The sequence below is a fragment of the Maylandia zebra genome, linkage group LG13 (assembly GCF_041146795.1).
Source record: "Maylandia zebra isolate NMK-2024a linkage group LG13, Mzebra_GT3a, whole genome shotgun sequence".
In the NCBI taxonomy this organism is placed as follows: Eukaryota; Metazoa; Chordata; class Actinopteri; order Cichliformes; family Cichlidae; genus Maylandia; species Maylandia zebra.
The window spans coordinates 29,054,167-29,126,255 of NC_135179.1; the positions used below are offsets into that span (position 1 = coordinate 29,054,167).

General features: G+C 41.9%; 1 long non-coding RNA gene across 2 annotated transcripts; it reads right to left on the bottom strand.

Moving 5' to 3' along the window:
* Window positions 1-6,691: 6,691 nt before the first annotated feature.
* Window positions 6,692-34,913, bottom strand: LOC111501729 (uncharacterized). Of its 2 annotated transcripts, XR_013101425.1 has the most exons (5): window positions 34,857-34,913; window positions 25,932-25,992; window positions 11,605-11,682; window positions 11,109-11,182; window positions 6,692-7,002 (listed from the first exon to the last, which is right to left on the bottom strand). It is a non-coding gene; the product is annotated as an uncharacterized LOC111501729 (long non-coding RNA). The 2 variants fall into 2 exon arrangements; XR_013101424.1 differs by lacking the exons at window positions 25,932-25,992; window positions 34,857-34,913 and adding an exon at window positions 24,089-24,216.
* Window positions 34,914-72,089: the final 37,176 nt, after the last annotated feature.

Below are 72,089 nucleotides of genomic sequence, written 5' to 3' on the forward strand. Positions count from 1 at the left end.
TACTGCAGAATGTCAGGTAGGTAAACACAGATTCTTTAATTGTCACAGATCCCTGTGAGCTATGTTCATGCAGATAGTTAGTGTGTTGCAACAACCCTGATGAACTGTTACTAAAGAAGAAACTGGATTTGGTCTGGGGAACCACAGCATGCGTCATCTGGCACTTGACCCTGGTATGGACAGTGTTGGGAAGGTTACTTTTAAAATGTATTCCACTACAGATTACAGATTACATGCCCTGAAATGTATTCTGTAACGTATTCCGCTACGTTACTCAATGAGATTAACGTATTCTGAATACTTTGGATTACTTAATATATTATCATACTTTTTATAACTACATGAATGTACTATTTCTGTGTGATTTATTACTATTACTGAAGGTTACTTGACATAGCAATACCAACTAGATATTTAAATCTTAATATAAATGAGTAACAGTAGGGTGGACATTAGGTAATGCTGCACTTTTTGCAGCGATCTCGTGTAGAAAACTATCCCGTGCGTATATAAAACAGGTCTGCTGCTCCGAACCGTAGTAAAGGGACCTCTGGCTAATACGTCGGGTTCATGTCGGGCTCGTAGCTGAAAACTAGCTTTACTTTGTGTCTGGGTGAACTTTGCTAGCGAGAGACAGAGAGAGGCGTTGAAAGGCTGCTCCAACGGAACTTATTGTTTTGGAGGAAAACATGAACACAGTGTACAGTCGAGTCTTAATAGCTCACTTACAACTGGGCTACACTGCCCATGAGGCTACATTCTTTAGGCTATGCTTGCAACACTCTGCCTATTGCCTTCATATTAAAAAATTTTTTGAACAATAATTTAAAAAAATATTTCTTCATGTCATTATGCGGCCGCAAGTAGAGGTTTTGTTGGGGTTTCCACCGGCGTGGAATTACCAAAAATAGAGAGGAGACAGCCTAACATATGAAACAGGAAAAGACTGCTGGGTAATCCCTTTATTTTAACAAAGTAACTGTATTGTGAATACCACCTTTAAACGGTAACTGTAACAGAATACAGTTACTCATATTTTGTATTTTAAATAGGTAACGCCAGTACATGTACTCTGTCACTCCCCAACACTGAATATGGATAAAGGACAGCAGCACCAGATACAAAAGAGAGGATATTTTATCGTACTTACTGGACTTCTTTTGTCCAAAGATTACAAACAGCTTATCTTTCTAGTTTAGCCTTAGATGAGGTAGCTGCAACAGGACTCACATAAGCTACTAAGATAATTTCTCAATATGTGAGTGCACAGACGGAAGAACTAATCACGCGCTTCATTTTTGCAGTGTTATGAATAATTGCATCAAAATTGGTCATATTTATGCCAGGAATAAAAGAGCACTAACTTTAGCAATAATTTATTTCTTTGAATCAGGTTACAGTCATAATTTTTTTTTGTTCTGTGAATTCTTACACGTCAACTTCCTCATGAGTCCGACCTCCATCCCAGCTGTGAGGAAAACTGACTTTCCTTCAGTCAGTCCATCCATCCATTTTCTTAAATGCTTATCTGATTTAAGGCTAACCACCTCACCACTAAGCAGTCCCTGTTTTAGCCCTCCTTACATTTAAAGTCAGTATTTAGAGTAGATAATATAATACATTTGCGTGCACAGAGTGTGACCTCTCTAAGCATTAGTAAATAACATGGCAGCCTGGGAATTCATTTATTTTGGGGTGTCATTATTGTGTTGTGGGACGTCGGGCTCCGACATGTGGTGCCGCTCTCCCTGAGATGTTAAAAGGACAATTCATCCAAATGACTAGAGCTGTTCTTGTCTCCCTGCTTAAGTTTACATTGACCAGAGAAAAATGCACTCAAGTAGCCAACTAATATAATATAACATGAAGCCAGGGGGTGGCTTTGTGCTTGTCCTCCTCAGCTTTTCACCACTGGAACAAACACAGTCGCACGGTTGCCTAACACCGTGACTGCAGAGACACTGCACAGGAAACAGATTATAGTTAATGTTAAAAATATCAGAAACGGATATGTAAGAAAATGAAACCCACAGAGTTCAATGTGTATGTGTGAGTCAGCCCATGACTTAATGTGCACCAAACAACAAAATGGCCCTGTGCCTTTTAGCAGGCAAACAGCATGCCATTAGTTTCTGTGGTCTAAATCAAAACCACTTCTTGTCACAATACCCCACTGTTTTACTGTTTTGCTCTCACATGGCTTTCCTTTACTGGTTCAGTTTGTGGCTGACACAGTTTGACTGTTTAAAATCTCCCTGTTTTGTTTCCTTTTTCAGTGAAAGTTTGAGGACCCCCTCCTCTGAGAGCCTTTGAAATTAAGTTGTTGGGACAGGAAGTAGAGAGAACCAGAACTGCTTTTAGAGATCATTTCGCCCTCTCCCCTCCCTCGCTATATCCATATTTCCGTCAGCGAGGGAGCAGAACGGACAGGAAAGGAGGTAGAGCAGGGATTTGGGTTGTGATGTTTTCCCCGCAGCCATAAATAAGTCTCATGCTCATGCTTTATGGAATCCAGAGCCTCTTTATCCCTTCCATGTGTTCTCTATGAACTAGGGCTCTGACCTCTGACCCCGGGGCTTTTGACTCAGTTATCTCAGGTCTAAGACAGCCAGTGTGTGTATGTGTTTGCGAGTGGAGTTGATCAGGGGTTGATTATCTCATGACCTCGTTGCCCCTTCTTCTCTGCGTCACCTTACCCCCATCTTCATTTCACAGGCTATAAAGCGCACAAATACTCAGACACACACACTCCAGGTGGAATGATTCAGCTGTCACTCCAGAGATCACCTCCAGGCCAGGCTGACCTCAACCATTTCACACATATTTCTACATGTCATTTTAGATACACACACACACACACTGTTCTCATATTTTTGCATTTTGAGTGTCAAAATATGTTTGTCATATTCTGCTTATTCTGCTGTCAATGCAAAAAAAACAAAAACCCCTTGTGATTATTTTAAGCAACTCTGCAGCTCTGATGCCATTTTTAGACAGCTTACATGCCGAATATTTGTGGCTGGAGCTAATGCAGTGAACATGGATGCCGGCTCCAACTGATGACCGTTCAAAAGCAAACAGCAACCTCTGGGACTGAAAAATAAACGTGAAAGTTCCTCCAGTGTCCACTTGAGGCTGGTCCCAAGACACAATCCTTGAAGACTCTTATGTTAATGCCCAGCTTCAGCCATAAAAAATAACATTTATGCAACCTGGTGCAAAAAAATCCTTTGTGTCAATATAGCTAAGAGCTTACCTCTTCATAACAGCTCTATAGCAGGTGATTTATTTTACTATTAAACAGTTTGAATTTTGTTAAGGTATGAGGCTCACAGGTTTATCCACTTAGGCTTCACACCTGGTAACTCGAGTTACTAAACTCACATTAATACAGTTACAGTTTTTGCACAGTTTCTTTGAATAAGGCTTTTTCTAGTATTTTATTATGCTGTATTTCATCTTTACATTAAAGTGAATGCACAGGTTCTAACTAATTGGAGAGGTTGCTAGCATTAGCTAGCATTAGCTTATACTGTCCTCCACTCTGCCATCCAAATATTCAACTGAATTGTATTTTATACCACCAAATCCAATGTTGGGTAATCACATTGCATTTTTCCAGTAATGCAGTAATGTAATGCATTACAGTCACAATTATTCATTAATTACTAGGGTTAGAAAAGCTCTTCAGTTATCTGCACGTAGAAAAAAAATCAGAGAAATATCCTTTTGCCTTCCTGAACACTGAACACACTACAGTCAGGGGAGGGGATATGGACATTTCTTTTTAGTGCACAAAGGAAAGCACTAAAAACTGGTTGCTTCACAAACTGGAAGCACAAGCATCCAGGACAGAAACTACTACATTATACTGCTAACAGAACTTTGGGACTTAGCATGCTGTCTGTGCAGATGTTTGCTAACACAAAGCGAGCTAACTAGCTAGCTAGTTATGATAACTTTTACTGTTAGTGATCCCAGCCCAGTTGGTATGAAGGTAAGCTGTTAGCCAGATCATGAACTTGAACAGGTAACAGTGTAACAAACTGCCTTCTCTGGTGAGTAATCAAGTAAAGTACTGCATTAAGAAAAGTAACAAGAAATGTGTAATACATTACTTTTTTGAGTACCAACCCAAACCCAAATTGCAACAATCCCCTCTAAAGGGAAAAAGAAGAAAGAAAAACCCCAACAATCAAAATGACCCCTATAACCAAGCACTTGGTGACAGTTGAAAGGAAAAACTTCATTTTAACAGGAGCGTGTGGTGAGCGGCTTGCTGACGTCAACGTTGTGGATCATGGTGGCGGTGGGGTTCTGGTATGGGCAGGCGTATATTACGGACAACAAACACAGGTGCATTTTATTGATGGCATTTTGAATGCACGGAGGTACCGTGATGAGATCCTGAGGCCCATTGTTTGACATTCATCCACGACCATCACCTCATGTTACAGCATGATAACGCACGGCTCCACATTACAAGGATCTGTACACAATTCCTGGAATCTGAATACATCTCAGTACTTGCATGGCCAGCATACTCAACAGGCATGTCTCCCATTGAGCATGTTTGGGATGCTCTGGATCGGCGTATACGACAGCGTGTTCCAGTTCCTGCCAATATTCAGCAACTTCACACAGCTGTTGAAGAGGAGTGGACCAACATTCCACAGGCCGCAGTCAACAACCTGATCAACTCTCTGCAACAGAGATGTGTTGCCCTGCGTGAGGCAAATGGTGGCCACACCAGATACAGACTGGTTTTCTGCCCCTCTGCCCCCCCCCATAAAGCAAAATTGTGCACATTTCAAAGTGGCCTTTTATTGTGGGCAGTCTGAGGCACACCTGTACAATATTCATGATGTCTAATCAGCCCCTTGATACGCCACACCTGTGAGGTGGGACGGATTATCTTGGTAAAGGAGAAGTGCTCACTAACACAGATTTAGACAGATGTGAGAACATTTGCGAGTCGTGGGTCTTTTGTGTATGTAGACATTTTTTTTAGATGTTTGAGTTCAGCTCATGAAAAATGGGAGCCAAAACAAAAGTGTTGCATTTATATTTTTGTTCGGTGTAATTATATAGTTGTTTTTTAAAATGTTTTTCTACTGGTAAGGTACAGTGTCCACTCCAGAGAAGCCGCTTCCATGTAATTTGTTTTTATAGATATCATTCTAATATTATTAGCTTGACCACAAAAATAATAGACTAATACATTTGATACTGTGACAGGCCATATTGGCGTCACCCTTAGTCAAGCATATTAAGCAATCTACAATGACAGAAGATTTTAGGAGTGGCTGTTACAAGTGAGCAGGTGGGTTTGTAAAACTGCAGTTGAAACGTTTCTGCGGTTGTGCAACAAGGGCCACACATTTTCTAACCCAATAAAGCTTAGACGGAGAATTTATGGAGGACTAAAATCACACAACATGAATCTGATTTATTTGTACTGCAGACAGACCACACAGAGTGAGTCATTGAACATTTCTTTTGTGCTCGGTAGTAAAACTATTTGCATCACAAGGTCTAAATTCTGCCTAAATTTTGTCAATATGATGAATATCTTTCAGATCTACTTCCCCCCCCCCCCCCCCATCCAGCTCCTCTGATGTTGTTGTCCGTTCAGTCATTCGTCTACAGCACATGTTCCCAGAGAATTTGTGCACTGATTGCATTTATATAATCCCACTGGCCGTATCCCCACATATTCCCTTTTTTTCATGTCATTTATATTCCCTGATGCAATAATACAATTTCCCAACTCGAATCATTAAAATTTATCTTACCCCAGTGTAAGCATTATGTCCCGTGGTGCACTTGATGTTTGACATACTTGCCTTGCCAAGAATAAGAAAGGGGAGGGGGGAGGGCATGCGATTGTTGTTAAAACTAGCCAAATGTCGATGTACTGGGACGCAGTTTCTGCAGTGAGACGTGTCAGCCTTCAGAATACTTTCTGGGCTTTTACGCTTGCGATTTTGAACATTGAAAAGTCCTGATTGCATGGCGCTGTATTAACAACACATGGGAACTCTCTAAAAGAATGATCCTGTAAACGTTCTCTTATGAGAGGGAGACTTGGTTAGCATACACGACCATACACGAGTGTAGAAGGGTGTGTGAGCTCTGTCCTAAGAGTTAAAGCAGCAGGGAGGCCAAGCCTGCTCTATGTCAAAAGGACACAATCACAACTCATCCACCTATGTACCAACACACACACACACACACACACACACACACACACACACACACACACACACACACACACACACACACACACACACACAGCAGTCTGGTTATTTTATTGCTGCTTCCCAGGTTTCTCACATCTAAGGAGGAAGGGGCTAAAGCTCAAAGGTGAAAGGTCATCTTTACAAGGACTGCTCTCCTTTTCCATGTAGTTCCTAATAAAGCTTTAATCAAGCCAATTAAGGTTCATTAACTGGTCTTTTGGGGGCTGGGACTGTTTAACCCAGTACACAGCTGACCCTATTTGGAATCTATAGGAAAGCACCAGAGTCGGGGGTTGATGGACTGAGTAGGAGAGAACAAATCTGTCGTTTTTCTGACCCAGGTGAGTGTTTCTTACATAACACTCCAAAGCAAGATTGTGTTAAACATACATGCATATGTGGACGTGCAACAGCTGCAATAAAGCAAATACAGCAAACATGAATGGGTGTATTTTTTTTTTATTGTTATAGAAAATCACTGTTTCCGTTTCAGTTCAATTCAATTTTATTTATACAGCGCCAAATCACAACAACAGTCGCCTCAAGGTGCTTTATATTGTAAGGTAGATCCTACAATAATACATACAGAGAAAAAAATAACAATCATATGACCCCCTATGAACAAGCACTTTGGCGACAGTGGGAAGGAAAAACTCCCTTTTAACAGGAAGAAACCTCCAGCAGAACCAGGCGCAGGAAGGGGCGGGGCCATCTGCTGCAACCGGTTGGGTTGAGAGAAGGAAGACAGGATAAAGACATGCTGTGGAAGAGAGACAGAGATTAACTGTGTGATTCCATGCAGGGAGGTCTATTAACACATAGTGAGTGAGAAAGGTGACTGGAAAGGAAAAACTCAGTGCATCATGGGAATCCCTGGCAGCCTACGTCTATTGCAGCATAACTAAGGGAGGATTCAGGGTCACCTGGTCCAGCCCTAACTATATGCTTTAGCAAAAAGGAAAGTTTGAAGCCTAAAGTAGAGATAGTGTCTGTCTCCCAAATCCAAACTGTCTGTCTGTGTGTCCTGGTGTGTGTGTGTTCGCTGTCCGTTTTATGTGTGTGTCAACCTCACTTCTGAAATCTGACGTCCTCAGTGCAAATCCCGGGCCGCCGCAGACCTGCGGTCCACAGAATGGCCTCTTTGTATCAGTATGGGACCGACTGGCCACTTCTGCACTCTTGGCTCCCCCTCAAGCCCTGGCTGACCTCCAGATCCCAGAACCAGGGCAGGCCTTGCATCTCTGTAGTCCACCCCAGACAAAGAGGCCTCTACACAGGGCTGACTCTTCTCTCAACTCCCTCCCCCCCAGTATTCCCTCCCCTTCATCACAAACTGGGTTACAACAGTCAGGTTAGCCATTAATGTTGACATCAATACCTTCCATTGATCCAAATGAAATTTTCCCCCAACTAATGCATGATTTCCTATTGAATTATGTCATTTGCTTGTAAGCTCATGAGAGAATACGGCTCTTAATGATTTATTCGAGACACGTTGCTGCGTGTTCGCGCTTTGCTTTTCTTGGAAATACACTTTTCTTAAACACATTTTTGAAAAGAAACCCATAATCTTCAAATTTAAAGGAGACTTTTGAATGTTTCCAGCAACTGGAAACTACATTTTCATTTAAATTAGCTCCAGAATGTGTTTGTGAATTTAATGCAGATACATGCTACACAGATTTAGAAAGCTGCACAGGTGCACGTTAGTATCATGTCATTTTTGGAACTATATTTAATAAGCAGTGAGGCTTGCCATGCTGACCACAGAGAGCTGGACACCTGGGGACAGAGGGGACAGCTCAGGGTCCTCTTCTTGCACTGAGGCATCAGATGTTCCAATCACTGTAAACATCCTTATTAACTGAGCTATTTAACAGAGGTACTGTGTTATGGGTCAGGGAGTAAGTGTGTGTACTACTAGTGCCTGCTGTTTTGTTCAAATTCAAAAAAATTTACAAAAGTGTTGTACAAGAGTCAGATTACAGTGTTTTGGAATATGTTTTAAGGATTTCCTAGAATTTTTTCAAATTTTCTCAGAACCCCAGAGAAGCATCCAAAACTATTTTTTTCTCTCCAAAAATAACTTTGCATCAGTGAGAAAAACAACTGTTTGTATGTGAGGTCCAGTTGGTGCAGCACAATCTGTTAAGGGTTTACATTTAGCCATCATAACCCTACCCAGTCTCCCAGGTGAAATAATTGTACTCTTATATTAAGTTTAGCTTTGATCCATTATCAGTGATGCAACTGTATTTCTTTATTCCATGCAAATTCAGACCAAACTACAACCTTTGTTTCAAATTTTGCATTTTGCCACATTTGCACATCTGGACTGAAGCACAGCTGGTTCAGTACAAGTTGGTTGGAGTGCTTGCTGTAGCACGCACTTGCATTTACAGGGTGGATTTCCCCTCTTCGAGTGCATGTCGAGCCCCCCTTCCCCCTGCCAGACGAAATCAGCCTGCTGGTGGTTTTACCGCAAATTGTTCCACCTCAATTATCCGAATCCCAACCAGTAATTACTGCACCATTCACTTTTTCGTTTGCACGGATTCACCTCTCAGGTGTGGAAGCCTTGTTTCCCGCATGGGCACCATCCTTGGCTTCATTAGGCCGCAGCGCTCTCCACCAGGCTTTTGGCTTCAGTTTTCGGCACACGTATATTTTACACAAACTGACAAAAAAGCTTATAGATACATTCAGATTACATGAACCTGAGGATCCTGATGACGTGCCTTTGAGAGAAAGGAAGTGCTATAACCACGTCTCTGTGCAAAGGTTTTGCAACAGTGAGTGGCAGACGCATTAAATCTACCCGCAGTTGGCAGGACACTGTGCTTCCTAACACTGATCCTTAGGAATGTTGAGGAATTCAGGGACACATATAGAGATAGATAGCAGAGGAAAGCTCAGGAAAGTCTCCTGGGGAAATCATTTTATTACACCCTCTTCTTTTTCCAACAGAAAATTTTGATCCCTCTTTAACCCCTTAGTGTGGCTTTCTCTGTGCAGGCAACACATGCTGTGTGTGTGTGTGTGTGTGTGTGTGTGTGTGTGTGTGTGTGTGTGTGTGTGTGTGTGTGTGTGTGTGTGTGTGTGTGTGTGTGAGGGGGTGAGGGGTTTCCCCACAACTGCATAGCAGTTATCTATACATGTGGTTTGTATATGCTGTTGTAGTATATCAAATCATACATTAAATCATAAGTGCAGACACATGCAGGCTTTCTCACAAGTTTTCTGAAGGCACATGTGCACAGGCCTCCGGCTCATGCACGGGGAGTGTGAAGGCATGGAAAATTCCCCCCTCACAATGGCAATTCTGCACCTTTTCTGTTGTTGTCAGGCCCATCAGACACGGCTGTCTATGGATATGGGCAGGGCTGGGGTTGGTTATGCTGCATTGTATAGAGGATAGGGGCATAAGCTACGCCCGCACATCCATTCTCCGTTTCACCGAACAGGTTCTCTCATCTGTCACATCATCCCTTTCAACAAGGAGGCCTCCCCTGTCTCCTAAGATCCCTTTTCAGGGACAAAAACAGCTCTAAAAGGAGCTGTGGAGGGTGTGTGTGTGTGTGTGTGTGACAGAGAGAAATGGATTTAAGTTAAACACAAACCAAATCACTACCACCCACTTCCGGTCCTGAAACAAACACTGGCCTCACTGTGAGAGAACGAGTGAGCCTTACTGGCTCTGCTAAAAATAGGACATCTGGTTGGCATTTATTACTTAATAACCACAGTTACATATGCACCAGCACACATGCAAGGACGAATCAAAACATCCAGGGCGATACTACTAACAGAGTTTACTGTAAAGCCTTCAGTGTGTCCACTGATAAGATTCTTTTAAGACTTGTCATTTACACATGCGTAAATGACAAATACAATAACGACGCACCAGATATCTAAAAATACAGTTTTATTGAAGTGTGTGCACGATTTCCCAGCTCCTACCAACCCACACTCACACAAAGAGGAAAAAGAGACAGAGCCCAGTTGGTTTCACTTATTAACCCAAATGAAGTGGGATTGTGTTACCAGAAATGGTAAGAACAGCAGGCTTTGCTTAGAGTTTGGCACATACAGCAAGGACGCTGGAGAAAAATGGCTCGAAACAGACCTTGACTCAGTCAATGAGCTAACCAGAGAGCAGTGTGTCACAACTCATACACTCCATTTCATCAGAATCCATACGGCCGTACAGGGTAATTGACAAAAAAAGTGGCATTCAACTGTGTGTGTTTAGGTTGGTTTATTTTTCCAAGAAAGAGAAGAGATCATACCTGACAGTAACAGGGTGAAAACCAGTTTAAGTCATAATGTGTCAGACTTTTGTGTCACTGATTGAACCAGCTGACAAAGCTTAGGTTAGAAGGCTGATAACTGACACTCCAGGTGAGTGTGTTAACGCAGCTGCTCTGTAGATGCAAAAATAAATAAACAAAATGCAGGATTAGACCCTGAAATTGCCACTCTTTCCATGCAGCGAGAAGGCTCTGGGTTCAAATGTCAAATGTCAGCAGGGGTCTTTCTGAGGAGTTTTGTGCTCTCTCACAATCCCATGAGACACTTGTTAGGATACGCCTAAAAACACAATGGTGTAGACTTGAGAATGTGGTTTTCCATCTGTTGTGAAAGACTGATGGCCTGTTCAGGTGGACCTCGCCTCTCTCCCTGTGATAGCTGAGATAGACTTCAGCCATGTGAACCTATGAGCAGAACAAGCTTTCGTTCACAGAAATGATTCACAGATGATCTGAAATTCCCCCGTTTACAATGTCGGAGATTTGATGATCACGTCCGGTGATTGTGTTGTTATCATATGTTAACCTCTGCTTGCAGTCAGAGTAACTAGCATACCTGTTCTTTAACTTCTGCTTTCTTCATCTTCTCCTGTTAGACTCAGGGCAGACTGGACACCATGCAAACTGCTACTGCAAGAAAAACTCAGTTTAGAAGGCAGTTACCATTAGCACATTAGCACATTTCATTAGCACAGGGGTTTACACTGGGTATAAACCTGCACAGGTAACCAGTCTGTCACAGATAATCATTCGTACTCAACTTTAAGCAACACAAATGTTTGTCTGGACTATTTCTGCAGTTACTGACTTAAAGGCACATGAATGCTCTGGAAATGTGGGTTTTATAGCAGGACTGATGACGATTCCATCGTGAAGTCACACTTATTATGTTTCAGCAACCGTAACAATAGCATATCTGATTATACACAGTAATTAAAACGTGATTGAGATATTTTATGTTAGTATACATTTCTAGGTCAGCACGAATAAATCACTCAAACATGAAATGTTTGATGAAACGATGAAACGATGAAATGAAACTAAGAGTTTACCTCCTCAAGCCCTCCACATGTGGAAGGTAAGACCACAGTCCTCGTCACCTGGCCGGTGTAATAAACACGTCCTATAAGCTAAGGCAAAGATAAAAGATGATCATTTTTAAAACGCTACATTATTTTGTAATCTTGACATTTAACAAGGTAATTAAGGTGGATTAACTAGATTTCTACATTTCTTACTTTAGAAATTTGTTTATTTTTAGAAGGAAATTTCTTGAATTTAAATGTAATTCAAAGAAATGAGTGTTAAAAATTAATATGAAGGCCTAGATTTGTTTTGAACATCACACCCATCTTCCCAACAAAATGCTGTAACTGCAGCTCACTCGAACATCAGCTAACTTATTTTGTCCCACGAGACTAATATCAAAGCTAAAGAGTCAAAATTGATCCAGAGACCAACATAAATCCCTTTGAAGGCTCATCAGGATGGACATCAGGCGTAAAAATCAACCACACTGGAAGCAGCTAAAAGTAGCTAGAGCCAAAGAGCAAAAACAGTTATTTGCATCTTGTGTCTTGACTTAAAGCTCGCATTTTAATGTTTTATATTTTATTGTCTTTCAAAATTGCTGTAACAGTTGCATTTCAAAACAGAAATACAAATACATTTTTATCTTTTCTTTGTTTAGGGAAGCTCATTTTGTCCAGAAAATGTTAACATTCTGCTAATGCATGACGATTGGCTACTTAAGGATTTACAACATGATACAGTCTCATAAAGTTTTCCAATGGTAATGACACGTTAGAGGTGTAGTCAAACACTACAGAAACTTGTAGACCATCAAGTGGTTCTTAATACAACTGAAACCTAATAATGGGGCTATGTCTGTTGTATTAATCCCTTCTACCAAAAACACAATGAAAACTGCAAATAGAAAAATGTTTTCATTCATTCATTCAATGGAGCCCCAGTTCTTGATCTTATTAAAAGTCCTTCTTATACATTTGCAAATAAAGTTACCAGTATTGACTTTGTTTTGATTCTCCATATGTTTCCTAGCTCCCAATGCACAACATGATCTTATTAGCTAACTCACCATCCAATAAAGGATAATTCCTGTTTATTTCAAAACAGGCATATTTCCCTTTATTATGGCTGTTTTGGCCTTAAGGATGCAGTTAACGGTGCCACCCGATTTTGTAAGTCACATTTCCAAAGTAGCTAGTTGTTTCTAAATGCTTTATTCATGGATTCCTGAATGGTGTAACCCAGTCCAGGTGTTCCTTTCTGCCGTTTCCTGTAACTTCCACCGAACAGGGAAAGCTGATTAAACTGACTAGCACAGCCAAGTGCACCATAGCGCTTAATGGCTTTTCGATGAGAGAACTGAAACAAATCAGCGGTTGTGGTGGGTGAGAGTTATGGGATTGCTGGAAATGACGCTATAGAAGTCATTGTGTTTGTCTTACACGCACTCTTATGTTCAAGAACAAGCTCTCCGAGGCGTACTTCTGCTCATAATTTTTATTTATGTCTTTCCCTTGAGTGTGCTTTCTACAGTCCTTGCATGCATAATTATACTCCTGCATGACCCTTCATGTCTTTCTTTTTAATGGCTTCTATGCAGATGTGTGTATGTTCCAAGTCAAACGAGGGTTCAGGGGTGGGTGTGGCTGCCCCCACCTTTTCTCTGGGTCACCTGCTTTACTGGGTAACATTCCCTCATATTCCCTCGTTTGGAGACCATTAGAGAGGAAATGGGGCTGCCATCTATCTGACCTTCCTCCCCCCTCTCCTCCCCGATCTTTCCCCAAACTCCCCCCAAGCTTTCAGAATTCCCATCATCGCCCAGCGTCCACCCTCCTTCCCTCTGTGTTTTCACAGTGTTAACAATCAAGCCGTGGCCCTGAGTGTTCCGGGGGCCTAATTGGGTTGACTGTTGGCGTTGATTGTGATGGATGGAGGGGGGCTGGAGCCAGAGCCCAGTGTGGACGCTCCTTTCATCTGCCTGCTCCAGCCTGTTGTGCAAGAAGAGCATGGAGAAGTACTGCTGAGTGCGCAGTAGCGACAGACTATAGGCCTGTGACGTTTGGACTGTGCTGGGGACAAGTATCTATTCTTCAGCTGATCCCCACTCATTGGGCAAAATCCTTATAATTTGTCTGAATTTCAAAAGTCAGCAGATACTTTCGGCCAAGTTTTTAAGGTAAAAACTTGCACTTCTTCTACATTTTAAGGTGCAGTACCGGTTAAAAAAAAAGAAAGAAATTATTTTTTCTCTTAAAATTTAAGGTTTCACTTGCTGACAAGTTTAATGCTGCATATGTCCTTTATATCGGCTCTACAATGGTGCCGAGATCAGCAGCACTGGTGCCCTACCAAAGCAAAGCAAGGTCGGTCTAATGCTAAAGCTAGCCATAAGTCAAGATAATATCTTCTATTTGTCTGTTTAATAGGAGGCCACATGAACACTCGATGATGGATGAGTGTACCTAAAGGGGGAAACTGTGCAAGTGTATACAGCCTCTCAAGCCAACAGTGGCACCAGTACCAGTACTGGCACCCGCTACAATACGGTACTTTTCATATGAATCCACTTGTTCAGCTCCATATCCTGAGAATGTTCCAAACACTCAATGCTAAACTGAAGTTTGGAACTCTAAGTTCGCTCGTCGTATGGTTGACTGACTAAAGGAAAAACCAACATTGTAGTTTTTTCACGTCCATGGAGCTCTGCTAGCGAGATGACAACCATTCTTCCAAAATACATGATTAGAGCTCTTTCCTACTGCTCTTTTTAGGGCCATTTCCACTCCTGTTAACATCTGGCCTTGTAATCCTCCCTCCAGACTCCAGTCTTGTGACAGAGCTTGTCAGAGGCTTTGAATCATCATATGTTAATCATCCCTTGACTGTCGATACACTACCTGTATTGTACTGTACTGTCAGTTTGCGTCAGACCCAAGTACACGTTGGCTTCTTAACCTCCTCATCTCTGCTCAGTAACTCTGGCGCATCTTTTTGGCAGCACATCCAGAAAATTTCATTTTAAGTCCATCTTAATATTCGTCAGGGTGCGTCATCGCCGACGGCGTCACAGATACACTGCTGAAAACAGACCCACTGATTTGATCTGACCTTGCGCTTCTAGATCAAGAGATGAAAGGGGCCCAGCATACTGCCATCTTTATTATATGTATATGTTTTTGTTTTGTCGAGGCTGTGGTTAGGTAATGAAGACTTTTGAAATGAGGCCAGCATTACCTGTGTTTGTACAGCACTTAGAGCCATTGGTGGCTTACAGACCATTTGCTTATCTTTGGGGTGAGTAATGGGAGTTTGTATGTGTCTGTGGTTAAAGCCTGGTTCTGGCTGAAGTCATCAATCAACACTACCATGGGGCTGATTGACTCACGTGACCTCTGGGGGTGGTTGGGTGGGTAGACTTATTAAGAGAAAGAGAGTGCATGTTAGAGAGAGAGAGAGGGAGAGAGGTGTGTTTTTAGATTGAGCCTGTGTACGGATCTGGGTTAAAGAGGCTACGTCAGAGTCATTCTCATTTGTTTAGTCAAAGTTGTGGTCAAACTCTCTGCTATGTGATCAGATCAGCCATGGTTTGCATAATGCAACTGCTGACAACAGCAACATTGTGCAGTGTGTTTACAAGAACACGTAAACAGAGCAGACAGCAGGGCCTCTACGTACACCTGGATCTGGTGATACTGCTTGCTACATTTTCCACATGCTTTCAATAGGCCTGCAGCTTCTCATCTGTCTGTCTTTAACGTGGAAGCACAAGGCTGGAGTCTGCCGAGCAGATTTTTATACGTTTTTCCATACTGATGTAGAAATTGTGGTCTTTCATCTTCCATCTTAAAATATCCCCTCCAGACATGAAGATGTGACGGTGGTTAAAAATATTCTGCTTTGAATAATAATTTGTATCTGACAAAGATTAAAAGGTTCAATTACCTGGTTAGAAATAACCTAGCTTTCCCATGCCACTGACGGTCCATTCTCTGTGTCTGAAGTTTGCGTCTCACTCCCTGTAAATTGCTTGTTAGACCAGGGTTTACTTACAAATGACTTGTGATGTCCTAAATCATGCCAAACAAAACTTTTAGGAAACAGCGTTTTGACACTGGGAAGAATAAGGCTAAGTATATGGAGCACAAATAATGGCTGAGTTTCCGGTTCCATGCATCCGCCATGCTACATGAACCTCTCGTCTTTTAAATGTACTTTATTTCTTTGTCTATTATTTACTGAATACACATGGTCCACACCTAAACTATCCAGTTGTTAGCGTACGCCTCTACATTTTTTCATCACTATGCATGGTTAGTGTGTCTTTAATGTGACACCAGAGACTTTAATCCATAAAAAAATAACCATTTCAAACATTCTCTTGGCCGAAATTCTGCCTGATTTTGCTGTTTAGTTTAATTCAGTTCAGCTTAACTTATATAGCACAATAACAGTCAGCTCAACAATCAGACAACCCTATGACCAAACACTTGGTGACAGCGGGAACGAAGAACTCCCTTTTAACAAGACTACCCTCCAGCAGAACCGGGCTCAGGGAGGGGCAGCCATCTGTCTGTTTGTGATGTCTTCTTCCTGCTACATGGTAGCATTTGTTTCAGCTAATTAGCAACCCTCAACATGTACAGATGAATTCCCTTTGCTAATGTGTTTATAATAACCTAATAATAATGCTTGCCCAACTTCTCTACGCCTTTAAATCAAACATATTTAAGTCTGAACATAGTCTATCACCTTTAAATGCCAACTAACTGGACAAGTTTGTGCTAGTGTCTAACATTTACCTTTGCTAAATTGTTGCTATAAAATTGATCGCATTAAATATTCGCCTGCTAAATATTTGATATATTAATAATGTAAATGTGTTAACAATACAGCCTTGCAGTCCTACTTGCTTGGCTGTAGAGTATTTGCAGGAATTCTGACAAAAGAATTATAAAGTGTTTGCACTGGTGGGGCTATGTTGTTTCTGTTGCTAGTTAGATAATCAAATCCAAGCAACTTGGTGTAACAAATTAATGCATTTGAAAGCCAAAAAAAAATACACCAAAATACCTATTTTGCTTTTTTTTAAGTATTATTCATACCTGAATTGCATCATAGTTTATACAGCAGCAATAAACATTCCCCACAGTCATGTCTAATGTTTTAAGTAACAAATCAAAAACACATGCTCTGTATTTAAGTTTCATTTAGATTACATAAAAAAGTATCCTTCCAAGTCATCTTTGATTCATGAGCTTTTTTCTCTAGATGGGTTATGTAATGAAATATACACTAACGGTTTTTACTCCCATGACTGGAGCTGGCTGTGTTCTGTAAAATGACCTGCACTCATAACAATGGGTTAGACACTGGATGACACTGCACAGGTGAGTATTACCAGTTATTGTCTCTTTTTGCTACATGATAAATGTGGTGTCTAAGCCCTCAGCTGTGTCATTACCACAAGGACAAAGTGGTATTCATTTTTTCTTGATTATTTGAAATGTTAACACAAGTTCTCTGAAGTTATAGAGTAGCATCATTATAATACACTAAAAGGTGACCTATACAAAAATGGTGATAAATGGAAAATGAACACCTTGGTTGTTTAGTTTATTCTGTTGCTTTACCACATTAAGACCACTGGCTATCTCTGGCTCTCTTCCACAGCATGTCTTTATCCTGTCTTCCTTCTCTCACCCCAACCGGTCGTGACAGATGGCTCCGCCCCTCACTGAGCCTGGTTCTGCCAGAGGTTTCTTCCTGTTCAAAGGGAGTTTTTCCTTCCCACTGTCACCAAAGTGCTTGCTCATAGGGCCTCATATTATTGTAGGGTCTACCTTACAATATGAAGTGCCTGTTGTTGAGATTTGGTGCTGTATAAATAAAACTGAATAGAATTGAAATGGAATTGGTTACAGCGATGGGAAAAAATTAACCTCAAACCAGTCTGGTCAGCCCTGGAAGCTTTTTTGTTGTTTTTATGACTGACAGTCATATGCAAAAGAAAGCTTTAACAGGCAGTCATGTGAAAACTCTTTTCCATAAAAATAGTAGGGTAATAGGGTAAGTAGCAGCCTGGTGCTGTGAATCACTTGCACTTGATTAACTGATTATCAGTAAGTGTGAGCACCTCTACAATGTTCAGAGAATCTGCAAAAAACCCAAGAGCTCAAATGTCAAAGTTCATGACAGTATGTCTGAACAAGCCACAACATTTTTGGAACAGTTTCTTTTGGATAATGCACAGCTCCACATTTGGCAAAAAACCAAACACAGCACACCAGCACAAACACCTCATACCAACTGCCAAGCACGGTGGTGGAGGGGTAATGATTTGGGCTTGTTCTGTAGTCACAGGGCCTGGGCAACTTGCAATCAATAAATCAGCTGTGGAGGAGTTTCGCTTTATATGAAAGTAATCTAGGCCATCCGTCTGAGAACTAAAGCTTGGTTCAATTTGGGTATTGCAACAGGACAATGATGCCAGGCACCGCAGCAAATCTACAAAAGACTAACTGAAAAAGAAAAGAGTCAATGTGTCACAAGGCCAGACCAGGACTAAAATCCTCCATAACGATGAGAGAGACTGATAAAGTCTCAGAAAATGAATATTTCAAGTTATTGCTGTTAAAGGTGATTCTACAAGCTACAAAATCATGGGGTAACTGTTTTCACAAGACGGCACAGAATTCTGTGAAAACTCTGATTCACATGAACTTAATTCCACACCAAAGAGCCCCCAATATTGTCATCCTGACTCCGGCCATGGTAAAGGTTGCTGAACCACCTTTAACTGTCCATTTCAGAGCTGAAAACCAAGTAATAGATATATAGTAATTAATACCATGATATAGTAATAGACCAATAACTGTAGAAAAAATATTTACTTCCTGTTTGAACGCTGGCAGTGGACCTGTCGCTGTTGAGGTCACAAAATATGGAGTTGCATTTGTGGAATGGGCACGATTAAAAGTTTAGACAGTAAACAAAATCTAGACTCCCATATTAGTCAGATGTTTTGTTCACCCATACAGATGTCCAATCAGCATCTCACAAAGGGAGGAGGTCGTAAGGTGACATAGATACATCTTGTTACCTTACTTCCTTTTTCATTCTCATTATAACTAATAAGCCCAGTTGAAATGTGTCTAACCTTTATCCAGGACACTGGAGTTTAAACATTTTATGAGGCCAATTATGATTTTCAGTTTATCTTGCTATTTGGTTAGGTTTGGCACAATAAATACTTGGTTGGGAAAGAAAATAATGATCTTGGTTAAAACACACCCTTTTCTAGCATACCGGTATGCTCCATTATTTTTTAGGTGACCAGGGTGACAAACTCTAAAGTATCAACGTAATAACTGCTTGCAAAAATAACCCGTGGGCTGAGACAGGGTCTCCAGAAAATCAACTCGTAAAAGAAAATTGTTCATCTGGCAGCAGAAACCATAGTTCCACCAAAACCATGCGCAACGATGTAAAGTCCAGTCTCAGTTGCAGTGTTTTTATACTACACTGTAATACGACACACAAGTGTTGATGTTTCTGTGTGACATGTTCCTGAAACTGGATCTGGCTAATTTAAATTAAGATTAAACTCTACAACAGCTTTTTGTTGCAGCTTGGAATATACAGCTCCACGTCTAGCAGCATGCCTTTGCATCTGTTTCATAGGAGTATGAAAACATTTGACAGTTCCCTTAACTCTGCTTCCTTCCCCAGGCGTGCCAAGCTCCTCTGCTGTCTTTTGTGCTGTATCAGAGCCATGTAAACTCTGGGATCTGCATGAAAATAAACAGCCAGCCAGGGAAGCAGACACGCTGACGTCAAGGAAGAGGACAGAATCTGATCAAAAACACATCGAGGCGAGGGTGTCCGTGACAGTCAGTCGGGATTTTATTGATGGAAACCCATGGTTAAAGATTAAAGATTATCTCGTTGCAGATTAGATTTGTAGCCAGTGCTGATGTCCTGAGCTAGGCACTTATTCCTGCAGCGCTTCCTGTGAAGCAGCAGGCCTGTGCGGGGTGTTTCCCAGGTGTGAGCATGTGTGTTTGAATGTAACCCGAGGGGAGCAGCCCTGCTGACGTCAGGGAGGAGAAGAGGATCTAATCAGAAGCACACAACAGCTGAAGAGGATAAAGACCTGGAACGGGAGCTGATTTATATTCTGATTTGGAAATCATATCTGAGGGTGAAAAGTTCCAGGTTAAATCTGGGCCGAGGTGAAGAGAGAAGCAAAGTAAATTTTGACGCTTGATCGGTGGCGGGATAAAAACACTGTGCACTATTATGTGTGTGAGTGTGTGTGTGCGTGATACTATCCAGACGCCTGAATACTCAACACTCAGCCTATGGTGTTGATAGGGGAGGGGCGGGGCCTGCAGGTTGGAGTGACAGGTCAGCCACTTGCAGGGATCTGACAGCAGGCCAGTGGTTATCTCACTGACCTGCTGACAGCGACGCACAGACCGAAACACACATACACATACCACGTGTATTCCCTGCTGCAAAGTTTATCTTTCAGAAAGCTCCTTGATGAGCCAAAACATCAGGGCTGACTAATGTGCTGTTTGTCTTAAGTGCATGACCAAAACAGCTTAGCTTGGAGTACTGGAGCTTGAGCTGTCCTATGGCATGCGGCATCTAGATCTTTTTTGTTTTTTTAATCATTCTTCGAAGACTTGGCAGTCAGGGGAAAAGAATATAATCTTACACGCATCAAGAACTAATGACCTCTCCAAAAAAGTGCTTTAGGAGCGAGACTGGAACGACTTGGTAAAACTAAAAATTGACTGAATTTAACACTTCATAACGTCTCATTACATTGAGAACTTTTAAACATAGCCTGGTGTAAAGACTGAGCATTGAGTATACAGAGACAGGTTATGCATACTGCACCCACGGCGAGGCCTTTTGGCTTTCATTTTAAACCCAGGTTCCTCCGTAGGAAACACAGGCAGGGAGGCTGAATTCTCAAAAGGTCCCCGTTCATGCTTAAGTCCCACAACGAAATGTGAAAAGATTGACAAGTGAAAAACTGACCGCAGTCAATCCAACACCCCCCCGTCCCTTCCCAAAAAGCACACATATTCAAACATCAAACAACACCTTGTACTGGCTGAACTCTCTCCCTTTACCCTGTGGTTTACCCTTTGACCCAGTCCAAACCTTCCCCTACAGCAAACACTCCCACTGCTCACCCCTGACCCCCCACGCACACTCAGCAGCCTGCAAAACACGAGCTGGGAATTCCAGCGTTGCAACCCTGATGTGCTGCTCCTCTGGAGGTTTTCTTATCATTTTGACCATTTCCATAATGAACAACAACAACAAAAAAAAAAACACAGAGAAGCACCCAAATAATAATACTATAGGGCTTTGGAGCGTGAGGTCACTGGGTGGGCGTGGAAAGGACTTTGGCCTGATGCGCCATTTTCCGGGTCCAAACAAAGCGCAAGCAAAAAAGGAGCGAAGGCACACACAACAGCCATCGTTCGTGCTTGCTGTGTGGTCGGCTGCAATGTTCGATCGCACGACCGGCACAGGAATAAGCTTAAAAAGGGTTTGTCTTTTTATTCTTTCCCAACCTGGAAGCAACATGAGGGAGCTCATATGGCGGACCTTACCAAACGAAGGCGTCTAGCCTGGATAGCAGCCGTGAGACGAGCTGATATCCAGTTCGCTTCCATCTCCAGATATCACTTAACTTACCGGACATTTTCATTCAGGTAAGTTCTATATATGTTCATATCACTCTTTATAGCTTAATAATATTATCGTTGGTGGTCTCGGAGGTTATAGAAATTGCGAACAAACATCGAATGGAGTGACTTTGCAGAAATACGTGCTATGTAACGATTCACTAATTCTTTCGCACAACTGTAGGGAAGCCTGCCTATGAAATGGATGTAATATCTTGCCCGATTATCAATGTGGTAGTTTGCATCAACTTTACAATTATGGACACATAATATGACAACGAGATTCATTGATAAATGTATAACATTAATTGTGGTAGGGGGTGAACCATGGCTGTTACACTCGATGCACTGCAGCTGACTTACCTTGGTTTGAATGACGACGTACTCACAGGTTGAAAATAGCCAAATCTTGGACCCAGTCGTTAGTAAATTGGATGTGCGCCTCCAGCGACTTGTAATTACGAAACTGGTTCGCAGTGTAAGCGCTTACTCCACAAACAAGATACGTAAAGATATCGGGGTAGGACAGTGGCGGTAAGTCGTCTGGGTCTTTACTCCACTGCCGTATTTCATATGGGTCCACATTTGCGATCCACTCTATTTTTTTCAAGTACCACTGCTTCGCCTCTGGACGCAATCGGTCTCTATACCGTCCGTTTTCTTTTGAGCTGCTTTTAAACATGTTTCTTGTGGTCGTCGTTCCAACACAGTGTGTTTGTTTTGATTTGTGGACCCGGAAAATGGCGTCGCGCTCCCACAAAACATTGCGGAGTGACATCAACTCCAAAGCCCTATAGTAATTCCAGGCATTTGGATGGCTGAATGTTATTCAAGCTGGTTGCAAATATGTGTTCTACATCACTGACATCATTCAGCTATCTTACAAAATGATAAAACATATGACAGCATGGTGGCGTGCTGTTGCGTCACAGCAAGAAGGTCCAGAGTTCAACTCCACACAAAGAACCTACGCAAAAGTTTGCGTAGGTCCTCACACAGTCCAAAGGCATGCAGTTAGTGGGGTTAGATTAACTGGTGATTCTAAATTGTCATTAAGTGTTAATAGTTGTCTGACTCTCAGCATTACCCCTGCGACAGACTGGCTGGGTCTGTCCAGGGTGTGTCTGGCCTCTTGGCCCACTGTAGCTGGGACAGGCTCCAACCCCCACCACCTGCCTCTGCAACCCTGATAAGGATAACTGGAAGAGCACTGATGGATGGATGGATGGACAAAACATATCTCAGGAAACGAAGGTAAGGGCTAAATGTAGTTCTTGCACTCATCACTTGTGAAAAAGGTTAAATCCAGTACTCAACACACAGATCAGACTTTGCAACACGGGATAAATGACTACAGCCAACAATTTTGTATAAAAAGTCAAGTAAAAATTTGTTTCATCCTGTGTTGCAAACACCTGTAAGCTGAGATTCTCCTGTAGTCCGTGGAATGACAACAAATGCTGACAATCAGAAATGGAGGACATGCTGTCTTTTGCTATTTTAAGGGCTGCCAGAATTGTGTATTTCTATGGTTTTGTAGAGACAGAACTGCCAGTTCCACTAACAGACATTCGATCCTGGCTACAAAAGCAAGTCAGCTTAGAGTAGAGTTAAAGTTAGGAGTGTTGATACTTTGACAGCTGTGCAAGGAGGTGTAGACATTGCCTGTGTGCTTTGTCTAACCACTAACTGCAGCTTTCTATTTGTGATATTAATGTCGCCCAGAGCATTTTTATTGGTGTAAACATTTAAAATTCTACTGTTTTATTACTATGTTACTTAGCATTAATTAGCAGATATGTCTGTGTATGCGTTGTGCCCATATATTTTATAAATGCAGCTTGCTGACTAAGCTTGCTAGCATTAGCCGATAACTTGTAGCACTTTACCTTCTAGTCTAAATTTGGTTGCTTTGGGCTTCTTTAGCAGTTTGTACACCTTTTTAATGGTGCATTTAACAGAGAGAGAAGTACTGCAGAATGCAAACTGTAAAGGCATTATTTATACAAATTTTCATACAACTTAGCTTTAGATGACTCTGACACTGATGCAGGGGACAATCAATCTCTGCATTCTGTCTATACACTACGTGTGTGCCACACACAGAAGCAACCACCCACACATGCCCACGTACATATCCATTGTTGACCTGAGCCACATGACAGCAAGAGCATTACACACGGCGCACCACATCCCTATCATAAAGTGTCCTCAAGACACCCAAGATGCTTCTAGCCTGTCATTGGCTCTTACAGCTGACCGCTTTTCAACAGCAGTGACACAACACCTCTCTAATTAGCCTCTTTTCAAAGTTACTAATCTGAGTAAAGACAACTCTCAGTGACACACACAAACAATAGCCCCCTACTCTCACCCTCTGTCCCAGGGTTGCCTGTTTGGAGCGGCGCTGCAGGATCCCACACACGCGTGTAAACCGGAGAGTGTGTATTTTTATGTATTTTATCTGTGTGGCGTTCAAGTGTGAAGACAGTGACCATGAAGGAAGATCGACTAAATGAGAGTGAGGGAAGACATTTCTAAAGATTTGGTAGTAATAGCAAAAGTGTTTCTGATATTTTGTGTTTGTCACAGCAGATGTCCCTGTTGTTTGTTTGTGTGTGTTTCTGAGTCTGTCTGTCACTCAGTAGTTTTGGTTGGCTTTGCTCGGGAAGGCCTGTGATCACACAACCTTAAGGACTGTGATTAGGAGGACCACTTAGAGTACGCGCACACAGCAAACGGCAAATCCCACAGTGCACTCATGCATGTGTACCAAAATACTGAAACCACTTACCAGCAGTAGCTTTGCTCACAGGCACACGGTCGCACAAACAGAAGCAAACCACTACGCACACACTTGTTCCTACGCTTGGACTGTGAAATGACACGCACGTCTCTGGATGCTCTCTAATTTCCTGCGGCCGAGCTCTGAGCTTGTGAGGTAACTCATGATGAGTGATGGTTCATCACGCTTGGTGGAGATTATACAGGGAACTTCATCCCAGCACACTCATTCCTGAGCAGATGTGTCATACGCACAAGGTCAGGAGAGTTGAACTCAAAATGGGAACGTGTGGCACATTTGCAAAACACACTGTAATCTTGTAACATAATGTCTTCATTACTCAGGTTTATTTACATGCTGTGTACAAGCTGTATTGAGCTGTTTTTACTGCGTCCAAGTCAAGTCAAAACAAGCCCGAGCCAAATCTCCGGACGATTTACAGTTCAAATCAAGTGTTAAGTGTTGTCATAGTTTTGAGATGATTAAGTCCAATTCGTGTCTTAAGGTAAGTCCAAGTCACGCCTCATATCTGATCAAAGCAAATCAAAGCCAAGGAACAGTGAAACAATCAGGACGAATGGAAGTCAAGTCTCAGCAGAATAACAAGCCCGAGCCTAATGTTACATCTTGAAGTTAGTCTACCTCAAGTCTCAAGGCCTTCAGGACAGAACTCAAAGCCAGGATAAGTGTGGGTCACTCAGAGTAAGTCTAATTAATTTTCTCACGACAATTCCAAGTCAAAATGTAATCGAAGGATTTCTAAGTTGAGTCTCAAGATAATTGAAACTTGAAGGATGTTCAAATAGGTCTTCATCTCATCCAATGAGATTTCTCACAGTTTTAAACAAAGTGATCCAGATCAGTCTTTTGCCCATTTTGTGAAATTTTATGTTAAATGTGGGTAGATGAACTGCATGAACCAGGTAGACTTGATACAATTAAATCAAGTCTCAGTTTGACTAATATAATTTCTATCAAGTGGTTTGATAAAGAGGTTTGTCACATGGATGCCACATGATGTTTGGTCCAGAGACAAGAGAACATTGCCCACCTAATTAGGTTTTTCTTCGGTGCTGAATGACAAAAAATAAGTCTGGGGATGAAGAGGAAATTTGTTGAAATTATTAGTGTTTCAGACACTTTAGCATGGAGTCTCGGGGTGTTTCCACACCTGCTGTTTTAGTCTGTTCAAATCCAACTGTGGTTCTGGTTCGTTTTGGATGTGGACCAGCTGCCTGAGAACCCTTTGGAGGGGGTGATCTTGAGCTGACTCAGCTACGACGTTTATGTTGCTTGTTATGTTGTTCTGTTAAGTTTTAGCTAAAAACTTACCGTAGCCGTGGGTGGTTTGCATTAGTCGTGGCAGTCATGGCTGCTCCTCCCTGAGCCTGGTTCTGCTGGAGGTTTCTTTCTGTTAAAGGACAGATTTTCCTTCCCACTGTCGCAAAGAACTTGTTCATATGGAGTGGTCTAATTTTCAGGGTTTTCTCTGTATTATTATAGGGTCTTTACCTTACAAGACAAATCCTTAAGGTGACTGATGTTGTTATTTGAGTTTATATAAATAAAACTGAATTAAATGTCATTGAATTCTGGGATCTAGGACAGTAAAGAACACACCACATTCCTCCTGTATTCACTCTTATTGCTTCTGCCCCAAACACATCTGGTGAACAAGCAGACTGTACATTCTCACGTAGTTTATAAAGACACATTTTGATTTTCTTGGAGTCTACTTGGATTTTTCTCTGTTTTCTCTGGTTTTTCTCTGTCTCAAAAAGGTGCAAGTTCACAAATTAACTAACAGATTCGCACCAGAAAAAATGAATTCTAGGCGTAAAAACGCTCTTACATTCATGCACTTGAAAAGGAGTTTGTCGTTGTGTCACACTGTGTCAGAATCCCTCTGTGACCTGCAAGAGAACAAACACACAAATAGATGAATGAAATTCGGAACTATAGTTGCACACTCACTGCATGCAGAAGTACACGCATTTTTTTTTTTTAAAAAGCATAAAAAGTACCTAATTGCCCATTGTTTTGTAAGTGATTACAATTGCTAGTTTTGTTGTAATTCGGACTTATGTACTCTTTTGCTCCATGGTCCTGAACATTCCCCACAGCTTGGAAGAACTCCCGCATAGTTTGTGGCTGAGTCACACTCATAGCAGGTTTGCAAAGCTATCTATTTTGAGTGAGCCCATATCAAATGTGGCATCTCCTAGTTCAAAATTTCGGACTATGAATTATTATGAAACCCGTCAGTGACAAATGTCTCCTCTGGGTGCTTCCAGCAGAAAAAGTCTTGTAACAAAATCAGATAGTAAAGCACGGTGTGCAGCTTTATGATGCAAACTGGGTTTGATATTTACATTTACAAGTCTTACAATCCAAGCCAGCTCTGCAAAGGTCTGCAGGGCGCCAAAATGGCCGACCTCCTGTTCCCAGGAACTCTAACTACAGGCTTTAGCAGAAAATGACCACTTTAAGCCTGCCTCGACCGCCCTGCATGGCGACAAGCACGGTGATTGGCGGGCTGGTGACAGATGCATGCCATGATTGGTGGGGGCCGTAATTCAGGCTGTAATTTGCAAAGTGGAAATGTAGGTGACTGAATATTTTGTCTGTGTTTGTGTGTGTGTATGACAGAGAGAGAGAGAGAGAGAGAGAGAAGAAGAAGAAACATTTCTGGCAGACATGCTCAAATTGCAGCAAAGGTCTTAGTTACAGTTTTGCCTCTTCCTGTTTTTTACCACTCCCCCGTCATGTGCTTTTTCCTCTATTGCCACAATGGAAGAAAGACACTAAGTAATGATTTCATTTCCTCTTTCATTCCTTTCAGCTTCCTGTGGTCAGGGAGTTGAAAATGTCTTCCCACATGATCTGCTGATGGCATGACTGTTTCAGTTCACAGGTCAAAAGAAAACGTTCATTCATGTGTCATCACACCAAGACGTGTGATAGCATAATATGTCATTGCCATTTTAGGTTATGTATAGCTGTGTGTAGATCTAATTGTGTAGTTGAATTTGTGTGAGTGAGTGCCAGAGGTGAAATGGCACCAAAGAGGGTTTTTCTCTCAGAGGAAACAGTGGTTAGCAAAGAGGAAGTGTCTCCTTTTTGCCAGGAGATAGCTGCCCAGCTGCAGTGCTGAAAGATGGGTGACTGAAAACACACGCACGCATTCCCATGCACACACACAAATCTTCCCACCTGTTACTCAGTTACGATCGATAGTTCCTTTGATGCTTGGATGTGTGGGGATGATGGTAGGGGGCTTGGGGTTGGGTACAGGGCTACATGGCCCATGGGATCCATGGGTGTCAGGGGCACTTTGATCCTTGTTACAGCCTTACATGCAGAGCACTGTTCTCTAGAGGGGGTACCACATCCCCTCCGTCACCCCTCCTCACAGCACCTTTCCTCTAGACTGTTCCCCCTTACCCCTCGCCTCTGCCCCAGCTCATGTGTTGATCCCTGGGGACAGGTGAACCAGCTACAGAGCACGGGGAAACACTCATGGTGGAATAGCACTGAACAGTTAAATGGCATTTAATACTGCAGACTCAAACACTGACACTTATTTATAGTCCTTTAAACAAAGTCCAAACTCACCACTGACTTGCTCATTTTTAATTTTTTTGCTAATGTCACCGTGACCCCAGCACACATGCACACACGTTAAAATCTCCTCTGCTGTATCCTGTTACCGAGATATTTTCATGTGTGCGCAAAGACGTACGAGCACCCACGTACATTTTACATACACATGTAAAGGTAATTCAGTAACATCAGCCTTAGCATAACCAGATTTATGACTTGTGTGGTTCATACAGAGTTGAAATGTATTCAGTTTGAAACTAAAGAGCCCTGACACCCTAACCACAGCGCAGAAGAAAAGAAACTGACACAAAGGAGTGTAAGAAAAAAGTGAGAGATGGAGGGTAAGACAAAAAAAAAGAGCAGGGTTGTGGGCTTGTGGTTTCAACGACAGTCAAGGCCAATGTTTCACAAGATAAAGAGGAAGAAGAGGGGGCATAGAGAGAGACACACACACAGAGTGAGAAGGGAAGGGAGAAAGAGAAACACAGTCCAGCACGAAGAGGACAGCAGGCCGAACAGTGCATCCATTGTCCATGTGGCCTGGTTAACATTTTAATGAAGGAGCCACATCCACAGTCCTGCCACAAACTGCACACTGACTCACACAATGATTAACACTCTGCTAATACACTGAGACAATATCGCGGCTTACTGCAGGCTCATTGACATGAGCACATATGGACATACCGTACTGTGGACCCTGCCAATCAAATGCACACAGAGGGACACTCATTCACAGAAACTCACACATACAAACATGTGCAAGGGTTCATTTTCATGACTAGACGATATGTTTTCCTAGTTCTGGTCATCACGTAAACTCTTCTTTTTATTTGGCTTCATAAGTAACTCATCATACACAATGTAGATGCCATTTATGATGCTTTGATTTCTGGCTAGCCACATATATTGTGTATGTGTCTTTGTTTTTCTGTGGTACGTGCAAATCAGCATTTGCCCTATATTCAAGTTGCAGAGGTCGGTGGCAATGGACCTGAAGCTAGCTGCCAAAAATACTAAAAGAATACAAGCACTTATGTAATAAGAACAATCAGCTAACAATTGCCCATAAACTCAATACAAACCCATGCCATGACTTGCATGAATGCATCAACAGAGCACACTCGGTACTCTTGTGTTTTTTTTAAATAGCTTGAGCTGCTTATTGCGAAATGGCCCAGAGTGATAGATGCTGTCGATTCGTCAAAACCAGTGGTGTTTCATAATGTGTGACCCAGTACTGACAGAAGATCAGTACTGGGGACAGTGGGATAGGAGTGTGTTGTGTGTGTCGCATTAAAATGGAGGAGAATGTTATTGTTAAAAAAAAAGAAAAAGACATTTCCAACAAATGCTAACTAAGCTACACTCCTGGCTACACTGTGCCAGTTACATCATATAGTGGAGGTGATCAGGCTAAGTCAAGAAAAAAGCTAATGATTCCACAAGACGCACCAGAGAGCATTTTTATAATAATGGTTTGTATTTATATAGCGCTTTTCGAAACCCTCAAAGTGCTTTACAATTCCACTATTCATTCACTCTCACATTCACACACTGGTGGAGGCAGCTACAGTTGTAGCCACAGCTGCCCTGGGGCAGACTGACAGAAGCGAGGCTGCCATATCGCGCCATCAGCCCCTCTGACTATCACCAGTAGGCGGCAGGTGAAGTGTCTTGCCCAAGGACACAACGACCAACACTGTCCGAGCCGGGTCTCGAACCGGCAACCTTCCAATTACAAGACGAACTGCCAACTCTTGAGCCACGATCGCCCCGGACAATATGCTGGTCTATTTTCTACTGAACCAAAGAGTCAGAAAGTCGGGATCAGGAATATCATCGTCACAGCTGAAGCTGTGTGTGGACAAAACCCACTGACACACGCCTGGTATGACTCTTGTGTAATGCATACACCGATCAGCTACAACATTATGACCACTGACAGGTGAAGTGAATAACACTGATTATGTCTTCATCATGGCACCTGTTGGTAGGTGGGATATATTAGGGAGCATGTAAACATTTTTTACCTTAAAACTGATATGCTACGAGCAGAAAAACTGGTTTCAAAACTACAGTTCTTCTGAGGTGTTCCCTGTCTGCAGTGGTCAGCATCTATCAAGTGTTCCAAGGAAGAACAGTAATGATGCTTTTGGCCAGTTTTCTGCTACTCAACATTGCCACGTACCAGCCACCTAAGCATTCCTGCAGACCATATACACCCTTTGATGGAAACAGTATTCCTCAGCCACAGTTGAGCTAGCGCTGGAGTTTGAGGTGTTGACTTGAGCTTCATATTTCCCAAATCTCAATCCAATTGAACATCTGTGGGACAAAGAAGTCCAATCCATGGTGGCTCAACTCACAACTTACAGGACTTAAATGATCTGTTACTAATATCTTGGTGCCAGATACCGCAGAACACCTTCAGGGGTCTAGTGGAGTCTTGATGGGTCACTGCTTTTTTTGAATACAAAGGGAAACAACATGATCAGGCAGGTAGTTACAATGTTATGCCTGGTTGGTATATATGTGCATCCAGAAGAGGTGGATGAATTTATAGCTTTTCAGCACCTAATTAGAATCCGAAGGGGTTGAATCAGGTTTCAAACTCTTCTTTTTCTTGCTTTCAGCTGCACCTAGTCTTTGTGATTTTATTGAACTTTCCAGTATACCTCACAAAGATGAAAAATATTACATTTTATTGTTCAAAGACAGACAGTATATTTAGCCATTCAGAAAGAAGAATCTTTCCTCAAAAACCTTCATCCCACACTACATAATAATTAAAAAAAACTTTGGGTTGTTCATTAGTTGCTTCATGACATGGAAACACTTATATAATGACGCAAATGACACAATGATAGTTTTACTGCAAGCAACACGGGGTTGTGGTCAGAAATGTGCATTTCTGGGAACAAGCAGAGATTATCACCTGACTAAATGCATCAGGACTGATGGAAGCCCCTTCAGAGGGGGCAAAGTCATTGCAGCGCCAAAATCTGCTCGACTGTGAGAACATGTGAGATCATGAAAACATTAACCAACAAACTTTTTCTCAGGGGTTTTTGGCATGAATTAAAAGCGAGTTGTCCAGCTTTCCTGACCACAATAATGTAGATGATTTGAGGAGAGAGCTTTGATTCTGACGGGGTAGAACTAATACAGCCGACTTCAACATTTCAAACACAATGACAAGTGAACATGAAAAGATTTATGCTCGTCCAAGAAATGCATGATTTAAATTTGTGGGTGAAATGACCCTTCAGATTTGCGGTGAAATAACCATAAAGACTAGCACTGGGCTTGAATCAGCCCACCACCCGTACTGCTCAATGCACAGGAAGGGAAGGATCGGTCAAATGTTCATATGCATAGGAAGGACTGTCCTTTTGAACGAGCACAAAAGGACCCTCCATCCTCTTTACTCTCCCCCATCCCCACAGACACACACACAATTACACATTACCCAAGTGATGTAAATCTGGCGGACATATGTTGAAGAGGCTATATAGGGGTTGTTTTCAAACCAGATCCAAATGTTTTTGAGAGCAGACTGCAGCAACACGTTCGTATGTGTCAGCAAAAGTTCAAGGTGCCTTATCCTGCCACTGTGTCGAATGCTGTTTCTCCTTGCCTCTCACACTCTTTCCATTAATTCTTTGTGTCCTCGCGACTTTTTAAAAATCTTTTCTTGCAAACCCCCCAAAACACACACACAATAATGTAATGTGTTCTGCAGCTGTCTCTCTGGGGGAGGCAGCGTAAGGGTGATATGATGAAGAGGGTAAAGAAAGGAAAGAAGAAGAAGAAGAGGCGCATGAGGAGGAGAGGGAGGAGGAGAAAGAGGGAGAGTAAATCTTGGGGGTCACTGCCACTGGAGTTGGATTCCTTCACACCAGCTGCTGATAGCTTCTGCCTGGGAACATGTGAGTGTGACAGCCCTTACTAATGCTTCTGTACTGAAATGGTCTTGACCAGGTCCTCGTTCTGACAACAACTTGACAGGAAAACGTGAAGGTGAGGAGAACTGCAGGAATTTCTTTAATCTGAAAGAGATACAGCAGCAAGGGAATGGTGGGACTTTCCAAAGTGCGCACCTCACTGAAGACAAAGAAGCCACTGGACTTAAATGCTCTCCTAATTCCTCCAGCCCTGGAACCAGGGCGCCTTATTAAGAGTTTGCCCCCATTGCATTTAGCCAATCCCCTTCTGCTGTGACTAGTTAAATTAATTATTCTCATAGGGCTTTAAAAGCTCATTTTACCACTAGATAACCGAGGCTACAATTTCAAAACAAGGCAGCAAGGAGGGGTACAGAGGTTAGAAGGTGTAATGCAAGCCTGGAGCCAGTAGCAATCCTATTAGTCCCTGAGAATAACAGGGTGCTCTCATGGACATGGGCATTCTGGTTACAGGGCTTTTTTTAAACCTGGGATATCATGTTTATACAGAACACAGAGGAACTGTTGGCATACCCATGTAGACAATGATAAGGTATCATGTAGGTGCCTGTGTGTAGTTTTGTTGTAGTTAATCTGCCACTTCAACTCAGTCTCACTACTAGGTCATCACATATTGACACTTTGTATGTCAATATGTGCTGACCTGGGAGAAACATCCAAAGCAGTCTGTGAGAATGCAGTTAAGTGCGCTTTGCTGGTGTCGTCACTGCTGTGGGACAATGAAGGCTGTACTTCTGACAGAGCAGAGATGCTTTGGTGTCTTTGGTATCTGCTGTTGTATCTTTTGGCTGCTCCCTATAGGAGCTGCCACAGCATCCGTGTAGATTCATTCTATGTCCAGCATCCACTTCTTTCACAACAACCCTCTGCATCTCCTCCTTCCCTACATCCATGAATCTTCTCTGTTGTCTTCCACTTTTCCTCCCGTCTGGCATCTCCATCCCTCCATCCCTCTGAACCTTCTCAGCCTTTCCTCTCTAACTTTGCCTTCAAAGCGCTCAGAGTTGCCCCTGTGATGTATTCATTTCTAATTTTGTCCATCCTGGTCACTCCCAATAAAGATGTTAACCTCTTCAGCTCGGCCTCCTACCTTTTTGTCAGTGCCACCATCTCCGGATCACAGCAGGGACACTCCTCTCCGTCCACTCCACCCTGCATTCACTGTCTTATTCACCACTCTTGCATCTGTTGCTTTGGATGGATGATCCCAGGTATTTAAACTTATTACAATCACTTATTACTTCCATGTTTACCATTACACCTGTCTCCATCTCCTTCACACACACACATCCTGTCCTGCTTCTACTGACTTTCATTTTGGTGTTTTTTTTTATTGTTTTGCTTTTTAATTGAAAGAAAACTTGTGGCTCAACTTCTCCACCTCTGAGCTTAAAATCTGTCATTGGGATCAGTCACATCAGCCCCAACAAGAATTCATGTTGCAACACTGTGCAATATAGACACAATAAAAGTTTACCAACTAACCCACTTAGCAATTATTGGTTACAGGACCACTTTCCTCACATTCCTATTGAGTTATGAAGATATTCTTTTTGTTTTTTTGATGATCTACTGTAATATGTTTCATTAATGTTTTTAAAGGGAGAAAATCAGCTAAACTTTGAATTAACCAAGTACCAAGTTTTTAGGTAATACACATATGGTATGATAATCTTATAATATACTGCTTATGACAAAATATATAATGATTAGTTGGGACCGACTGACATTCCCAGAAGTCAGGTTTCCCAAAAAAGTTGATTCTGTTGATCTGGATGTAACGTTTTCAGTGGGAGAAACATTTTGTAACTCATCCAAGTGACGTCTTCAGTCTCTATCAGGGATCAGTTTCACCAAAGAAAAAATGACGATTTTGAATTCATTTAATGTATTTATGGTCTAAAAAGGTGCAACTCATCAAACAGTCTATCCATCTATCTATCTAAGGCAGGGGTGTCCAACTTTTGGAACTCCTTTGGAACCACTGGAATAAGCTACCTCCACATCCACAGGCAAAAAATACATTAAGGACATTTGAATTTTTGGAAATTTGAATTTTGTTTTTTCTAATTTGTCTCCTTTATGGCTATTTTTCATTTTCTAAAACAGTTATCCAATGTGTTTAAATATAAAGCCGTGTTGTCCTGTACAAACATCCACGTGCAGTGAGTTACAGTGAGAAGAGTTTCAACATCTTGTTGGGAATGTCACTGACTTCTGCAGTATGTTTGGGAATGATAACTGCAGAAACATTACAATCAGCACAGATTCATTTTCACAATAAGCATTTTCAACACATGCAGTCGTGCCTACGAGGTGAGAAGCTTGTGACTTGGCTGTTTCCTGCAGTCATGTGTGTCATCCATGGGTGTGGATAAACCATAGCTTAAAGTCTACCTGTTTTCTGATTCTTCTTCTGTTTTTTTTTTTTTGTTTGTTTGTTTGTTTGCTTTTTAAAGTCTTCAGGTCTATAATTACTTACGTTTGTGACTTGACTATAGCACAAGCACAAATTTGTACACACCATGGGAAAAAAACAGCACCTACACACTCTGTATGTGGCTAACCATAAATTAAACTGAATCACAGCTGGGTACCTGGCAAGTACTTCAACAAGTGTGAGCCACAATGACTAGAATGCAGCAGCAGATAACATAACATTCTTAACATTAAATATCTTGAAGATATTCAGCAACATTATGAGCTTAATGTCCTTTAAATGAGTTATGATGTAATACTGAGAAATGTAATCCTGCATTTGAGTCACTCCCACAGCACTGAGTGTACTCAAAGAACAAAATGTTCTAGCAATCCATAAAGCACACGTTTACCCAACACGTACTCTTATCAGCTGTCACAGTCATGTCCATTAGGCTCCATGCCTATATATTTCTACTCATCTGACACTTATTTGCACTACACATTCCCCAACCTTAACCATCATCACTAAATATCTAACCCCAACACTAACCCTAATCTTATTCTTAACCTTCAGACTACCCTTTGAAGGTCTGTCCCACAGTGCTGGGTCCTGCCTAAACATCCCCACTCTCCAATGCAAATACACTCAGACACACACTGCGTGCATATGTGTGTGTGTGTGACACATTTCCTGCCAGGGAATCGTTGATCACCGGCATACATCTTATCTCAAGCACACACAAATGCATGGCTATACACATACCGCAAGACCAACACAGGCTCACCTGCATGGAGTTTACACTGCACACCCACACACAGTTGAGTTAGCGCTGACAGGTACAGTACACAGAATACCGGTTGGTGCAAGCACACACAGACACACAGTGAGAGAGCATGGCTGGAGGTGCCTGGTGTTGTTTTCTGACTCATATTACAGCTCGCTGAAGCAGCTCCTTCTGCTGCGGCAGCGGCTCTCATTCCACTCAAGCCACATGAAGGAGAGCTGGCTTCCCTGTTAAACAGACGCTTTAGTGCAGCACCGCCGCTGGGTCCCACCAACCTAGAGAAAGAGCGAGGAGAGGAGAAGGACAGAAAGAGAGACCCTCCACCCTGCAGCAGTGCAGCCACACCACAGCCATTATGTGCAGATTCAATGGAATCTAATGTGGAGGATGTGGCTGGCTGTATCTCAGATGCTGTTTATGTAACTGTGGGGAAGCCGAGTGTGGAATATTGAACGGAGAATAGCGGAGGCCAAGGACAGAATAAAGCCATCCATTCTCCCCTTCTTTCTTTTTTTTGTCTGTCTGGGTGAGCGCTCCTCTGCAGGACTTGTTCCAACAGCTTAATGAGCTCTTAACAGAGCCATCGTAGACAAGAAATACAATTAAAACATGGTCGTGTGTTTCAAGCTATGGCAATTACAAACTGATGATCATCTGTATGAACAAAAAGAGGGTTGTTTGGCACAGATTTCAAAAAGCAGCAGGTCTATGTGTGTTCCAGGACCATACATGCAACTGTCAGCTTGACTGGGAGTGAATCACAACCGCTGCATGCTCTCCCCATGTTTTGTATTAGACTGCCCCCTAGTGTTGGTATCAGGTGGGGCATAGTCTGTCCTGCAGCTTGCTCTCTCTTTGTCTTCGTGCTAACAGGTATTAGCTCTGGGGGAGTCTCAACTTGAGCGAAACTAGCAGATGTGGAGGTGATAATGACTCTCAAAGTCCTCTTGTCCTTGGCTCGGGGAGTTTTCCCAGACCTCATGTGCTCAGTCAGCTGAATTAGAAGAACAACAAGTGCTCTGGGAGTCGGAACATACAGTATGTGTGGATGGCGATGGAAAGATGGAAAGATGATGTGAGCCGTTTGATAAATCCCTCACGTCCAGCCGACGCGATGACCCAGACACCCCCAAGCACACAGATTCCCATTCAGACCGATTTCTTTCGCTCATTGTTCTCCTTCTGTTTTTGCCAACTTGTAATTGTCTCCTGTGTCAGTGCCTGTTTATGCTGTCAAGTCAGTTAATAAGTTTAACAAAGCGAAAGGAGACGCTGGAATCTGTTCAGTTTCTGTTTAACAGCTCCCCTGCACTGTTTATCCGAGCACAATCCCAGGCACTTCATTTTCAAGATGTTCAAACACTGAGAGCGAATTTTCTGGAGCATTGGAAACAGGTGGAGTTATCTCACCACACCGCCTTGAGTAATTCCATTTAGTGCGACTGGATACTTTTTTTCCGCTCCCCAACCAGATTCATCTGACAGCTGCAGTTTTGACTCTGCAGAGTCAAAACATTCACATGAAGGAATTCACATGAAGCGCTCTTACACCGTCAGGCTAACACTAATAAATATGATGTGGTGCAGGGGCAGCACATTTTCTCAACTGTCCAGTTTGATTTACATTGCTTATATCTTTTACTTGAGTATCTAAACTCCAGGAGAAAATAATCACAGTTGTTAGTTTTCCGAGGTTGTGCAATAAACAGGAGCTTTTTTTTCATTAGGTAGTTTACCATTTTTGCTATGACTTCTAATCCTGCTTAAATAACAGTTGTCAGTGTAGCTCTTAGAAGAGGCCTAGTGGGTCCTCAGAATAGTACGGCTCCTTTAATTTTCTAATTAAATGACACATATTGCACATTTTAAGAGAAAGGGTAGGATAAACTCCAGTGCTAAATATATATATTAAAATATTTCTTAGTGACTGAACTCTTTTCTCCTGGCTAAACTCTTATAGTTATATATTAATGGTAAATTACATATTTATAATGTTTGCTGAATACAGTTTCACCAGAGAGGCAACAGTGCAGAAGTACCTGCAACTTTATGTTGCCACAAGTCATTATATCCATTTAATGCAGGTTCAATTTAGTTAAATTAAATTCAGTTTTTTTATATAACACCACAGCAGTTGCCTCAAGGAGCTTTATATTGTAAGGTTAACCCTACAATATTACAGAGAAAACGCCAACAATCAGACCGCCCCCCTATGAGCAAGCAGTTGGTGACAGTGGGAAGGAAAAACTCCCTTTTGATAAATAGAAACTTCAGGCAGAACCAGGCTCAGGGAGCGGCAGCCATCTGCTGTGACCGTTTGGGTGTGAGGACAGGAAGAGTGACAAAAGACACAATGTGGGGAAGAGTCAAAGATTAATAATAACTAATGATGAAATGCAGAGTGGTGTATAAACACATTCAGTCCACCATGGGAAGCCCCAGCAGCCTAGACCTATTACCACATGAGTAAGGGATCACCTGATCCAGCACTAACTATGAGATCTGTCTCTGAATCCAAACTGGAAGGTGGTTCCACAGCAGAGTGGCCTGATAGCTGAAGGCTCTGCCTCCCACACAGCTTTAAATACCATAGAAACCACAAGTCTGAAAGGAAATTGCTCTGTTTCTGTTTCTCTCTGATGTTTCCTTAATCATCTTTTCTGTCTGTGCTGTTGCAATTGTAGATGCTCAAATTAAACGATGTGGTCAAAGTATCTGCAAAGAAACCCCTGTAAGCCAAAAGCTTAAATTTCAGATCTAAAAGGTCAGTTTCAGGCAATTTTTTCTACTCTTTCTCTTATGATGTCAGAACAGATTTGCCTAATATGGTCAGCTCATCCACAGAAGTCTCACCCCAAACCTTCTGTTTACAAGAGGAAAGACAATGAGACGAACGTTGGGTTCCAAGGTGTGGGAAGCTAAAACTGAACTGAGAGACTCCAGTAAGGCCCACAATAAACACTGTGAACTCTGAATCATACCCAACTACTTAAAGAGAGTCCAAGCATGAAAATACAGAGCTTGGAATGTGCATAACAGCATATCTGTTTTAAAGAATAATGTGTTTGTGGTTGAGGAGTAACATTAGCAACACCCTTACGGGTTGCTAAGTTTGTACTTGATTGAAACCTGACATGTTAGCACAGTGTTGTTATAGTAGCTAACATTAGGCCATGTGTGGATGGTTGGTGTTCAGTGTGGGGTAGAGGTGTGTGTTTCTGTAATGTGAGAGCCTACACCCAGTGCCCGTTTTATCTAGTGTCTCACCTCAAGAAAGCTTGGCTCCAATCCAAGACGTCACATTTAACTACAACCCTGTTTTTATAAAGTCTGGTACTTTAAGCACTGTGAAGTTTGTCCTCTGCATTTTTACAGTGGTGAGGAGAAATGTTTGCAGTGAACAATTACTCTAGAAATACATTAAACACTTGATCATTTGTCTAGTGTGGATCTGAAACAGTGCTAACATGGCCTTGTTCCCTGTCAGAGGGAGTCTAAAGCACTTATTTATTAATTACTGATCATATATTGTGTATTTTTTCACAGATGGGACAGAAATCCTATTTTACCCCTTCAAAAACCCAATTAGACCACCTGCTCGTGTGTGCGTGAGGAAACTGGGTTTTTGGTTCATATCTCCTGATTTGCCTCACAAGACTATATGGCACTTTCCAAAAGTCATTCATCTCCCTGAGCAAGGCAGGTTTCAGTGCATGCCTCAGACACACACACACACACACACACACACACACACACACACACACACACACACACACACACACACACACACACACACACACACACACACACACAAAGACACGTATGCATTAACAGTAGAGTGTATGTTTAACTTAGCAGCAAGAATAGTCCCTCAGTGAGAGGTGTTGATGGATGGATGTCACGAGGCAATGACTGCCTGGGTCTCCTCTGTTTCACACAGCCACATTAACTGGGTCATCAATCAGTGTGTGTGTGTGTTTCAGAACATGCACAAACACCATGTGTTCAAACTGCAAAAGTATGACTCCGTATGAGCTGGCGATACACTTATTAATAGCAGTGAACAAGCCAATCAAGAGACCAAACAGCAGGCTGATTAGTCGTAGACTTGTGCAAATAAACTGCAAAACATCTGCGAGGAAGAGGAAGGTGTGGACAAGAGAGACTGGGTGAAACAGAGATGAGAGGTAGATGAGTTTAGCTTGAGGTAAGAGTTGTACAAGTTACCCACACAATGCCCCCTCTGCATCCACGTCAGAGTCCCCGTGGATACAGACACAAAAAGGGAACACACACATGCACAAAAGCAAGAACGCACATGAATTCACATACTTATTTTTCTTTCTTTGCACTCATATTTGTCTCTCAAGTGCACCCACTAATGGTAATGGTCCCTGCAAAGAAGATCCATCCAGAGTTGAGCAGTGCTGCAGCTCAGCGGTTGTGATGAATGAAGAAAATCAAAGCTGCAAATTTTATCTGGGGCTCCAATGTGTGTGTGTGTGTTTCCCTTCCAGCTGTGCTCCCTGCTGGAGCACAGCTTCACAGCCCAGTCCCCTCTGATACAACCTCTGTGGTTTATATAAGAGTTGGCAGACACAATTGCAGAGTGTGTGAGTAAATTACTACGTATTTTAGTATGTGTAGGGGCAGGTATCTGTGTGCGTGTGTGTGTGTGTGTGTGTGTGTGTGTGTGTGTGTGTGTGTGTGTGTGTGTGTGTGTGTGTGTGTGTGTGTGTGTGTGTGTGTGTGTGTGTGTGTGTGTGAAACACTGCTGTAGAACATAGAGGTTATCAGGAGTGAACATGCAGATGTTTATAGCAGAGATGAAAGAGCCTGCATTTACGCAGACAATCACATGCTCACACACACAGCTAGACATTAGCATACAGGACAGCATGCATGTACAGAGTCAAACACATCCCTGCCACGGTGACACACTCACACCAGTGTGAATGGCATTACACTAGCTAAGGAATCTGGCTGCTGGATGTTTCCGCCATTCCTCTGTCAACCATTCATCTCTCTGCTTCGAGGGAGGAGGGGAATGAGGGGCGAGAGAGGTGCACAGAGAGCCAGATTCAGAAAGAGAGAGAGAGAGAGCCCGTGTCTTCATTCAGCCACTGGCGATATGCCAAGAACATTCTGTACTGGTTTGTTTGGAGAGAATACGTTTCTATTCGTCATGAAGCTGACCTTCCTGTCTGCTTCTCTGCCCAGTTACTGTCTGCAGGAATCCCCTCCTGACTGCTAGCTCATCTGTCTATGCTAAAAGTCTTACGGGCTCATACTCTGGAAGAAAAACGTGATGACTGACAACAATAAATACGTCTGCCTTTATAGCTGTATGCATAAATGTTTGAGGACTGCACAGCTTTATAAGACAGTCATTGAGTTCTGCTTCTCCAAATGCCTGAATTAGGCTAGCTAGCCAAAACCCTTACAGATGCCTGGATCTGGCACAAATTCATAGAGTGACTGGTGTCAAACACAAAAAGTTTCTAAACAAGCTTTTCTCACAGACCAAAACCCAAACTTAGCAAAATCTGCCAACTAAATACAGCCAATGTTGTATTATGTAGCACATTGTCTATATTCATACAGGCAACATTTCCCTGCTCCACCCCAGCTGTCCCATAATTAGCAGCTTGTAGAACTACCTTTAGCAGCAATAACTTGAAGTTATCACTTTCTGTTTGAGTTTTTCAGTCTCTCTTGCTTCAGTTCATTGAAGGTTCAGTTCTTTGGCTTGTAGGCATTCATTTAGGCTCAGCTCTCACAGCATTTGGTCTCACAGCTCTCAAATCATTTCATAGAGTTGTATGTTTGCTGTGTTGGGGATCATTGTCTTGTTTCATGAACCAATGTGGGTGAATCTTTTTGTTGGACCTAAACCTTAACATTTAATTCTAGAAATGTTTGATGCTGCAAGGTACCAAGTCCTGTGTTTGCAGAATAATCCCAAATAAGCCCTCCACCACCGTGCTCAATATCTGATCAGATGCAACTTTGCAAACCTAAGGCGTGCCCTCATGTTGTTTTTACAGAGAAGAACCTTTCACCTGTCTTTTTCTAACTGTACTGTCATGACCTTTAACATGCTAACTGAGGCCTGCGGTGTCTGAGATGTAGCTCTTGGGATTCTTAGGGTGAATTTGGTGGGAAGATAGATGAGTAGCAGCACCAAGCCAGAACTTACCGTCAGAAGTTCAGTGGTTCAAGCTTTGGTTACTCTACATACCAAAGTAGAGTGTGAATGTTAGATATAGAAAAAGTGAAAGGGTGGAAAACACTAAAATTATATTAGTTATGAGCGCAGCAGATAAAAATAGCTGTGAAAAGTGGGCAAATAAAGTAGAGTGGTCAAACATTTCCATTGAGGTAGTTACAGTTATGCGTTACTCCTTTCTACCATTAGGGGGCCCCAGACTTGAGAAAGTGTCCTATGTAGTTTAAAATTTAGTTGTACTAAATTGCGTGACATGTTAATGGATGTGTTTAAAGTATATTTACCTGCCTGAGTGTCTCTTTGTCTGCAGTTTTTTCCTGAACAGACCACAGTGCTACATATGACCAACAGTCTAAACACAACCAGCTGTGGCCTGGAGTGACTGGACTGCTGGGAGCGCCCATCTCAGCAGCTTTGCTTTCTGTTCACACATACAAGCCCAAATACATTTGGTATAATATGCAATTACATATTTCTTAATGTGGAGTTAATGTTTTTCTAAAGCAAATGCTATTCTTTCCCTCTTCCTCTACTTCTTTATTTTCTTAAAGGTTCGCTCCAGGGTCTGCGTCTGTGTGAATTTTTATATGACCACGTCCTTTGCGTGTACATTTATGCGAGTACATGGTGCCCAAATGTCCACTTAGTCCAACAATCAATAAAAGCCTCTTTGTTTGAATTATATTAGAAGGAGTAGACCTCTCTATTGGCCTCGCTGCACCATAAACACCACTTATTAAACTGCATAAACTGGCATTATTCAGCACAGATCTGACAGTAAAAAATATATTTTTGGTGTCGCCTCTGGCTGGGGTATATCAGTAACAGCTTCTATAGGTTATTAGTGAGGGTGTGTGGAAAGACTGATGACAGAGGAATATGTGCTGTACAGCACGGCTATAAACAGACCATGACTTGATGTGAATTGAAGAGTATTAGCATGCAGAGAGCAATTAGAGAAGGGAGTGGAGTTCATTTGTTTGCTGTGAGAGGAGGAAAGTCAGCCAGTGCTGACTGACAGTTCACGAGTGTCTGAGCTGGAACTGGGATGCAAATAGTGATACGGGCAGAGGAACCCATGAGACAAAGAAAAAGAGGTGCACAGTTCTTACTTGCAAACTGTCAGTCAGTGTTAGCATATTAGTTTCATGCAGCATGTAAGTTACAAAAAATACTAATCACAACTTGTATCTCCAGAAAAGGAACTCATGGAGACCTAAGCTGAACTTTTAAGAGCTTACTAAAGCTTTGATGAAAGGTTCAGCAACAGTATATCACTTTTATTTACTGTTAGGTACACAGTGGTTGTTGGAAAGATGAAAATAGAGTGCTACTGACATCCTGTCATATTTAGGTTGGCTCTCTGACAATGCATTGAAACCCCAACCTCTCATATCAATGCTGGCCAGAATCTGTTTTTAAGGCCAAGAAATGTTCTCCATCGTTCTTTCTCTTTAAATCTGCTGTTCTGCCTGATGCAAGTTGTGGCTTTCATTGGTGAATTTGTTTTGTCAAAGTTGCAAAGTGATGGCACAGTACTGTTTCAAACCTGTGAAATAATGAGCCCAGAAAGTCCTTAAAATCAGTGCCAAGCACTGAAAACAGAAGCTGAAGCTGTGGCAATGGCTTGTGTTGTGACACGTGCACACACACACACACACACACACACACACACACACACACACACACACACACAGTATCCTTTCACACATTCAGTACACATGAATTATTCAACTGTGCTGCATTCAATTTTGTTTTGTTAAATCTTCTTTAGTTCTGTTTTGGTCTCAATCAATTAATGAGAAAAAATATTGTTCTGTTTAATAGCCATATGAGGCGCTAACTGTAAATAACAAAGCTTCCTGTAAAGACATAGCTTCCTGTTGTCCAGCAGGGGGAGAAGCAGGGGGTTTCTAGATATGTCTAGTGTGGCTCTATGGAAAAAAACTGCTTCTGTTCCCTTATCTATGACCTCAGGATACCTGATAAGTTTGTGGTCTAAGGTCTTACAGACAAAAAGCAGGAAAAATGCTTCACCATGTGACTGACATAATAGCTAGCCAATGAGCATGTCCCCCAGATTCTCAGTCCGCTCTACCTCACACTCCTTACATCAGATTTTGAAATACCACATGAACAACGAAAACTCTCAGTTTAAGGATGTCACTAACCAATAGGTGATGTCCCTATCTGGTCTTTAAGTCTGACATCATTAGCTGTTTCGGGGTCCAAACTCTGCTTCAGGTCCCAAAGTCAAATGAACACCGCGGCATCACTGAGAGTCACAAGCTGTCTAAATTCTTTCATCTTTAATAAAATGATCAGTGTGGCTGCTCTACCAGGATGCCTGCGTGTCAAATTAAGTTTAACATCCAGGCATCCATGAAAACAGAATTTATGAAGTTGAATGGAGTTCAAAGTTAACAGGGAGTTAGCGCGCTAGTTTCCACTTAAACATAATATACCATGTTCTGACTGAGGGATTTATGAAAAATTAACCTCCGACATATACAAAGACAGAAAACTAAACAGCAGTGATGTTTGTAGGATTGCTGAAGTTGGGCTGGTGGTGGCTAGCTACACAGCTATGGTTAGCATAATGTAAACACATGAAGCTGGAGGATGAACGCTAACTTTTTTCACTCAATAAAAGCTAACGTGAGGGTTTGCGATGGTTCGAGACAAATACAACTGCATGGCAGGATGCTGTAAACGGACCAAACTTCAGTCAGGAGAACAACTGAGATAATCCATCCACAATATGAGGTTAGTCATTAATATACTGCTGCATGGGCTGGGCTGTAGTTACATCCTAAGGTTTTACAAACTGAGCTTTAAAATGAACAGCGGTAATAAAAACCGAGAGAGGCCGACAGTGATCACTGACTGTTTTTAGGGGCTTTTTGAGATTAAATAGAACAAGATATAAAGCATTAAAACATGTCAAAAACACAACAGCCTTATTAAACGCAGAGTAGTTTGGACCCGGAAGCAGGGTTCATACGTCATCACTTAACAACAGGATACCTGCATCCATGTTTTATATAAAGTCTATAGTTGCCAAGTTGTCTGTCTGCCAAATGTTTCTGGGATTTGTCACAGATTTTTTTTTACTTAAAATACTCCTTCTTACAGACAGGGAAGTTGTGTAATATAAAACCGAAACAATAAGCTAAAAAACACTAGAAAGCGGGGCAGACTTGGTGGTTCATTTGTCGTTTCACGTGACACAAACATAAATTATCCATGGTTGATATTTTTTAAAAAAGTACTGATTGGATCATGTTTAACTTGCTGCAGGGTAGAAGGGATGTAAGTGTCAGCAAAACCAAATGTGCATGAGACAACAGTAAAAAACATGTTTGTTTTCCTTTTGGCGGTGCCTCTTCAAACCAGTCTTCAGCAGCCTGGGGCTATCTGCGCTTTCACAGGTAGAGCGCTCATCAAAATGAATGACAGCTGCTTGGTTAGTTGGTGGACCAGCTGATGGGGGAGGAGAGCGTGACTAACAATACACTTTACGCCTGCAGGCATTAAGTTGCATGTTAATCTTTCAAGTTGTGTCTTGCAAAATGCTTTAAGCAGCTGACTTTAAAGCCTTTTTAAAGCCAATTCAGAAAACGTCCAACTGGTTTTAAAACTTCACAAACAGCCCTGCTTGGCCAAAAAGGTCATAATTATGCCATCAGTCTTGTTTCTATCCAGCACTCAACCATGGATTTATCCATGTATATACCTTTAAATCACAGCCAATCACACACACACATAAGAAGTAAGCTGTAACACTCTGCTGTTGACTTCATGTTGACTTAGCCATTAAAGGCTGTAAGACGTCTGAAATCAAAACCTGCGTAACTGTTTGGATTGGATTGAGCGTGCATTATAAGTGTACACTTGAGCTGTGTTAAACACTTGTACTTCTGACACACGCAGGTTGTCAGTGCAATTCATAAAGAGAAAAACAATTCATAATAGCGCGTTGCTCTCGCATACTCTCGCAAGAAAAAAGAGGTAAACAACAACAATGAACATAAGCAGTGAAAGTGAAACTCATATTTCAGCAAAACAAGAGCAGACTCGGGCTTTGGTTAAAGGAAGATGTTGTGTAGGCCTGTGCAAACGAGTGCAGATGGGTGATTAATTGCTCTGGCTCAGATGAAACAATAAACAGAGCGAGAGCTGGATTGTTCCCGTCAACCTAACGGTCATGTCAGCCTCTAACATCTTGATTTCAACATTCTTCCAGTCTCCACATTTCACTCGTGACTCACATGTTTGCTCTTTTTGAGTCAACATTTTGAAAAATAAAGACATTTGAAAGACAGATCCACATCCTTTTTTCGTCTTTTCTTTTCCAGTCTTGTTAGCGCCCTCTGAAAATCACACAGTCTCGCTGTGTAAGAGGTCTTCATGACACACTGACACACCTACAGTAAACGTGCACACAGCTTTAAGCTAAATTCCTGAAAAAAAGCAATCGCTACACCAAGTGAAACCTCAGACAGGTTGCATGAACCCACTTGTTTTTCCATTTTACGCTTTTTCTCGTTTTCTTCTTCCTCTACTTCTTTGCTTTGACATTATAAAGACATTTCGACAGATTGTTGAAACAACGCTTAAAGTCTTCCAGATGGACTGTCAATAGGTCCCCTTAAATGAAGTCCTTGTTTTATGAAATCAAAGCACAGTCAGACCGAATTACAGCTGAGAGTGACATGAAAGGAAAGGAAAATTTCCTTTTCCTACTGTAATGCAGCAGAACTTAATATTGCTCTTTTATGATTACTCTGTTGATAAAGTCAATTAGCCATTTGAAAATGTGTGATGGTGGCAAGATGAGAGCTGAAAATACCCCAAAAATCTAAAAGGTTTTTAGAGAAAAAGTCAAAATAAACTTCCCCTTTATTAAGTGTTCCTAGTGTAGAGTTAGAGAAATGCTCCCATGGTGTTGTTTAGTGGTGCTATAGTATGACATCATCAGTTTTCAGATGGATAGTAGTGCTATCTTTCCACGTTGAACTCGTGGGATCCATAAAATGTTCATGAGAGCTGCCACTGGCACAATTGCTGGACTTTCAGGACGCTGGAGACTGAGCATCTGTTGACCCCATTACTCGGTTAAACAGTCCGGTTGGGGTCCTGGGACCTGGAAATACTGAGGGCATGACTAACAGACAAACACGTGGGTGTGTTTATCTGTTTAGCCTGATATCGTGTTCCTTGATGGAGTTATTCAAATGTGCACACACACACAGATACATTTGTCCTGTCTTTACAAAGACATTTGTTGCAAAAATATAATGCTCATCTAAATGGTCGTCTTAACATTGTTTTCTCCCCTAAAACAACTGAAACACCCTTTTGCAGTTCAAAATGAGAACTTTGCCCTGTCAAAGATAGTACATAAATACAAACAGGTGTACTGCACCCTGAACAGGTCTACTCCCTAGCTTGGGATATTGGCATTTTTAAAGTCTTTATTAAACTGTGACGTGCCTAGGCCCAGTGGGTCACCATGTGTGTGCCAAAAACTCTCTGGAATATCCATAAAGATGTCATTAACAGACTTTGCTCTATGGGTGGCTTAAATGGCCTTAGCCTCATTCAGATGCAATTATCTTCATATATTCAATGAAAAAAACAAAACAGGTCCAGCTCCTCTGGCCATTTGTTCATGAAACTGGCCGGGATGATCTATGTGTACCAATGAGTGCTAGCATCAATTTAGCAAGTAGCCTACACTTACATGCCTCCCAGTTATGGATCTGGTTTTCTTGGCTAAATCAGAGCTTCATTTGGTTCCAAAGTGAAAGGGACATTTTTTTATGTTTGTTTTTTAATGGATGAGTTCCTGCCCCAAGTGGAGGAGTTCAAGTATCTCGGGGTCTTGTTCGCGAGTGATGGGAGAAGGGAGCTGGAGATCGACAGACGGATTGGGGCTGCGGCTGCAGTAATGCGGACGCTGCACCGGTCAGTCGTGGTGAAGAGGGAGCTGAGTGTAAAAGCGAAGCTTTCAATTTACCGGTCGATCTACGTCCCTACCCTCACCTATGGCCACGAGCTGTGGGTAGTGACCGAAAGAACGAGATCGCGGATACAAGCGGCGGAAATGAGCTTCCTCCGAAGGGTGGCTGGCCTCTCCCTTAGAGATAGGGTGAGAAGTTCGGCCATCCGGGAGGGGCTTAGAGTAGAGCAGCTGCTGCTCCACATCGAAAGGAGCCAGCTGAGGTGGTTCGGGCATCTGGCAAGGATGCCCCCTGGGCGCCTCCTGGGCGAGGTGTTCCAGGCATGTCCCACCGGGAGGAGGCCCCGGGGCAGACCCAGGACACGCTGGAGAGATTATATCTCTCGGCTGGCCTGGGAACGCCTTGGTATTCCCCCGGACAAGCTGGAGGAGGTGGCTGGGGAGAGGGAGGTCTGGACCTCTTTGCTTAGGCTGCTACCCCCGCGACCCGACCTCGGATAAGCGGATGAAGATGGATGGATGGATGGATGTTTTTTAAATACAAAGAACCAGGTTTACACATTCCAGCGCAAACTGGGTTTCGGTACTGTCTGTATTTATAAAGAGGGCACAGTGACGAGACTGTGTATAAGAGTGGGGAAATCAAAATGTTTTGCAACTTAGCTTGTGACGTACATTTCTGTTAGTTTCTTTCTCGAGGCGCAAAATATAAGGAAGAGAATCTTTAAATCAAAGCAAATGGGTTTACTTGTGTTTGTGACATGCTGTTTACCGACAACTGCACGGATATTCAACGGCAAAGAAAGGCGGGTCTAATTTTTTACGCTTGTTATGAAGTGAACCGACAGCACAGCTTAAGCTACTCACTGTTGCTCTTATTTGAGCATATAAAAACTGCTTAAAAACGTAGAGCGTAGAAAATTAGCCCTACTTGCACCAAAAAATGCGAAAATATTCAAACATCTACATTTCGGGACAAATTCTTGTATAAAACTGCCACAAATTCTAATGATAGTGACAAACCTTTACACACTGAGTCTTTTTATTCCAGTGAACATTCTACTTTCTGCACAAAAGACATTTTCTGTGGGTGGCTAACCTTGAGCTAACCCTAAATGTAACACAGCCTGACAGTAATATCACAATAGTTTATTTTCTTCCTGATCCATAGAATAATAAAATATGATTTCCCCAGCCTCTATTATCGTTCCACATGAAACGCCGTTTAGTTCCAGGAGAAACAACCCTGCTGTCATTCTGCTCGCCATTGTGCAGTTATCCACAAAATAATATTTTCTCTCTAAATTAGCATTATGGAGTTTGCACCAGTGCTGAAGGCTTCAACATAACAAGGTTGCAAATCACTGTACACACTCTTGTACTGTAAGCACACACAGTGCGTCAGCTGGCTAGTAATTGTGTAGAGCAGTGTAAACAGGAAACATGTCGCGGGACCTCGAGGTTCGTCATCAGACCTCCCAAAGCTTCAGTACACAGCATAACAATATGAGCATGACACTAAAAATACACACACACTTGTCAGCATATCTGAATTTACCTTCAGTGTGAGAGAGTGCATGTGGGCATTCGTGCATGCCTGTACATGAACAATTCTGTGCGAGTTTATCTACTGTATGCGTCTGTGTGCGTTCATATGGATGTGTGTGTAGCTGTGTTGTTAAGGAGGCAGCAGTATAAACATACTTGTGGAGAATGGGGCAATTTCCTGGTTCCTGGATAAAACCCTGGACAAGTTAAGACAGTAAAAGAGCGAGAGAGAGAGAGGAAAAGAATAAAAGGCAATGTTTTTCTTTTGCTTCTGCTCAATGCTTTACAGGAAATGGTGGAGGTTTTGTAGATTAAATAGGATCTCTTTCATTTGCAGTTTCGGGAGTTTTGGATGCATTAACACTTTGCTAGGCTTCACTTCCACTAATCAGAGCCACTGAACTGGACCTGTTTACCATGTTTGAGGTACACACCAGTCAAAAAGTTTGTGCTTTAGTTTTTTATAAGCCCAATTCTAATATTTTATTGGTCTGTTATTCAACCCTATGAGCAGATGTCTGTGCATTGCACCAGATTAGTTTTTGAAAGCAGCTTTTAAATCAAGCTTCCTGTTGCTAACTGATAGCTTGCTATCCCCTCTTCATTAAATATGGCTAAATTCTGGCTCCAAAGAGAAAACAGCATAGAGGCAACCAAGAAGCTTACACTGAACGGGTGACATCATGGTAACTGCCTCCATATCTATGTATGGGTATGGTAAACTTCTGTAGAAGGATGGATGTTATTACCTGCTTTATTTTGGACTCTTTTTTTTTTTTTTTTTTTTCAGAAAATTAACTCTTCCGAAAATTAAAGCTGGCAGTTTGCTGTTTGTTTTCTCTGAATGGGATCTGACAAAGTTAAAAGTTGAACCTGTCTGCACATGCATATGCAGCTCCTACTGATGTAAACTGCATGGCAAAGAACAATGTTATCATTCTGTCATCTGCAGGACTCACACATGCACACACTCGCACACACAGACACACACACAGTGGGAGGATGAAAGCAGCACATTTCATGCATTGCTTTGGTTGTAGTAAACCTGCCATAAATTAATGGTGCGGTTCCTATATTTAGTTTGGAGCCAGGCCAAATGTTCTCACGGCTTGCTTGCATGTCTGACTAACTTTCTTCATAACTGTTTAAGCTTTAGGCCCAGGATCAGCTACACATGTCCACACACATACACATGCACATGTCATTAATGTGCGGCCCCCACTAAAACACTTAAACCCTTACAGATTACTTCGGGGGTAAGCCCTGTGATGATTTTCATTTGAAGTGTAAAGAGCCCGTTTCAGCACTGCACATTTAAAATATTTTTAAAGCTTAATTGACCACGAACATGACTTAAAATTTTTTCTCTTTATCTGTGCTCCACCGTGTTTTTCCATACAGAGACAAAGGAGGCCAGTGTGTCTGTAGAGTCTGAGGATTATGATTAACTCGTTGATTACCGAGGAAGCACTGGGGAAAGATGGAGGTGTGAGAATGAGAGAGGGAGCTGGAGAAACAATGCAAAAGATAAGGAGAAGGTGTGGGTGGGAGTCAGGGGAAAAGGTGACAAACATCTTAACAGCTAGTGATATGGTGTGTGTGTGTGTGTGTGTGTGTGTGTGTGTGTGTGTGTGTGTGAGAGAGAGAGAGAGAGAGAGAGAGAGAGAGAGAGAGAGAGAGAGAGAGAGAGAGAGAGATTGTAGCATAATGCCAAGCTATCTCACCTTCTTAGCAACCTGACACCCTTTTCTAATGTTATCTTTGTTTTCCATCAACTTTCAGCAATACAGTATGTATGTGACTGCGAGTGTGTGTGCATTACTCATGTTGTGGGGACATAAATCTGTTTACACTAGCACACTGTGGGGACTTCACTTCCTTATGGAGCCAAACAAACAAGTCCTCATGACATTACTCAATTTCATTCATCCTGAAATAATTGAGTCATTCAGATAAGCTCCACATTTTGAAGTGTGTGTTAGTATTTTGGCTGCCTGCTTGCCCAAAGTTCACTTATTTGGATGAGAGGGTGGAGCACAAAGTTATTAACTAACAGCAGTAAAAACTTTACAGATGCATAAAATGCATGTCTGCTAATGAGTGCTAAGTAGCAGACCAAAATTCTAGAAAATCTAGACACAGGCAATATTATGCGTCATGTAACTCAATTAAAAATGCTCTAAAAGCCACCAACAGCACAAATACTGTCTAAACGTCCCATTAGCCCCTTTTCTGTTAGGACCTTTTTGGATTCAGGGTTTTCCATTAAGCCATAGAACCTGGTACCAGGTACTTTTTTAGTACCTGCTCACCCAGGGTTCTTAGCGATCCAAACAGGTACTAAAATTTCACCAGCCAATCAGGTATCAGCCAAAGTCCCTAACTGGCTGGTGAGTAGCGTCACTTGATGAGTCATGAGAGCGTCTTGTTCATGAAAATTAAAACTGTCATTTTTGAAACCCAGCAACGAGAGAGAAAGTCTGACAAAAAGCCAAAAACCAAGCAGCAGGTATATTTTTCCTTCGACATCTAACTTTGTTGTAGCGTTCGTGACGCATATTAATGATGTTGTGGGATGCGTCGCTATGATGACAACCATGCACGTTAGGTAGTGCCTGATTGTAGTGGAAAACCAGTTGGTCCAAGTGGAGTCGTGGTGATGCGTGGTGAATTGATCTGAGTAGGTACTAATGGAAAAGGGGCTGTTCTGTGACCCGAGTTTAACTGAGGTGAGTCCTAACTATACTGAGACAACTACTGGCTATAGTTACCTTCAATGGAGCACAATGACCTTCACAGAAATGCAAGCAGAAAACATGAATCTATAATAATGTATCAAAAGAAAATTTTAAAAAATTCAAATTGTTTGTAGCATGGCTGTTTTATGAAGATCACATATGTCTAACTATGGCCACATAAAGGCAGTAATGCAAAGGATGGTTGCAAATATGCAAACAGTTCTGTGATACAGAAAGAGAGGTTGTTTTCCTTTTGGTACATTTTAGTTTGTATCTATTTTTTGATATTACTGGGCAAGCACTGCTTGCCTTGCTTGTCCTAAGTGAAGGCCATTGTTGCCTGTATTGGAACACCTGTCAGGTGAAGCAGTTATACTCCTGATGTTAAGCCTTGTGAATAAATGAAAGAAGGGAAGTAATATCCAAACCCACGTTTTGTACCTGACTGTAAACATGTTTTTATGTTTTGCTGCACAGTTGGATATTAAACTGTAGCAGTCTATGTAGCCTTGCTTTTGGAGCTGGTCTCAAGTTCGAGTTTAATGTTACAGTTGAGTCCAAGATTACATTTAAGTTGAGAACATTTTAGGATAAGCCCTTAAGATGGGAATATAATGGGTGTCTGTATGTAGCTTCTCAAGTTAACCCCGTTGTAACTGCTGAGGGGAGAACTGCACAAAGCATGCACACTTACTGTAAACCAGTACAGACGGCATTGTACAAAGCACATGGCAACTCCCTACACCATTAATAATTTTACTATAAGCATATGTCACAGTGCTTCTAGTGCTTGCAGGTACTAACGACAACATGCTGACACTATAATGTAAGGAAAATGTTTTTACACCTCACATCGCTGCCTGCTGCATCACTTTGAGTGATCTGACCTTCTGGAGTCAATCATGAGTCCAGCAAAACAGATATTGAAGTGAGTACAATCATTAATCCTGAATGTCAGTGTTCATGTGTGTTTGACTGATGAATAAATTCAAATTTCAAATATAGAATTTTCCTTTCTGTACAATTTGACATCATACTGCCAGAACTATAAGAATCTACACACGGTTAAAACAACTGAATCTGGCTTACAAGCAAACTAAGACGGATGAAGAGTAAAAATAAGCAACTGAAAGTATGTGCAAATACAGAAAGGATATCATACACAGAGAGATGTGATCCCAGTCTACTACTGCCAGCCAAAGATCTGTTCATCCAGAGTGTTATCAGTGTAGTGCCAAATTGATCACAGTCTTTCGTGGTTGTTTTTGCTTCACTGATGAGGTGTTATTTCATTTTTCTTTTCACATGCACCCTGTCCAGAGATTTGACTGCCTCACTCCCGCTGTAATGGAAGCAGCAGTTGGGAAACCACCTCAGCCATGGGGCTGACACATATGTGTAAAGTGAAAGTTTATTCTCTCATGCACTGATGGACCCACAGGATGTTATCACATGGTTGCAGGTTACATCAACTGAATGGAGTATTTTAGCTTCTTGCAGCTCATTGTTGTGGTTTTCTGGACCCAAATGCTACTGTTTCACTCACCACTGTCATCACTCTTGTTTCCAGACAGAAAGCAGATCAAGTTAGTAACTCCCTGAAGCATTTAATGGCAAAAGTGTCAAAAAGAGTTTTATCAGATGGCTGTCTGACTGTAAAATAGGATCTGGAGCAGGTTGCTTCCTGTTAAAAGAGAGTTTTTCTTCCCCACAGTCACCACGGGGTCAAAAGTTTTCTCTCTAATATTACGACGCATTTACCTGCTCTGAGACCACTCTTGTTGTGTACTGGTGTTACAAAAACTTGACTTCATATACAGTTGTCCTATTACGCGGTTCACCTTTCGCGGCCTTGCTGCTTTGCAGATTTTTTTTGTGCAATTTTGCATGTTTTCTTTTTCTTTTTTTTACAGCGCATTGTGTTCTGCGTCCTGATTGGCTGTAGACCATTGTCAATCAATCTCCTCCGTGCCGTGTCTCCTGTCCAACAAACAACAATGTCGACAAAACGTTTTGCACCGTCAAAGTCACCCGCGGTATCACCCAAAAGGCAGAGGAAGATGCTAACCATTGCACAAAAAGTTGGACTTCCTGACATGCTAAAGGAAGGTAGAAATTACCATATTTTTTTAGACCATAAGGCACACCAGATTATAGCGCATTAAGCGAAACAAAACAGTCAGATAAATCAAACTTTACTGAACTTATTCTTCTTGCTTCCTCCACTTCCGTACCATTGAATCATTAATGCTGAATTCTCTGGCAGCTGCTCTCTTCCCATGTTGTTGACCTGAAAACAAGGTTTGATCTTTGGTTTCATTCTATAATACTGGACTTATTTTTCTACAAAGGTTTGAACTTTGAGAGTGTTTAAACAAGAGAAAAGTTGAAAGTGTTCATGCCTGTCTGAGAAAAGTGTACAAAGTGTGTAGTGAGGGGTTTTACAGCCTTAAAACACCTATAAAAATTGTAAAAAATAAAGTTGGCTACTTTGCGTATTTCACCTATCGGGGGTTAATTTTAGAACGTAACCTCCGTTATAAACGAGGGACCACTGTACAGCAACTGTTATTTATCAGTCTGTACAGGTTAACCCTACTTATTATTTCACTCCAAACAAAAATGAGGTGAAGTGAATTTGCTAGAAAAAGTAGCATGTAGTGGGGTAGAAACTAATATTTTAAAACTCAAACCAGAATTATCCACTATATCCGTCCCATATATGCTTATGTGATTTACAATTGGAACCAACCCTTTAACACTGTGCTTCATGGGCCACAACCAAGCAAAGAAACTTTCAGGCTTTTGCAGCAAAATGAGCCAAGCTCCCCCGATCCTGAGACAGACTTATGATTTATGAGTTCATATTGCCACCGAAACTCAGTGGTATTAGAGTACTCAGAGCAGGAGTGATGTATGCTGTGAGATGGATTCGACTCTCATAAACGTACAGATTTGTCTGATTCTTTTCTTGGCTCTGCCTTTGAACTGCGACTCGTGTAATAAACTCTGAATTCCAGCACAATTTCCTGTCCCACTGGAAGATGCTTTGATGAGATGAGATCAGAGTTAAACACGTACAGAAAGGCACATACAGGTCCACGGTACACAGCGTTTATCTTACACACATGCCTATGATTGCACACACAGCTAGGCACACTTAGCTATACAGACTGATTATATGCATCGCGGGCCCCGAGGGGAATCCAGATAAAGTTTAAGGGTGGAGGCAGAGGAGAGGATGAATAAAGCTCAAAGGCAGCCTGACACACCGGCTTACAGGACAAAAGGCTCCATAAATACAGGATGTGAAAAGCAGACAGTAAATACCATCCTTGTAACAATACTCCTGAACCTTATTTACTCTGTTTCATGACCGAATGTCTCTTCTCTTCTAATGTACAATAAGAAATAACCCGTTAAGGTAGGAAAATCTGTTCCATGTTTTATAGTATCACCCCATTACAAAAATTTGGAATTAGAAATGAGCCTGAGCATCTATATTTCTATTCTCTGTAATTTAAAGTGGTGTCTTGTCTTAATCAGCAGGTCTTACAACCTGGTATGAATCCTCTAAGCTACCGAACAAGACTCAACTGAAATCCCAAAGCATTCCTTGGCAGCAGAGTGCCTCTCTTTGTCTTATGCATCTAAAAGAGCACACTGATTTACATCAGAGTGGGTCTGGATCAGATGTGCCCGTTCTTCTCATTCTCACGTCATGCTACCGTGGCACCGTCACACTACGCCCACCTCGCAAACGTATCTCCCATCTTTTTTCCACAAAGCATAACAAAATCAGCTTCGTATTTTTTTCTCTCCTGTATGTTTTTCTAAAATTTGCTGACTCTGCAGATTCCTTTTCCTTGAAAGTCTGAAGAATCGGTGACATCTGTTTAACACTTTTTCACTTCTTATTAGGTGCCAGAATTTATCCATCCATCCATTCGCTTCCGCTTATCTTTTTTCAGGGTCGCTGGAGCCTATCCCAGCTGTCATAGGGCGAGAGGCGGGGTACACCCTGGACAGGTCGCCAGTCTGTCGCAGGGCCAACACACAGGGACAAACAACCATTCGCACTCACATTCATTCGCACATTCACACCTAGTGACAATTTGGATTAACCAATTAACCTATCCCCACAATCTGCATGTCTTTCGACGGTGGGAGGAAGCCGGAGTACCCGGAGGGAACCCACGCAAACGCGGGGAGAACATGCAAACTCCACACAGAAAGACCCCGGCCTGATGTTGGAATTGAACTCAGGACCTTCTTGCTGTGCGGCAACAGTGCTAACCACCATGCCACCGTGCTGCCTGCCAGAATTTATAATTTTGCATTTGTGATTATTTTTGAACAAAATGGTAAATGGTCTGTATTTGTATAGCGCTTTACTTGGTCCTAAGGACCCCAAAGCGCTTTACACTATACACAATCATCCACCCATTCACACACTGGTGATGGTAAGCTACAGTGTAGCCACAGCCGCCCTGGGGCGCACTGACAGAGGCGAGGCTGCCGGACACTGGTGCCACCGGGCCCTCTGACCACCACCAGTAGGCAATGGGTGAAGCGTCTTGCCCAAGGACACAATGACCAAGAGTGTCCAAGCCAGGGCTCGAACCGGCAACCTTCCAATTACAAGACAAACGCCCAACTCTTGAGCCACGATTGCAAACCCATTTGAATGAAAAGCAGATGGACATTTTCTTGCTGTACTTCAAATCGTTTAACCCTTTAAAGCCTGAACCATGAAATAATTCCTAAAAAAATGTTGAATGTTTTGAAAATGGAGGATTTATTGAACCATCTGAACCTGCACTGTTGTGTTTCACTGTGGCAGGTCATAACGTGAATTTCTTTCTGATGATAGGTTAACAAAGTAGTTTTTTCTTTGCTCACTGATTGCCAGGATTGAGAGTACGCTCAAGTCAAAATAAATTACACATTTTGATTTGTTAGGTTTAGAATTGTGATCATGACCAATGACAACTTACATGTGAATCATGAATACAGGACTGTGGTCGAGTATTTTACTCCAAGTACATTTAGTAAAGCAAATATGGCATTGCTGCTACTTCCAAAGAGGAGTCAGAAAAAAGAGAAACCACATATGGGTGAATCCACTGATTTACAAGTGGACTGTCACATAACTCTGCAAAATAAAAGCTAAACGACGGCCTCAGAGTTTCACTCTTCCAGTTTTGTCTCCCCTCTCATACACTCTTTGTCTCTTGTACTCTTTAGCCCCGGGACATTGATAAACACAGTTGATCCTGGGCCTGTGCACTGAGCACAGAGTGTTTGAAGGGCAGCCTTTCTACTCAGGACCTTGTTTATTCTGCCCGCTCCCTGTCAACTGTGTTTAATGTCACCAGCCTTTTCTCTCCCCTGAACACACACACACACACACACACACACACACACACACACACATATATATATGTGTGTGTGTGTGTGTGTGTGTGTGTGTGTGTGTGTGTGTGTGTGTGTGTGTGTGTGTGTGTGTGTGTGTGTGTGTAGAAATATGGAGGGTAGTTTGCTGAGCAGGAACAGGCGTACGTCTTGGCACACGGGCAGGGGTTTGGCATTTTGTTGTTCCCATCCTGCATGTGTTTGTGTATGTGTGCATTATTAGACCTGTTGGAACAGTGAGGTATGTGTGCTGTCACATTCAGGTTAAGGTTTGTGATAGTGTGTGTGTAGTTAAGGTTAAAAGTGAACCCGCAGCGTAATCTCTGTGCTGACAGTCTAAATCCCCTGAGTGAAGTGGCTTTTGTGCAGTGAAAAAAAAGGCGTGCTACCTGTAAAGTTTGATTTCAGTCCTATTGCAACAGGAGAATACAGTGTTGCCAGCTTTATTTTTTACAATTACTGTATCTGTTTTAAGGCTGTAAAACTCCTCACTACACATTTTAGACAGTTTTCTCAGACAGGCATGAACATTTTCACACTTTTCTCTCTTGTTTAAACACTCTCAGAGCTCAAACCTGAGGTCCAGTATTATAGAATGAAACCAAAGATCAAACGCTGTTTTCAGGTCCACAACATGGGAATAGAGCAGCTGCAAGAGAATCAATGGTACAGAAGTAGAGGAAGCAAGAAGAATGAGTTGAGTAAAGTTTGACTTATCTGACTGTTTTGTTTAGTTTAATGCGCCTTATAATGAAAAAACTTGATAGATTTATGTAAATTTGACAAGCTGAACGCATTCTGTACTGGGCAGGAGAGACGGCATGGAGGACATTGATTGACCATGGTCTACAGCTGATCAGGATGCAGAACATAGTGCAATGTAAAAAGAAAAAAAAGCATCCAGAATTGCACAAAAAAAATCAGCGAAACAGCGAGGCCGCGAAAAGTGAACCGCGTTATAGCGAGGGACAACTGTACGTTCATGCACCTTTTCATGAAGTTTGCCTTTACAAACATTTGTGAGAGAATGGTTCGTTCCAAAGAGCTCACTGAATTTTAGCATGGTCCTGTATTAGGATGGCACAGTTTCTGTCTTTCCAGGTCAGTTCTTGACATTTCTTCCCTTCTAGATATTCCGTGATTAACTGTAGGTGGTATTTTTGCAAAGCAGAGTTCAGGAGCCACAGCAACTCATCCATAATGTGGCAGGCCGTGTCATGTTAGAGTGGAATGCACCATGCGTAAAAGTCATCATTGCTCTGCTGACTCAGTAACTGCACAGTTCCAAACGTGCTTTTAACATCAGCAGGAAAACTGTGTGCCAGGAGCTTCATGCCATAGGCTTCCATGACTGAGCAGCTCCTGTAGGTGTCGTGTCTAAGTGAGCCGGTACTTTTGTCCACATAGTGGATGTAGAGCTTCTGTTGTTTCCTACACAAATAGCAAACGCCATTGCTAGTATTAATAATTGTGCGTAATGTGCCTCTTTTGCCTTGGAATATCTAGTTGGTGGTTGAGATTCTTCCTTTGAGGTGATCATTTCACTTTCAGTAGATTCAAAAAATGCCAGAAGAAGCCGCTTTAAATACGTAGGAGGACACAACAATAATGTAATCTCACTTTTGAGCTGTTCCGAAACCACATGGATTTACAATTCAAGGGAGGTGCACTTCAGGTTACAGCATTGGTTACTATCTAGATTACAGGATAAAGTTTCACAGAAGTTTGAGATTACAACATAGATTTAATGCATAGATGTAATGCAGAGTTACTCATAACAGGAGTTGCTCAGCTATGACATGAAGAGCCAGTTTTTGTGCTCATGTTAATGCCAGAGGAGATTTGGCAAAGCACTGGTGACTTTTACGCACTGTGCACATCAGTATGTAGAGACACATTTACTGCTATTTAAATCTTACAATACCCATTACTTTGGTCTTTAAGTCACCATTGTAGCAAGTTATGATCTCATGATACAGATTTGGGAAGATGGTTTGAGATAATCCTCACTTCAGTATGCCACCCACTGCACTCGTTGTGTCACGATGACACCATGCAGCAGCAGCAGGTAAGGCTGAGCAAAAGTCTGCTTTATTGCGTGAGAACTGAGAATAAGATTTCTTCACATAAAAGTTACACAAACTTGCTTTTGCACTCAGCCCACCAACATACTTGTCCCTTCCAAATAAATTTCGGGTTGTAACAGTAGCCAGTAGACAGGCATTTATGTTTTCCCCCCATTTTATCTTTCCAGGTCTACTTCATAGATTTGTATAAATCAAGCAGCAGCGAGAGACATTTATATGTTAGGTCTCATATTTGTGAGTTCTGGGGTCAAGACACACACACACACACAAGCACGAACACACATACAAACACAACAGATGCATGCATATGCATAAAATCTCTCTATAAGTTTCATGGTCAAGATCATGGAAGCAGGGCTGCTACACAAATACATCTGTACTCTTTTCCAAACTCAAACATGCAACAGCTCCCTTGGTCCAGGCTGCACTACAGCCCTCCCCTACAACCCCCCCCCCCCCCCCCACACACACACACACACACACACACACACACACACACACATCTGCTGAGTTCAGTTCACAAAGAATTTAATAGCCAAGCAGAGGCACATCTGCAAGCCATTTCAAATGTTGCTGTTGAGTTGGACCAGGTCATGCAGAAGGACTGGACACTGCATCCACTGCGCAACCCCCCCTCCTAGGTCAGGACATCTGAAGGAGATCCAGGGAAGCAGAGTGGAGGATGGTATGTGGGTGTATGTGAGAGGAGAACAGCAGGAAACCCATCCTCTCTTTTCATGCTCAGGTGGACTTTATTGTCCAGGTTCAGTGTTAAAGCCTTCAAGTTCATTACCATATTTAAACTCTTTCAAGATTTTCTTTTTCACTGACACACCCCAGGCCCCCTACCCCCACCCAAATGCAAAACAATAGTTCTTTTGTCAAGCATCATCATTCAAATGGTGCATACAGTAAAGGCCCTTTGACATTCATATTAATGGACCTATTTCATGTGAATGAGACACAGCAGGGGGGACAGATCTGGATATTTGCATGTTTCATTAATCAGCAAACATTTGTCGCTGGGTGGGCTGCGTAAGTGTGTGTGTGAGCTTATAAATTTCCACAATTTCAGGCAGTCGATCTCTGCTGAATAGAGATGGTCTGTGAAACCGCACAAAAAGAAGTAGAAGGAGCACACAGAAAGTTTGGGTGGCCTCATCATATACAGTTATGTGTGGATGGTTGTGTAAGCGTGTGTGTCTGTGAGCGTATGTGAGGCGAGGATCTACTGTAAGCCACATGCACACACACTATCACTGGTGATGAATGGCCTAACCTGGTGAGGTAGTCCCTCATGAACTAACACACACATACGCAGCCAGCTTGCAAATGGATTACACTGTGTTGAGACTAGTCATCTTGTGTTTCATCTCCTTTATCACACACACACACACACACACACACACACTGAGTCTAATCCACTGTGTATGTTTATATTGCCCGTGGTCCCCAGGATTACGGTGGCAAGTGGGGAATGCTGGGAACAGCAGGTGACGTGTCGTCAGGTGGCTTCAGGCTGCTTTCCATGACGTTAAGGCCTGAAACAGAAGACGTGTGATGACTACACAGACCTGTGGAGAGAGAGAGAGAAAAAGAGGCACAAAAAACAAACTTAATATCATCACTTTTATATATGTGAATCAATTCCATTTGAGTTCAATCTGATTTTATTTATATAGGGCCAAAATCACATCAACTGTTGCCTCAAGGCACTTTATGTTGAAAGTTAAAAACCTTACAATAATACAAAGAAAACAGTCATATGACTCCCTTCCCCCACGAGCTAGCACTTTGGCAACAGTGGGAAGGAAAAAGTTCCTTTAAACAGGAAGAAACCTCCATCAGAACATGGCTCAGGGAGGGGTGGCCATCGGGTGCGACCGGTTGGGGTGAGAGATGATGTTATTTTTTATGTAAAGCAGCTTGATAGCAGCTACATGTACTGCAGGAGATCCCACATTATTAATAGATTTTGACCTCTCAGCTCTACAGAGCTCTTTAGCATCTCTCAGGCTGGTTTGGCTTTAGGGCTCAGATGTTTTGTTTTTTCGCCCTCATCGCTCTCTTCATCGAATGTAGCAAAACTACCAAAACCTCTACAGTTACACAAAGTCACAAATATCAAGTTGTAGCACAAAGTCAGAGGTGAAACATCGTGACTAATGCGAGAGACGTTTTCACACGATGTCCCATCATTATAGGTACGCTCACCTGGAGGCCCTCTGCTGCCTGCCGCTAACATTTACCAAGTTTGTGTAGCCAAAATGCTGTGAAATCAGAAACACTGACAATCCACTACTACATGCATGTGAACACATAGGAACATAGTTGTCACTGGTGAGTAATTTAAACTGATATTGGACATAAGTTTGAATTATATTTATGTAATATAAGCTATCTAAAATATTACTTCCTTGTTCCTACTGCTCTACTTTTACCCTTAATGTTGCTACGTTGCTAACTTTTCTATTTTGCTAGGTCCTGTTTTTGGTTTAATTGTTAGTTGTATTTCTCTACAAACTACAGTTAGTAGTTTTTCTCATACAAACAATTATGGTTAAGCTAATAATGAATCCATGTGAAGAAATATCTAATCTGCTAAGTACATCAAACAAGCACCAAAGAGAATCATGCAAAGACACAAATATCCTTTGCTGATCACCGGGGCCAGCAGCAGTTAACCTGCCTGTCACTCGCTTTACAACTGAGGAAACCACTGTCCAAACAAGATATGCTGCCACTCTGACACTCGGCTCTGACTCATCTTCCTCGCTTTTATCACCTGCAACTCTTTCCCACTGCTAGAACCAAAGCCACTACAGAGAATCTTCCAGGTCAAAGGTCATATAGAAAGCTTGAAGTGTGAAGATGGATTATGAGATTCCTTGAAATTCTTTATTTCTAAACTGCACGTAGTGACAGGTTACGATCATGCCAGGGATTTACAAAGGCTTTCAAGTAATGCTGTGTGATGCAGATTTTGGTATTGGTCCAACACCAGGAAACTACAGCGCCTGTATGGCCGATACCAATACTGATGCTTTTACCCTATAAGGGCAGTTTTTGTAGAGGAGAGCAGTGTGTCGTGACTTATGAGGTGAATCATCATCATTTTGCACATTCTGAACACATTTTAATGACCTCTAAATCACTGTGATTTTTACTTTCCACAATAATTAGTTAACTCAACAAAAAATTCATTTCAGCTTTTAATGCATTTTAAAACTGGGTGTTTTTGGAGATCTGGAATGTAAATATGCCGTCTCTTAAGCACTTTAAATGTATTATATAAATAAATCAGACTTCACAGTCAACACAGAAAGGTTCAGACAGTGGAAGTTTGATGTATATATTCTCATTCCCCCACAAAAAGAATTAATTTCCCATAATTCAGTGGGCTACATGCTGAACTTAGAGAATAGAACCAAAATATTGATCCTCTCTGATATCTGTACTATTGGTATCAATACTATTGATATCTGGATTGATCCCCCTACCTCTACTTTCAATCCAGTCGTTAAGTGATGACATGACGAATCCTACTTCCGGGCCTAAAGTAGTCTGCGTTTAATATGGCTTTTGTGTTGTTAACATGTTTAATGTTATGTATTTTCTTCTATTTGATCTCAAAAAGCTCCTAAAACAGTCAGTGATCACCGTTGACCTCCCTCGGCTTTTATTACCGCTAATCATTTATTTAAGCTCAGTTTTTAAAACCTTAGGATGTAACTACAGCCCAGCCCATGCAGCAGTATATGAATGACTAACCTCGTATTATGGATGGATTATCTCAGTTGTTCTCCTGGCTGAAGTTTGGTCCTTTTACAGCATCCTGCCATGCGATTACATTTGTTCCTGACCACCGAGAACACTCACGATAACTTTTATCGAGTGGAAAAAAAGTTAGCTTGTTTATATTATGCTATCATAGCTGTGTCGCTAGCGGTCACGTAGCACATCATTATATACCAGCTAGCCAAACTTCAGTAACCCTACAAACGTCACTGCTGTTTAGTTTTCTGTCTTCATTTATGCTGGAAGTGATAGCAGAGCTGTACGTTTTAATTTGTTTCCAAAACCCTGCAGTCAGGACATGCTATATTGTATTTAGATAGAAGCTAGCGAGCTAACTCCCTGCTAACTTCTAACTCCGTTAAATGTCATAAATTCTGTTTTCATGGATGCCTGGATGTTAAACTCAATTGTTACACCTGGTAGAGCAGAACGCTGATCATTTTATTAAAGATGAAAGACTTTAGACAGTTTTTCAACTCTCAGTAATGCCATAGTGATCGTTTGATATATGGACCTGCAGCGGAGTTTAGGCCCAGACACGGCTAGTGACGTCAGACTTAACGACCAGATAACATAATGTGCATGTAAACTGCTGCCGGTGTAACACTACGTTTGTGTCTTTTACAGGTGTTCTACTGTCTTACAGTGTATATATAGCCTACTGGTGCCAGGCTACATTATTACTGTAAAATTTCCCAGAATTTCACGTGAGACGATACTGACAGTCATCTTGTCCATAACGTCTGTTTTGCATGCAGACAGGCCTTGAAAAATTGTTAACAGGCACAATAATGCAGTGTTTTGAGAACTGGTTACCGAGCTTGCCAAGGGAAAATTTATGATGGAAGGATGTTTCTGGTTCCCAGGGCTATTCAAAGCATTAAGCCCTGAATCCACGTGCCAACACAGAAACAGAAATACGTATCAAAGGAAGAATGGCTGCTAAACATAAGAACTAATGTCCAGTGGAGCAGAGATGCTTTGGAAGGATTTGAAAGAAGCAGACAGAATGGTGTATCTGCGGGTTTTATGGACAGCACAGATCAACATTAGGCTGAAAGGTGCCTCCATCAGACTCCACACATTTCTATGAATGTTCTACCGCATGGGAAGGCCAAGTCACTGATGGCTGTTTTGAATTTTAGGATCAAAATGGCTTTTCAACATAACTGCCCATCTCTATGCAAAACCACCATTGGCTGATTGTTAATCTCATGCGAAGGAAAGGCAGCTGTAATTATCTCTTCCTTTCAAATGACAGCTGCTTGGACTTCTCTTCAGCCCGCACGAGTCCTCTGGACAACTTCTGTTAAAGCATCTGGAAAGATTTACCCTACAGAAATGCTTTTTTTGGTCAAATGTTTTTCTAATAGGTATTTTGTGATTTCATCTCGCTTGGTAGCTACAGTTTTGCAAAGATTTTCCTCATGCCAAACTACAGGTTTGTTCTCAAATGACCTGTGGACCCACGTTTAATTATGAGAGACAGAACAACAGAACAAATACAGACGGGTGGGGGAGAGAGAGATGAGGAGACATGCATGTGGTGAGGACGCCAAGAGCTGTAGGCCTGAGTTTGAAAAAAAGAAAGATTGGAGAAGAAAGACAGAAAGTGAAGTAGGGGGCGGACGTGAACAGAAAGCAGGAGGGCGGCAGTCAGTTATATAAGCCAGCTCAATGAATCACTGCAGAAATCAGAGCTATCAGACCGCTGACACAGACAGACTTGGCCGAGGAATTGGAACAATATGAGGAGTAACACAAATGATAGGGCCTCTTGGCTGTTGAGTCATGTTGTTTCTTACCAGATCAAAGGTCGATCATCTAGGTCCAACGCTGCATTCATTCCTGTTTCCTTGTAACTCCTTTTGTCACATGCAAGTCCCGGCACAGGAGCTGTTGATTTGCACATTTACTAGTAACTGGACTTAAACTTCTGGCAACCCAGTTCTGTTGCTCATTTGCCAAAAAATCCATTAACATAGTTTTGTATTTTACCCTAAGCAAACTGAAATAAAACAAACCCGTGTGTGTGCGTGAGCTTGTGTTAGATTTAGGTGTAGATAGGGATTAGAGATACATGTATAGGATTTCATCCCCTTAAACCTAACTTGGGGAATGTGTGTTTATACCCTTGTATTCCCTGTTTTTGTGCCTGTGCGTGTGTGTGTGTGTGTGTGTGTGTGTGTGTGTGTGTGTGTGTGTGTGTGTGTGTGTGTTGCGACGCCGTAGAGGAGCCTGGCTGTAATGATCCAGCACAGTTTGTTTGCACAGCCACCCAAAGATCCAACAGGTCCACAGATTCAATCAAGGAGGATGTGGTTTCACTTCTAATTTTACACAAACCGTCTCGGCTATGCTCTGGATGACTGTAGAGTTGAGAAAGAATGAACATAGAGAATGACTGAGTGGCAGGAGATATGAGTCTGTAAGCCTTTCTTCCTGCACTTGCATTCATGTCTGCATGTGGGGCATGAAGGAAAAGGATATTCTGTTTGTGCAGAGGCATGGAGAAAGTGCAGAAATCAGCGTGTGCAGTGTGTGTGTGTGTGTTTCAGATGTATGCTCAGTATTAGTGCATAATTTTAGTCTGCGTGCAGAACTCCTGACCCACTGCTCTAACAGCACAGCAGTAATGAGCTTATTAGTCTAGTGATGTATTTAAGGCAGGTCACAGCAGTCGGGATTATTAGCAGCAGACTGTACACACATGGACATGTGATTTAGGGTAGTGGCAGTAATTGCAGTCAAGTACCAGTAGTACCAGCAGTGCTGGAGCTAGTTGTTAGTGCTGAGGCGGTATAGTTTTGTTAATAAAGGTGATGTGTTTTTGCCAGTTTTTTTGAAATTATAACCATCTGGCGTTGACTAAATAACATTAAGCTGAAAAAAACATATTTCCTCCAAATTGAAAGTCTAAAAGCTTGTAAAGTGTCCGTTTACACTATTATGCAAACGTCCTGAGCCTCGCCTCATGTCTTTAATCAGAAATCGGGCAGTTAATTATTGTACCATGTGCAAACACGGAAACACAGTGTATAATACAACAACAGAGTTTGTACAGTTCAAAGATTAAAGGTCAATATTTAGTATGAACACCTTTATTCTCCAACACAGCCTCTCTTAGGAAAGCTTTCTTGTTACATCTTTAAATAGTCTTCAGGAAAAGTTCCGCAGCTTCTCAAAGGACGTTCTTTGGTCGTTGGCCTCCTTTTGTTCTGTTCGCCACCAAGAAGATGCGGCCTTTGTATATTATGTAGCGGTCCGGGCTCTGGGGAGGCCAATCCATGGCTGAGAATGTTCCATTGTGTATTTTTGTGTTCTTTTACTGCACTACTGCATGTTTGGGATCATTGTCATGCTGAAAAATGAAACAGTCTGATGCTAATGGTGGATCAAAATCTGCGTGTCTTTATAATTTGATCAATTTTAATAAGATCTCCAGCACCACCAGCTAAAATTCAGCTCCAAACCATGAAAGAACCCTTAAACCAAGACCATTTCTGATGAGGCTTCGTGTAATTAGCCTGCTACTTCTGGTTTTGTTCTCCCCCCTTTTCCAGTTTCCTCAAAATTTGTAAGAACACATTGCACACCATGCTGTGATATGCCTGTCAGACTGTGTTCTCTATGGCATTTTGTTAGATTTCAATTCTAATAAAGAAATGAGAATAAGTTTTGTATTTTGCCTCAGGCTGCTAGTAACAAAGTGCCTATAGATACAATTTATTTATTTTTTTCACCCCTCCCTGAGCCTGGTACTGCTGGAGGTATCTTCCTGTTAAAAGAGAGTTTTTCCTTCCCATTGTCGCCAAAGTGCTTGCTCCGAAAAAAGTCAGAATTCTGACTTTTTTCTCAGAATTCTGGAAAAGAAGAAAAAAAGACATGCCTACTTTTTTTTTTCCGGTGGCCCTAATCCTCTTCTGTAGTGAAAAGCCAGAGAGATGTGTTTTGTTTTGTTTTTAATGTTATTTTGTGATGTAACATGATTTATTGGCTTGAACTGAATATAGAAAAAAATAACACTGAACATATTAATGCACCTTTCTAGAAATGAACCTGAGGCACGCCCTATAGTTTCTTTTAAAGAAAAGAGGAACAAGGTGCTTCTCTGTCATCTAGGCCAGTTTTTGCACCAATTCTGACTTTTATCTCAGAATTGTGACTTTTTTTTCAGAATTCTGGAAAAGAAGAAAAGAAAAAGACGTCCCCACTTTTTTTTTCCAGTGGCCCTAATCCTCTTCCGTATTTCACTGTCACACAAGTTTCCAGTTTTCTCTGAGCTTGACACCAGTGACAGCAGTAATTGAGTACAAAGAAGAGTAAACACGCAGGTCAAAAGTTAAAAGCAAATATTGACCCAATGACTTGACACCGTGCAGCTCGAGAAGAGTGCTTTCAATGAGCAAGGTGGGCACAACTTTTGGGAATTTGTTACTGCTGATTCCCAGAATTGCTGTTCATTTTCAGAGGCAAAGAGAGCTACACCAGAGATCCAACTCTCCATTTGTACATGGGCCTTAAGCTTCCAGCAATAAGACAGCTATTTTAAGTGTAAGTTCCAGTTTAACTATTGGTTTCAACTCAAACGAAAATCGTCCTGACATTTACAGCACCTAGCAGTGCCGTTCACGACATAAACACCCCCATCAGATCGTGCTGGCAGAATAAAGTGCAGACGAAGAAAACAACATGGGCTCTTTGTGTTTAACTGCTTCCTCTGACTTTCACAGGCGTCTTTCTAATAACGTCTCAAACTTAACGACTTCTTCATCCTCCAGTTCCATCTCAGGTTACAGCTGTCTATCTCTAACAAAATTATACCTTTGAAAAGATTTCCAATCTCCAAAACTGGACAAAGAACCTTAGTGCCTTTCATTGTTAATTACCTTTATCAGCGCATATATATCTTAGCTATATCTTCAACTGCTTGCTTTTGCTTCCAGCTTTCATTATGGACACTCTTGAGTTTCAGCTGAACTGCTATCATGATAAAGACTCAGGGCTGGAAATCTAGAGCAGAGGCCATTTTGATTCTTCAGTGACACGTAATGGAGGCCATTGAGTAGTCCCTGGACAGGAAACCAGGGGCCGTTGGGGGTCGTTGACAGGCGTCACTGACCCCTTTCTCCACTCATCTGGGGAGAAACCAGAGCCATCCAGCTGACAACACAACATCTCTTCACATTCAGAGCTGGCCAAAGATTTGGTGCTAATAGCCGAGGAATGATGATTGTCCCCGCGGTCAGGTTTCACAGAGGAGACGTTTGCTGACAAAGGAAGGGAAGGGGGAACGTGAGCTCAGTGTCAAACACCGTGTGCATGAAAGCTCTGAGAAGTATTAGTCACATGCTTTCATTATTTTATCTTTTTGTGACATACATAATCCATGAAAGTTATAAAACTCGCAGACACTTGCATTATATCAGATAATTAAAAGTGACACTAATTATTTCCTATGGGGCTTAGGCTGGTCACACAGTGTGAAGACAACCAGCTGCAACCTGAGCTGTACTGGTCTCAGAATCTCTGCTCAGCGCTTAGTGGAACTCATAGTTTTGAAGAAATTCAACCATACTGTTAAGTGTCCAGACCAAGGTTTATGCTAAATAATAATCATAATCTTTCTTTAACCTTAAATGATTTTGCTCCAATGCACACACACCATACAGTAAACAGGTTGTATCTATCTGAGTACTGTGCGTTTACATCTCCATGTACATAAATCTGGAGCAAGCATAATAGATATTCCTTCGTTTAAAAAAAGATGTCTAAGAAGTCTTCAATGAACCATCAAAAGGCTTTGGACAAGCTACCTGAATGCATCATTTTAGCCTTTCCATAGTTCATCATCTATGCCTGCTGACTCAGGCTTCAGGGTTACTGCTTCACTGAGAGATTTCTCCACAATCTTAGACAACTTTAAGCAGCAGAGTCATTTTTACTCCAACGCTGCTCACAAACCAATTTTCATGTGTAAAAAAGTGCTTAACATTTAAAAGTATACACTATAGGGCACAACATCAGGACTAAATCTGAGAGACACTCTTCCCTGAATATGTTTGAATCAGAAGAATAACTACACACAGGAGGAATTGAGCTTTGAATGAAGCAACCAAGTCCTTGATATTAAACTACATAATGTGGATATATAGGGTCAAATAATAGGATTATATGTGTGCATCATTAAATCATTCAAATGGGCCTTTTCATATTTTCTATCACTTTGTCACAACAGTGGATACTCATATTACACACGGCCCATTTTGAAACCATGAAGTCAACATAATACTTTGTAATGTGATTTAGATTTTTTTTCCACTCTCTGCTCTATGGTTTCACTGGGAAGAGGTATGCTTGTCACATCACACATCACAGGACCCCACCCACACTTGTTTAAACCATCAGTTTGTGAGCTGCAGCCAATTAAAAGAAAGCTGGCTTAAAAGGAGGGTGGAAAAATAGCTAAAACCACTTGTTTCAGGCAGGACAAACTGAGGGACGCCTAAGTAAATTAGAACTGTGAATTAGGCAAAGTTACTCTAATAGAGTACAAAAAATGCAGAGCTGGAACAACCCAATATCCAGTGATGGGAATAACGGCGTTACTTTTTTCAGTAATGAGTAATCTAACTAATTACTATTCCTATCGTTGCAACGCCGTTACAGTTACTAACAAGAAAATGCGGTGCGTTACTATTTTTCAACACACACCCGGTTGAAGCTGTCTTCAGCTTACTGGGAGGTAGGAGTGCAAAACAATCGCACAAGTGGTTCTGATTGGCTGAGTAAGAGTAAGGTAGTAAACCAATCAGAGGTACACTTGGGCGGATGTTCACATACAAACAGATAGCACAGTAACAAAAGTCATGGAGAGCCCGGATGATTCGAAGGTAGCATTTTTTAAGTGGAGGTACAGACATTATTTTTCACTCAAAGAGATAAAAGGCAAGAATCTGTATGTGAAATGTAACCTATGCCCTGGAACAAAGTGCCTTTCAACATCAGTTACAAGCAATTCAAATCTTACGACGCACCTCTCAACGTCACATGCTTCAACAAAACTGGTCGCCAAGAACGACGGTGTTGATGCTAGCAGGCGCAGCTCAAACCCAGATGAGGCTAACATGAGCTCAGCGAGCGATGGAGATGTAGCGACGCAATCCAACCAGTCTAAGCTTGATTTCTCTTCTCCACAAACATTTGTGACTGTGACACAGACTGAATTAAACAAATTGACAGCCAGGTATGTCGTTGAGAACATGCTGCCTTTATCAACAGTCGAGTCAGATTCCTTCAAGTCTCTTCTTGCCAAGATACCAACAAGAGGAGGGGTCGGCCCTCCATGCAGAAAGACTTTTTCCAAATACATCGACACCAAGTAAATGAATGTCGAGCTCAAAAAGACATTTAATGAGTTAGAATACGTCTCTACTACAGCAGACATCTGGACTGCATTTAATAAAAGCTATCTTGGTGTAACAGTACATTGGATAAATCCACACAGCATGCAGAGAGAGAAAGCAGAAGATTCAAGGGTCGCCATACGCAACATTGCTGTTGAGTTGGACATCATTCACTCACACTATGGCATATCCCACAAAATAACATAAACTGTGACGGACAATGGCTCTAATTTTGTCAAGGCCTTCAAAAAGTACCAGCCAGTTGAGGAGGATGACTGAGAATGATGAGGATGAGGTAACTTCTACAAACATGAATGATGCCTTAAAAAACAGTGTTGGTGATGAAAATGACAACGATGAAAATGTAGGTGTGACGATCACTCTGCCGCCACACCAGAGATGTGCTTCACACACATTAAGTCTTGTTTCTTGTAATGATGTTGACAAGTGGCTACTTTCACAATCAGAAACAAAGGCAGTATATAGAAGCGCTACCACAAAGTGCACAGGGTTATGGAACAAGGCCAGTCGTTCAACAGTGGCTGCAGAGACAGTGGATGGCATTATTGGAAAGAAACTGCTAGTTCCTTGCACTACAAGAATTCGTTTTATGATTCCCTGGCTCGAATCTGTGAGATTTCTCTTGTTGAGCTGAACACCATCTTCTCCAAGTTTGGGTTGACAGCCATGACAGAGCGGGAACATCAGTTCATCAGGGAGTACTGCACTGTCATAAGGCCACTTACAGTGGCACTGGACATTCTTCAGGGAGAGGACAACACTTTTTATGGGATACTCCTACCCACATGGGAGACATTGATGTTTAAGACCCTGGAGTCGAGCAGTGGCCTGCAAATTCTTGAAAATCTTCCAGAGGCAGTTGTCACAGTAAGAACTTGTATTTTTAATCAATTGCATTTTATACATATGGATGGAAAATGCATATTGTTAGTTTATACAACTTATTCTACGCTTTAGAGTTGTATGACTAGAGATCAAGAGGCAAGGGTGCTGAAATTGAGGCACAAGAAAACGGACATCTGCTGCAAGTAGTTTTATTTTCAAAACACTCACCAGTGGGATGTAAAATAGAAATGAATAAATGGAAGTTTTCCCTTTGGAAGACAGTCTTTACTCGCTGGAAGACCTACACACACAAATACTCGTGTCTTGGATAATGACGTGCAGTAAATCAAGTGACACACAGATCACTTTCAAACACACTCGAACCACCACAGGGGAGGACAGACCACCGCAAAAAGCCAAACTCCATATGAGAACCAAACAAACATGAAGATTTACTCAAGACGAGCGAGACCAGACGAGGATTACGGTTGACTGCATAAACGCAAACACGAAGGACGTACAGGAGCGACTTGGATGTCGCAGACCACACTAGGCTTTAGGTTTCTGACCACAGTTTGCAGTCTCGAGATTTGGATGTAGGTTAGCGGCGCTCATCTCGTTCTGTCTGCGTTTAAAAAGCATCCAGACCTTTCGTCCTTTGTCCAACCGCAGATATCCTACAGTTTCTGCCAAGTCTTCCTTTGGCCTCCGTCCAGCAGGCAAATGCAAGCCTCCCCTCCCTCATTTCCCTCCACCGTCTCACCACCCCCCTCTCTCTCCATCTTATTTTTCTTCTTCTCTAACTGTTGTGTAAACCTCATAATTACAACCATGGGGAATTTTCATGTTTGTACAAGAAATGAAGTTTGACATGGCCCTTAAAGGTACAGCGAGCTGAGTGACCCCGAGCTCCCCTGAAAGTATTCAAACCCCACCAGAGCGAATTAAAAACGCATCGTCATTAATCTCGAGTGCCATCTTTTTTTCTTTAGAAAAGTTTTTTTTTGGTTTATTTTTTTAGAACTTACAAGGTTTCCATTCCACCCGTCCGTCTTAACGGTAAAGCACTATTACCACTAATCCTGCTGTCTGACTCGGGCCTGGGACCCTCTTCACACGGACAGCCAAGAGAGAGAAACCCCATCTGGGCCCAGCCAACCAAAACCACACGGCTTTATGAAGGACGTGTGAAAACTCTGCA